Source organism: Capsicum annuum, chromosome 4, assembly GCF_002878395.1.
Source record: "Capsicum annuum cultivar UCD-10X-F1 chromosome 4, UCD10Xv1.1, whole genome shotgun sequence".
In the NCBI taxonomy this organism is placed as follows: domain Eukaryota; kingdom Viridiplantae; phylum Streptophyta; class Magnoliopsida; order Solanales; family Solanaceae; genus Capsicum; species Capsicum annuum.
The window spans coordinates 212,397,390-212,469,478 of record NC_061114.1 but is presented as its reverse complement, the minus strand read 5'-3'; the positions used below and the strand labels follow the sequence as shown (position 1 = coordinate 212,469,478).

Sequence of the window (72,089 nt, the reverse complement as noted above, 5' to 3'; positions counted from 1 at the left end):
GGTTTTTTTAGAAGGGGTTGGGGACTAAGGTTAGTCTGTGTACTGCTTTTCACCTGCAGATGAATGGTCAATCAAAAAGGACTATTCTAATGCTGGAGGATATGCTTCATGCATTTTGATTAATAATGGTTGTACTTGGGTTGAGCCTCTACCTCTTGTAGAGTCTAGTTATAATAATAGTTATTATTCTAGTATTAGGATTGCCCTTTTGAGGCATTGTATGGTAGGAGGTATAGATCTCCCATTGGATGGTTTGAGCTAGTGAGGTGGATATGTTTTCAGATTTAGTTTATCAGACTATGGAGAAGGTATACCACCCGATGTTATGTTTGGCTTAAATTATGCTTTTATATGAATCAATGGTGGTTTGGACAATTGGATTGCATGGTAATGGTTTAATAATCTTTGGAATTTGTTTTGGTTATATTATGCCCCCAAGGTGTTTGATAAAATGCTTATAAAGGTATGTTTATTGTATTGACTTTTTTAATCGAAATACTGCTTGTTTTCAGGTTATATATTAAAGCTTTAAATGATTTAAATAGTTTGAAAAGGCTAAAGTCTAAATGGTTATGATTGTGTGGAACATGGAAGTTTACCAAGTAGTTTAATATGGTATATGGAAGGGCACTTAAAGGTCCCCATATCCTTAATGGTTTGGCTATGGATTTTTCTGGCAAGTGATGTGTTAGTATAAAGATACCACTAATAATATCCTTGATTTATAAAATGGTAAAAGGATTGGTTTGATTACTCAGGAAAGTTTTTAGTTGGGCATTAATGGCGGGGTGTGCAGCAAGGTCGTGGAATGTGGTGGTCTCAGGGTAAAAAAAACTGGAAACTCATATTTGCCGATATGAGGGGTCTTGATGACCATATGCATGTGTCATATTTTATATTGTGGGTTCTACTATTCATCCTATGGGATATTTTCTAGTCGTGCGATACATGCATTGGGACTCTTTCAGTAGGGGATATGAACCCTTATCGCCCATGGGTCGTTAGGACGGCCAAGCTACATAGCCGAAGTAAAGGTTTTAAAGGCATGCTAAACCCGGTTCCCTTTCCCGGTACTATATATATGTATGGTTGTATGTATTATGGATGGTTTTACTTGGTTTTATAACTAGTCATATTTTATCCTTACCCTAAGCTTTATGCTAGCGGTCATTCGCTAACCCGTCTACTGGTAACTGTATATCAACGTTATGCAACAACTAACCGTTCAACTCCTCCTACATAGTGATTGACTTAGGGATAATAGTTGGACTGAAATGGTGAGCTTTCATCATTTCAGAAGGCATCATTCATGTTATGGATAATTTTAGACGTTTTGACTTTATTTTGGATATTGGTTTTTCCAATGGTTGGGGGCATATCCTAACTAGATATTTTTACTCTGTTGGTTAGAAGATTTGTTGTACTTCTGGGGGTTGTTATGGTAAGGATCGGTATTGGAGTTGACCTTGGCATTAGAATAAGCAGGGAGGATGGCATCATCTAACATAATTTCTCACCATTCCATTGTATTACATTTTGGGACTAATTAGTATATTATGTTTTGTTATCCTTTTTGGCTTGGTTTGGTATGGATAAATGGTTAATATGGTGTGGTTGGACTCAGTTAGGTCGGCCATGTTCATAATCCTATCGATTGTCCACACTAACCATATAGATCTTAAGTACCTTATGGTGAAAAAGAATGCAAAGCCTAGATTGATTTGATGGGTACTTATGGTGCAAGAATTTTACTTTGAAATCAAGGATAAAAAAGGGACTGAAAATCAAGTGATTGATCACTTTTTCAGACATGAGGAAGAGGCAATGTTGAAGTTGAAAGATAAGATTGACATTGATGATATTTTTTTAGATGAGAAAGTATTGGCTTCATTATTAGACTTGATTTCATAATTTTTGGATTTTGCTAATTACTTGGTGAATGATATGAAGCCTTTAGACGTGTCCGTCCAACAGCGAAAGAGGTTAATGTTTGATGTGTAAAAAAATTTCTAGGATTATCCATACTTTTTTCGTATATGCTAATAGGATGATTTGTAGATGTGTACCTGAGGTCAAGATGATGAGAATTTTAGAGGCGTGTTACTCATCCTCTGTTCGGCGTCATCATAGTGGAATTCTAATGGCCCAAAAAATTTTACAATGTTGGTGTTTTTTGCCAACCATTCATCAAGATTATCATCACTATGATAGTTCATGCAAACAATGCCAAAGGCAAGGGGGTATATAAAAAAATGAATATTTTCTCTTTCATTCTTGGGATTAAGGTGTTTAATGTTTGGGGTATTGACTTTATGGGTACATTTGTGAGCTCAAATAGGATGAATATATACTTATACTATTGACCATGTGTCTAAATGAGTAGAGGACGTGATGGTTTCCAATAATGGAGGCAAGTGGGTCATAATGTTCTTGAAGAGGAACATATTTTTGAGATGTGGTATGCCAAAAGCAATCATTAGTGATGGAAGCTCTCATTTTTGTAATAGGTTAATTTGTACCCAGCTTGAAAAATATGGTGTGAAACATAGAGTGGGAACACCTCATTATCCACAATCTAGTGGGCAAGTAGAGGTTTCCAACTATGAGATAGAGATAATCCTTGCAATGAATGATTGATCTAGGAAGTTAGATGATGTTTTAATGGTATACTAGAATTCTTTCAAGACCACTATGGGTAAGTCTCCATATCAGTTCGTAAATGGAAGTCATGTCATCTGCCAATTAAGCTTGAGCATAAATCTTTGTGGGCACTTAGAAAGTTGAATATAAGTTCCAAGATTCCCCAAAGTCCCTAAAAGTCTTCAGATAATGTATTTTCCCTTAAGTTTTAAAGCTTACAGACTACATATTTTAGAATAGGAAACCTTTTAGAAAACTTAAGTGTAAAGGCCACAATTTCTCTAAAAAGCTCAAGCATTCAAATCAAGTTCATCAAAGTTCAAGATCAAGACTGCAATATTCAAGAACAAGCTCAAAAACTCTTGAATTCAAGAACAAGTCAAGATCAAGTCCCTCAAGTCCATCAAATCAAATTCAAATTCAAGACTAAGCTTTAAGCCCTTGAATATATATTCGAAAAGGCGAATCAGAGGATTCATAGAGATTGTAACACTCACTTATTGAAATCAATAAAATCGATTGTTGCAATATTTTCTTGTCTCAAATTATTTATTTTTCAGTCTCAAAACTTTATTGTCGAACAAATTCTGGCACGCCCAGTGGGACAATCTCTACCTCTCATCTCAACTTTTCATACTTCAAAGTTTAAGAACAACGAAATGACTTCCAAGAAGGTCAACTCTCAATCAACTGCTTCCAAGGCTGCTGACTCAAAGTTCTCTGCTGGAGTAGAAAGCATCCTTGGTGTTAATTTCGGAACCTTAGGAGCTGTCACAAGGAGCAAGGCAGGCTTGCTAGGACATTAGTATAACTATTACCTAGATATATGACATTAAATTGAGAATTTATTCCATGAGTTGTATATTGTCATTATGTATTGATGATTTCTAAGCGATTTAAGACAAGTGTCATGAGTTATGCCTTTCCATGAGAAATTTGACTATTGAATATATATCGATATTTGAGATTGAAAGTCAAGAATGAGTCCTATGATGGGTACTTCTTTTTTATTATGACTTTGTTCAATTGACAGTAGTCAATACACATTCTAAGAGAACCATCTTTCTTATGCATGAATAGGACTGGTGCGACCTACGGGAAAACACTGGGCTTGATGAATCCCTTATCTAGAAGATTCTTCAACTTTTATTCTAGCTTTTTAAGATTGGTTGGAGCCATTATATATGGCGGAATAGATATAGGCTGAGTATCTGGAAGAAGGTCTATTCCAAAGTCAATTTCCCTTTCGGGAGGAACTCTAGGAAGATCTTCAGGGAACACATCTGGAAATTCCCTCACTACTAAAACTAAATCAAGATTAGGAGTCTCAGTGTTATAGTCTTTAATTGGGACAAGATGATAAATACAGGACAAGATGATAGATACATCCCTTGGATATCATTTTTCTTGCTCCAAGGTATGAAACTATCTGACCCCTAAGCACTTTAGTACTACCCCTCCATTCAAGGACTGGTTCATTTGGAAACTGAAAATGAACAACTCTATTTCTATAATCAACTGAAACATAACATGGGTGGTGCAAATTTATGTTGAGAATGATGTCAAAATCCATCATCTCTAACTCTACAAGGTCTACTAAAGTAACTTTCTGAGATACTATAATCGGGCAGTTCCTGTATACCCATTGGGCTATGATAGTCTTTCCCACTGGGGTAGATAATGAGAAAGTCTCTACTAATATTTCAGGACTGACTCCAAAGTTGATGGCTATATAAGGGGTTACAAAAGAAAGAGAAGCCCCAAGGTATAGTAAACCATAAACATGTAAATAAAAGACTTGTAACGTACCAGTAACCACATTAGGAGAACTTTCCTGATCTTGTAGGGACTAAAGTGCATACAATCTTTTTGGAATATGACCACTAGTAGCACTGAAAGTGGCGCTCTGCTAAGTCAGGCTGCTGGCTAGCACTGATAACTGATGGGACTGGCCCTGCTGGCATAAATCCCTTTCTTTCTGAGCAACTACCCGACACTTCTAGATCTAATGGTCTGGCTTGCTACACCCAAATCATATATCACTACCAGATCTACACTCACCCTAATGGTTTCTACCATATTTCAAGCAAAGAGGATTTGTACGACCACTGTTTACAATGCCCTGGGATGTAGAGCCTGGTTCCCTATCCCGATTGCCATTTCTGAACTTTGGCATAAGGGCATTAGTTAAATATGGGGCGGGATCTAAAGATTTTTTATGGAACTGAGGAAAATTACCACCCCTGACTTTGGCTGAGTAAAATTAAAGCTACCTGTTCTAGCCCTTCTATTTTTTCTCTCCTTCTCCTTAAGCTTCTGCTCCTCAATCTATTGAGCATGGATCATAAGCCTAGATATGCCAATTTCCTTAATAAACATCACAGTCCTACACTCTACACTGTTGGATACTCTAGACATGAACTTTCTCATCCTAGATCTGCTATCAGCCACCACATGAAGAGCATACCTAGCTAGCTGAGTAAACTTAAGGGAATACTCCTTTACACTTATATTTCCCTACCTCAAGTTGATAAACTCTAATACCTTGTCTTCCCTCATATCCAATGGGAAAAATCTATCTAAGAAGGTTGTAGCAAACTTCTCCCATTCTCTAGGCCCTGCATCTGCCCTAGGCCCTGCATCTGCCCTCTATACCCTTTTCACTACTTAAACTAGGTATGGGTTACATCCTATAGCTGGTAAGCAAGCAATTCAGCACTCTCACTAGCATTCACCCCCATAATATCTATTACCTTCTGCACCATATCTAGGAATTTTGATAATCTTCAGATTTTGACCCCAAAAATAGAAGAGAATTTATTTGGGTAAAGTCCCAAGTCCTCACTGCGGCAGTATTAGCCATTGGGTTGGTCGAAACAGCGGCTGGACAAATATTTTGAGCCACTATAGAGTGAGCTACAGTAGTCAATGAAGCTTGTAACTCTACATGAGAAATATGCTCATCCAGGGGTTCTTCCTAAACGGGCAGAGGTGCTGGCTGGTTTATGTTTCTTCTTTCGTTTGTCTTTTTGGGAGACATGTTCTATAAATAGAAAGAAGAGTATATTAGACAGATATTTTAACATGAGCTCATGCTCTATCGCACAACATGAACACTGAAAGAATGGAAACTTTTCTTAAAATGCCTCATAGCCTCGTGTCCATAAGTGTGGCGCACTTCACACCCATGCACAAGACTCTACTTAATGCTGCTTTGAGACTTCCTAAGATACTTTAAAACTTTAGGCTTTGATACTTACTTTGTAATGCCCTGAGAGTACACCGTGGGTGCCACACGATGCTTACAGTCTCGAGGGACCACAAGCTAACCCATGAGCTGGTCCCTACTGCGAGCACTGAATAAAATTGATAATAGAAGATCATATGTGGAAAATAATAGACATAATGCCATAAGGTTTTAAATCATAGTTCTGATATAGTCTATAAAACAATACTAAAAATACTGATAAAGTAACTGACATACCATTTCAGGAGCAAGAACTTTTCCCGAAGATGAGTTCTCAGTAGTTAAACCATTTATCCCAGCTAGAAAAGCATTAACCTTACGGTTTTGAGGGCGTTTGAGACACTCTATGATAATGTGCCCTTGTTGTTTGCAATAATTATAAAACTTCCTACCACAATTGCTAGCAATATGACCATATCCCTTACAACTGTAGCATTGAGTTATAGTCATATCCCTACCTTTTTCCTTTACCTTGGGCAGCAAATGCAACAACAATATCATCAACTTGCTTGAAAGCATTTTGTGTGACAAAGCAATGATCTTCCCAAAGTAATTCCCTTAAACAAACATCCAAGGAGGGAGATGGGTCATGATTCATTAAGTGGGAGTGAACAGTCTCAAACTCAGAGCGTAACACCATCAAAAATTGATCTCGCTTGCTTTGCTCATGAACTTGTTGAACTATAGAGAGAGATTCGTCTGGTATTTTGGCATAAACAATATCTGTAAATTCAGCCCATAAGTTCTGAAATCCAGAAAAATAATCCTGAATAGAAAGATCTTCTTGAGAGTAATTCGCAATTTCATACTCTAAGTGACAGCGTCGGGAACTATTATCTTGTTTGTAAACCCTTTGTAAATAATCCCACATGGCTTTAGCTGTCTTGTAAGGCCTGAGATTAAGAACAATAAGAGTGTAAATTGATCTTAAAAGCCATGTCATCACCCGAGCATCTTTAATTTTTCATTCACCTAACTTTGTAGGATCAGTAGGAGCAGGATCGGCTCCATCTATATGTCCCCATAGTTCTTTTGCAGTGACAAATAACTGAAATTGAAACTCACATGACAAGAAATTCTTTCCAGTGAAATAAACATCGAATGATTCAAACTGATATAAAGTCATATTTATGAAAACTAGAAACACTGACTCAAAAGGAATAACCAAAATGACCAAGATAGAAATACAAGGTGTTAATTGTCGAGGAACAATCAACAAAAGCCAAAATTTTCCAAAAAGACTGAAAGAAACCACAAATGAACTCTATGAAACAAGACAGCCAAGAAAAGGCTCTGATACCAGCAATAGAGCTTACCTACTAACCATGAACTCAAATTCATGAACTCTTTGATCTGTATTACTCATTTAGTTACTCTAAGTTTTCAAAAGTTAGTCTTATATAAAATTTACCCAATCCATGGAATCCCTCAAAAAGTGTATATCCCATGGATTAACCTCACAATAATCAAACCAGCCAATTGAAGACCTTTCCTTCTCCCCATATAAAGCGTCAGATAGTGTTATTTAGATATTGGAATGATGATTCATATTGTATACAAAATCCATAAAAGGTAAAAAATTGTCCCTCTAACCACCAAAATTGATTATTTAAGATCAAACTGTGTCTCCAACACTTGAATATTCTACTTTGATTGACCATCTATATAAAGAGGAATAGTTGTACTCATCTTTAACTAAGTGTCCAACTCTCACTGTACAGAGTTGCAGAAATGCAATTTGAACTAAGTAACTCAATATGAAATGATGAAAATAGGCACACCATTCAACTAAAATATCTCTCATGTGTAGATCTTAGAAAATTGTAAAATTTTAAAAGTTTTGTCATATTTGTAATAGTTGTCCTATGCATTTAGAGTCATAAAATAAGGTCATTTGTTACTTAAGGAGACTATAAATCATTTTGGTTTATTATTGGATAATAAAAGGACTTAATGGATAGTAAAGTAGGTTCGTACAAGCCTTCACTTTACATTCAGTAGTATAGAGCACATGTTGGTGAGCCATGATTAGTTAGCAATTTGTGACTTATTTAGACTAAAAATGGAAAAAAAATAAAGCCCTCAATGCAAATTAGAGCTAGTTGTAACGTTAGTTTGGTTCATTTTAAGGATTAAAGATAAGAGTGGATGATTAAGCATAAAGAAGCAAAAAGATGGAGAATCACAGATAAAATGCAAAAGAGTATTGCCCAGGATATTTGGGAGATCTCCAAAGTAATTGATATATCACCAAAAGTGAGATTTTATCAGCATGGAGAAAAGTTTTAAAGTTCTCAAAAGCATCATTTTTTTTTCTCATTAAGTAGGCATATGTAAATTTAGAAAAATCATCAATGAAAGTGATAAAATATCTATTTTATCCAAAAGTTAAAATTCCTCCAAGTTCACAAATATCAGTATGAACTAATTCTAATAAATCAGTTTTTCTTTCAACTTGAAAATAAGGCCTTTTTGTGGTACTTCTAGGGGTTGGTATGGGCCGTATCGGTATTAGTGTCGGCCTTAGCATTGGCATTGGGTTTGGGGCTGACATCATTAGAGAATATTATTGGATGTTCCATCATATCATATTTTGGGTTTGATAATCTTACTATGTTTGATACTTTCTAAATGGTGTCTAATGGAATTGATGGTTGACTTGATATGGTTAGACTCGGTTAGGTCAGTCATGATTGTGACCCTATCCCAGAGTCTTCATGAAAGCATTACAAAATCTTGTTATATGCTCTAAATTCAGCTCATCCAAGGCTGTATACGGTGGTTGGGTTGGGTTAAAGGGGCAATCCCCAGTCCTGGTTGTACTTGGGATGCCCATTATGACAAGGCCCTGGTTTGAGCTGCGTCAAAAGCTTTTTTGAAGAAGTATATGCCTCGTAATTTGCACAAGTATTTGAGGTATCAATTTATAGGGTATCAATAGAGGTCTATGTGTAATGACACTCTAGGTCATTTCCATGATATATATGCACATTGTAATGACCCTTTAGGTTATTTTCCATATTTATGCTTATCTTCACCATTTGAGCTTGTCCATAGCTGCCCTAAATTATTTATGACTTACTGAGACCAACGGTTCGATTACCGGGCTGTTTGTTTGGTTTTTTAGAGCCAATTCCTTGTTTTAAAATCTTCGTTGGTTCCAACTAGCCACAGAGAAAAAATATCAGTGAAATGGTTTCAAATACAAATTCTAACTATGACAGTAGATCCAGCATATTGATTTTAGTCTAGGTAGACCTTTTGCTTGAAAAGTTAAAAATTAAAGAATGGGTGTGGGACCCACATTTGGTCGAAACAATCTCAGATTAAAAATCCAACTTTTCCATCGCGCCTGAAGCGTCGATTTTAGGCTAGGGACACCCTTGGCTCAAGTACTAAGGCTCCAAGAATTATTTTTGTCTATAGAGAAGATTTTTATGAAAAATGATAAAATTATAGGTGTGGGCCCCATGTTTTGTCTAAACGATCTCTGATGAAAGTTTTGATGATTTCGAAGGATTTTAATTCTTTTTTAAACTCAAAATTCACTATTGTATCATGTTATTTGGATTCTGGATGAGTTTCGAGGATCAAAAAATTATTTTTGAGTTTGATGTCATCTGGTGCAACCGCGATCGCGATCAAGAGTGTGTGATTACGGGAGCACGATCGCAGCCCATGTGACCGTGATAGCGGAATCTCTATAGCTGTAGAGGCTATATAAAGGTCTTAAGATGCGTATAAGGCATTTACCCTTCACCATTTAGACCTAGAAACCCCAAAATGAGTGCAAAAACTCAAAATTGGTCATGAGGGTGACTTAGGAGCTTAATTTTCATCTTGTATCACAATTATCTTCAAGATTAAGGTAAGAATTTCTTGAATTTATGCTTGAATTTCTTAGTTTGGACCCAAAACCCCAATTTAGTTTAGGGCTGGATTATATTGTGTAGACGAACATGTGGTGTATGAATTGAGGTTTTGAGGTTTGGCCTTGAGATAAGATTCTGTCTACTTTTATTCATAGATGATGTATGATATATGTTTCATCTGAATATGGATGTTAGGCTTGATTATGAGTAGTATAACTTGGCCTTGATTGTTGATGTTTTTGGTAATAGATGATGATTTTGGACCCGTAAGATGGCATGTTTATGACCCTTTTGCATCCTATTCCCTTTATTTTTGGTTTATATTAGTTATAGCATGGATATGAAATAATTTTATTTTTGGAATGTGGTTTTAGCATTTGAAGCATGATTTGTATATTTAGCCTTAGTGGGTTTGTGTGGTTGTCTTAAAATCGTAATTTGCATAGAGTTGACTTAAGAACCCTTGTTTCTAGTCGAAGTTGCTATCTCAGTCTTGAATATGGATTTCTTGACATCCAAAAGACGACTATATACCTTAGCCTAGTTTTGGAAATATTATAACTATTTAGGGAAATTGTGGATTAGAAGTGGGATCGTTAGGCCCACTTAGGCCTAAGCTTGTGTTAAGTCTTACGGACTTAGTTGCAGATGTTAGACATAGATGAGACTAGTAAACCATAGAATATGGTTACTTCATAAATTCATAACTTGTATTGATGTTCCCATATTGTGGCTTTTAAGTTATGGTTATGAAACTCCTTCTGGAAGTGATATTTAGTATTTAGAGATGATATTCCTTCTAGATACGTTATGTGGCCTATAGAGATGCTATTTTCTCTTAGACTTGTTGATTGGCCTATAGAGATGCTATTTCCTCTTAGAGTTGATGGTTGGCCTATAGAGTTATTATTAGCTCTTAGACTTGATGATTGGCTTATAGATTTTATATTTTCTTTGGTCATGATTGTTGGACCTATAGAGATGATGTTCCTCTTGGATATATAAATTGTCCTAGAGAAGTGATATTCTTCGTAGTCATGGTGCATGACCTATTGATATAAGATATCCTATAGGCGATTACATGTCTATCTATATTATGTTTCCTAGATGTGAGATGCCACTTGTGTGAGAGATAATTACATTCTTATTAATATTATGTCTCCTATATGTAAGATTCCTCCTATATGTGAGAAGATTAGAGATATGCAATGGCTTATAAATATGATTACTAATATGAGTTCCAAATATGAAAATGGGCCTAAGGTCGAGATTATGATGTTGAGATTATTCGAAATAAATTAATAGGACAAGGGCCATGTTATGACATTGAATGAATATCCCAGAAGTGTTTGTCATTATTAATAATATAATTACAATTTATGAATATGAATATGTATATGTTTGTGTACATATCTCTCCGGTATGGGATGGAGAAAGATACAATGTGATGCTTATTATTCCACTGATTGAATACTAGTGATGGAATACATAGATTTGGTACATTCATGATTATTATATTGGTAGTTGATGTGATTCTCGTTGAAAGACGATCTTATGACTGTTCTTCCTAATTAAGGGTTAAGCTAATTGGTAGCCATATGTCTTTTAGGTGGCTATAGTACTGGGATTAGTTATTCTGACATTACTATTTCTTGGTTGTTTAGTTTGTGTTACTAAAAATAATATGCATTGCATTCTTTTTAAGAAGGGAAAAATCATCATTTCCACCTTAAACTATACCTGAAAAGTCAAAGACACACCTAAACTATTAAAATGACCTAATACACTCCTAAACTACTTAAAAATGAATTTTTTTACCCCTAAATCTGATGTAGAAAAAACACAATTATTTAAATAAAAAAGCGCGTCTAAGTAAAAAATTAACGCAAAAAAAATATATTAAAATATTCCCCTCTCCAGCCCTCAGCATCGCATCTCCCCTTCCGCACCCCCAAACCATCTTCTTCTTCATCACCCCCCACTCTCAGACTCCAACCCTACCCCAACCAACACATCTTCTTCATCACCCCCACCCCCAAACTCCAACCTCACCCCCAAATAACATAATTTCTTCACACCCCATCCTCCACCCCCATCGAATCGACGCCAATTTCACCTACCACCATCAATTTTCCTCACAATACCATTGATTAATCATCTAATCCACCACAATTAATGTTCTAACTAACAAATATTAAATTTTTAATATTTTTGGCAGATTGTTCCACATATATCTTCCTTTATCCTAAAAGAAAAGATTTCTTGCCTTTTTCTCACTGAAAAATCAACAAAGAAGAAGACAACAACAATAACAAACCCAGTGTATTCCCACATAGTGAGGTCTGGGGAGGGTAAGATATACGTAGTCCATACCTCTACCTCTAAAGAAGTAGAAAGGCTATTTCCGATAGACCCCCGGCTCGAGACACGGAATAATAAACAAATTCATAGTAAAGCCTGGAACAAGATGGCATAACATAAATACGACACTCAAAAGTAATAGTAAACGGAGAAAAGTAATCAGATTCGTAATAAATCATGAAACAAGGTATCATAATAAGAATAATACTCCCACCAAGTAATGCCCTACACTAGCGACTCAAACTGATATACTTCTACAACCAAGCACAATGATACATTTCCACAACCATGTGAGCCAATATCCACTCACTATTTCTGTTTTATCCATGAATTTCCACATGTTTCATATACTAATAAGTATGAATATATCACAATAAACCAATGGTACCATATTTGGCCTTTCAAAAATACAATACAATTATTCATATGTATTCAAGGTTGTCAACATCACATAAGACTCCACACAGTCACACACATCATATAATTTCTCAATTTCGACAATTACATCACACATAGGCACTTCACATGGGAACACCACATAGATAGCTATTTTTCATGGTTATTTTCCACCCTTAACATGCATTTTGTACCATTATTTACTACTCAACTCATTCTGAAAGAGTTAAGTCATAACCTACCTCAAAAGCTGAAACCAGTCCGCTATACTTTGAACTCACGACCTTACTTTTCACTAACGATTCCAAACTCCATTAAAATATAAATATGGAATGTAAACATCAAAATAAAACCAACAACACCCATATTGACTACTTTTGATTCGATATCAAGACGGACACCCGAAATGAGTTTTTGAAAAAAAAAAGGTGAAAATCATTACTTTACTTGAAAAATGTGTTTTCCATATTTTTTAGGAATCTACAGTTGAAAATCCAAGTCAAATCAAGTAAAAAATGAAGTTCAAATCAAAGGAAAAATATTTTTGAGCTTTACCGAATAAAATCTTTGAAATCCGAGTTAAAATTAAGAATTCGGAGTTGTTTTGGAGGTTAAATTGATGAAAAAACTAGTAATTATAGGATTAAAACATTATTCAAGTAAAAAGGAGTGAAATTGAAATTTAAAATCAAGCGCTAAAGTTTTTGAGATGTTTAGAAATTAATCAAAAAATTGCTAGGAAAATGGTGAATTCTTACCTTAAATCTGTAATAGAATCAAGAAATAGATGTTAATCTAGCTTCGCAAGCTCCCATAAGCTTCACTTTTAAGCTTCCGTACTATTTTAGGGTTTAACTCTCAAGAGGCAAGATGAAAAAAATGAGCAAAAAAAGACGGGGAAAATTTGTCATATATTGCAGATTTTTCTAAGTTCAAACGTACTTCGACGGAGCGCCCGAAATTCGTTCGGAGTCCGATATATGCAAAGAAATATGTAACCGCATTAAATTCGAAGCTTTGTACTCAATGACGATATAAATTTTTTTAAAAACGTCGTTTTTACAAAGTTGACCCCCGAAATCCGAAATCACAATTTTTCAAACCGAGGGTCAAAATGAGATTTAAAAGCCGTAAAATTATACCACACATGTTACCACCCTATAATTGACATTCCGGATGTATTTTCCATCTGAGGTCGTTTCGATCAAAGTTGGTCCCACACCCATATTTCTAATTTTTTAACTTTTCGATCAATAGGTCGAAATAAGCTTGGGTGCTCGAGACCCAACTAAAGGTCTACCTAGCGTAAAATCGATCCAGAATTGCTGGCACAGTCCGTTCAGCCATCCATCACACAGATCAAAAGATATCTACATAAGTTCAAAATAAGGCTCTTAAAGCAATCAAAAATCACAATATCGCATAAATGGTACAAAAATGCATCGAAAATCATGTCAATCACCCCCACACCCCAAAAATACCATAATGCAATTACAGGAAGAGTTTAAATAATCATATCACACAGAAATGCACAATTCACATATTTCATCAAAAAGCTGGTCGTTACATATGTATATGAACAATTAAAATTTGAGAGAGAGAAAATTTATTACAAAAATTGGGAGAGATGGTAATTAAGAAGAAACTTGGCGGAATTTATGAAAATTGTCCATAATAATATACAAAATAGATTTTTGTTGTAAAAATATCTAGTGGTTAGTTCTCAAGATGCCACTTGGCTTAATTTTAGTCTAACTACTCTCCTTTATTATATATATAGATATGAAATAAATATGAAATGATTTAAAATTTAATATATACAATTCAAGAATTTTTTGATAGAATTTAAATATATTGTTGCGACTCAAATGCACACGCAAGTGCACGCGATCGTACAAGTAATATAGTGACTTAGACAGTCAGATATCATTCCCACGAGGACTAAGCAACTAGAAATTCAACCAACTTTTAGTTTTAGATAATGAGGTATTAAGTGTTGAATAGAATCAAGATGATTTAGAATTTAAGAATAAAAATGAAAATTAATGAATATAAGAGAGAATAAGTTGTGACAATCGCAAAGCAAGCATGGTTGTAAACAGTAATGATGAGAATTCCAGGGTTGAGGCATTTCGAACAATCATACAAATCTCTATTCTTTTCATAGCCTAATGGTTATCGGGTTGTTGATTCGTAAGGTTTATGCTACGTCTTGATATCCCGACCTCAAATCTTCTATCTATTGAATATTGCAGCTACTACTCCCGTAGAGATACAACAATTATTCTATATTCATAAAGTTATCTTCTTGCAATTGAATTAAGCAAGGTTGTATGTTTCTGATGTCGATGGGTTGTGGAAAAGGATTTTGGATGAGGCACATGAGTCACGCTATGTTGTTCATCCTGGATCTATTAAGATATATCATGATCTCAAGGAGATCTATTGGTGGAATGGCATGAATACGGATGTGGTTGATTTTATGGCCTAGTGCATAGTGTGTTAACAGGTTAAGGTTGAGAACATGAGGCCATGAGGGTTGTATCAAGAAATAAAGTTGCTCGAATGGAAATTGGAGATAATCAATATGGATTTTATTACTGGTTATCCTTGATCTAGAAATTAGTATGATTTGATTTGGGTTATCATGGATAGGATGAATAAGTCTACCCACTTCTTTCCAGTGCAGACTACCTTTTCGGCAAAGGATTATATGAAGCTGCATCTTTAAGAGATTGTGAAGCTGCATGGGGTACCTGTCTCTATTATTTCTGATCGTGGTCCACAGTTTACATCTCATTTCCAGAGGCCTTTCCAGAAAGGGTTGGGGACTAAGGTTAGTCTGAGTACTGCTTTTTATCCACAGTCGGATAGGAAAGCAGAGAGAACTATTTAGACATTTGAGAATATATTTTGGGCCTGTGTGATTGACTATGGTGACAATTGGATTGAGAATCTACCTTTGGTGAAGTTTTCTTACAACATTAGCTATCATTCAAGTATTTGTATGGCTCCTTTTGAGGCATTGTATGGTAGGAGGTATAGATCTTCTATTGGTTGGTTTGATCTTAGGAAAGCAGACATGTTTGGCCCAGATGTTGTTTATCAAGCAATAGAGAAGGTCAAGCTAATTTGAGATAGGCTTAAAGCTAAACAAAGTCGCCAAAAGTCATATACTTATGTTAGGCATAGAGACTTGGAGTTTGAGGTTAGGGATAGGGCGTTCCTCAAGTTATCTCCCATGAAGAGAGTAGTGCAGTTTGGTAAATAGGGAAAACTCAGTCCTCGATTCATTGGTCCTTATGTGATTTTGCGAAAAGTTGGCAATGTTTCTTATGAGTTGGAGTTTCCATATAGATTAAGTTTGGTTCATCTATCTTTCATGTTTCCATGTTGAGTAAGTGTGTTGTGATCCTTCTTCGGTTGTTCCTTTGGAAGGATTGAGTATTTTGGATTCTCTATCTTATGAAGAGGTCCTAGTTGAGATATTAGATAGGCAAGTTCGTCGATTGCGGACCAAGGTGTGGCATTAGGTAAGGTTCTATGGAAGAACCATAAGGTGGAAGAGGCTACTTGGGAAGCAGAAGAGGACATGAAGTCTAAGTATCCGCATCAGTTTTATGCTCCTGGGATTCATGCGGAAGGTATGCATCTTCAACACATCTTTATTTTATGAGTTTATTAAAGAAAAGATTAACATTTTTGCCTCTTTATTTTCAAACTTTGTTAAATAGATATTTGATAATGTAAAATGACTCTGTGTGTGGTTAAGCCTACCTTGTCCATTACTCGGGTAAAAATGTTCCTAGTATGAGAGACTGAAACATCTTGGTTTCGACCCTTAGAAAATTTCCTGGAATTTCTTTTGTCTAAACCTAATATGACTTATGGGTACGAGACGTATGTTGGTGTACAAGTGTTTTGGTCGTGTCGTATGCTGACCAGTATTAGTTGGTGGGATTGGTTTGATCACAGAAATAGGTACGACTTAGGGGTATGAGCCGTAAGGTTTGGTATGAGTTGTATCAGGGACTCGTATGGTAGGCAGTGTTTGATCCTCCTGGTATTTTATTCTACCAGGGATACGGGTTGTGGATACGGATCGTATGTTGTGGTTACGACTTGGTTAAATGAGTCATATATTGGACAGTCTTTGATCCAAGGGCTAAGGCTTGGATACGAGTAGTGGGTACCAATCGTATAGGAGGGTACGACTCATATAGGTCTATCATATCCTTGTGATGGGTTTTTAAGGGATTTAAGTAGGAGTATTCTGGACATTTCCCTACTTACCCTAACTAGGAACCACTAGTTCTAATACACTTAAGAGGTTATTTACCCTATTATCATATTCATTAACACTTAATAACTATTCCGAAACACTCCATAATTCTCTTATGATATTTTGGGAAAAAAGACTAGGGTTTCATCTTGAGGATTGTTTTGCAGCTTGTCTTGGTGATTTTTTTCATCAATTCTTTGGTATAAGGTATAATTCTCTTCCCTCATTGTAATTTCAATTAAAGGTATGATTTATATGATTGGTTTCATGGTTTTACTATTTCTTGATTATGGTTTTCAACTTTTGTTTGGGGGTTTTGATATTAAATGCTTGGCTATGGTTTCCCATGGTTTTAATTATGCTTTTATATGCATCAATGGTGGTTTTGAAAAATTGGATTGCATAGTAATGGTTTAATGGTCATTGGAATTGTTTTTCGTTATATTATACCCCCAAGGTATTTGATAAAATATTTATAAAGATATGTTCATTACATTGAATTCTTTTAATAGAAATCTTGCATGTTTTAAACTTGGTAAAGGAATTATACATGGTTTAAATGGTTTGAAAAAGACAAAGGCTAAATAGTTATTCTTGTGTAGAACATAGAAGTTTCTCAAGTGGTTTAATATGGTATTTGAAAAGGCACTTGAAAGTCCCATTAACCTAAATGGTTTGGCTATGGATATTACCTGCAAGTAAGGAGTGGTATGATGATACCACTAATATTGGCCTTCGTAAATTAATGGATAATGGTTTGGTTATTTGAAAACGGTTTTAATTGAGCATTAATGGCAGGGTGTATAGTAAAGCCATGGAAGGTGGAAGTTCCGTGGGGAAAAAAACTGGAAACTCATATTTGTTGATATGAGGATTGGTCTTAGTGGACCGTATGCATGATTTTACACTATTCAAGGATGTAATAGTCATCCCATAGGATAATTCCTTGGTCGTGTGACTACACGCACTAGGCCCTTTCACCAGGGAAGTTGAACCTATATAGCCGTGGGTGGTGTAGGACATCCAAGCTACATAGCCTAGGTAAAGGTTTTAAATGCATACTAAACCTAGTTCCCTTTTTTTGGAACTTATATATGTATGGTTGTATGCATTATGGGTGGTTTTACTTGGTTTATAACTGACATTATTTTATCCTTGAGATTCATGCTAATGATCACTCGCTAACCCCATCTACTGGCAACTGTTTACCTACACTATGTGGGAACCAGCTAATCTACTCCTCCTATTTAGCATATGGATTTGATATCGGCATTTGGACTGAAGTGGTGATTTTTCATCCTTTTGGAAGGCATCATTTCATGTTGTGAATAATGTTAGACACTTTTATTTTATTTTGGATATTAATTTTGGCCATGGTTGGGGGCATGTCCCAACCAGATCTGTTTACTTTTTTGGATAGAGTCTTTGTGGTACTTTTGGGGGTTGGTATGGGTGGGATCGATATTGGTGTCTGCCTTAGCATTGGAATAGGCTGGGAGGCTGGCATCATCAGACATAATTTCTCACTGTTTTGTCATATTACATTTTGTGATTGATTATCATATTATGCTTTGGTATTCCTATTTGGTTATGGCCTATGGTTTTGTTTGGTATGGTTGGGCGGTTAGTGTGGTACAATTGAACTCAGTTAGGTCGATCATGGTTGTAACCCTATCCGATTGTCTAAATAAGAACATCTATGATATCTTGTTAAATATTCAAAATTCATTCCATCTAAGGCAGGATATAGGTAGTTGGGTTGGGTAATAGTAGGCGGTCCCAATCCTGGTTGGACTTGAGATGCCTATTACAACAAGGCCCGAGTCTAGGTCGTGTTAGGTTTGAATGGTTTAAAGGTTTTAGAATGGTTTTAAATGGTATGAATAGTGTGAATGGTTTGGAGTGGTTAAATGGTAAATCCTTGATTGCTATGAAACTGATTTGAATGAAAACCTTACTAGGTACACGAGCATCCCCCAAGAGAACGAAATTATGAAAATTGGTTAAATGTTAAATGTCTTGTGGGGTACAAGGAAATCCCCCAAAAAAGTTTAATAATGAAATACTTGTGGGGTATACCCTAAAAAAGCTTAATAATGATGCACTTGCGGGGTACATGAGAATCACCCAATTAAACTTAATAACGTAACCTATGGGGTACAAGGGATTCCCCTAAGGTTGGCTAAGGACATTGCTTGCAAGTTATAGTCGGTATGATGATACCACTTGCAATAGACTTGGTTGATAATAATGGAATAATGGTTTGGTTGAATCGTAATGATTTTAGTTGGGCAATAATGGCTGGTTGGGATAGCTAACCGTGAAGGTAGGAGTCCAAGGGAAGAACACTGAAAACTCATATTTACCGACATGAGGGTTGGTCATGGCTACCACATATGATACTTATGAGATACACAGGAATCCTCTAAGAACACTTTACATATGTATCATAGAGAGGGAAGGGTACTCGAAAATTCCCTACTCTTATGGTATCTCCGATTTGTGCGGCTACATGCACTGGGGCCCATTTATGGGGTTAGATATTTTAATACCCCAAACTTTTTCTTAAGCATAATTTTGTCTCTAGAGGGTTAAGGAATGATTTACTAAGTGATTAACGTTTAAACCATATGGAGCTTCCCTAATTTCACTTTTTATTATGTGAAAAATTTAATTAGCTTTCCAATGATATAAGATCCGTCCAAATCCGATAATCAGACAAGAAGTTATGGATAATCTAAGTTCTAGTCGTAAAACACCATCATTTTAGTGTTTGGCGCATCACAAAGAGGATCTATGTAATAATTATCAAATTCCAGTGGAACTTCGCGATAGTGGCACGTCACAGAGGACCCCAATTTCCCAATAGTCAATTTCCAATGGCCTAGCGAAATCATGACGCGTCGCGCTAAGGACCCAATTCAAAATTGCCAATTGCCAGTAAAGCAATACGATTGTACCACATCGCGCCAAGCTTTCAGGTCTCATCCAAGGTGGCAATGCGATACCACCACATCGCGCCACCATGTATTTTCCTATTTGGCAATTTCTAGAGACACTGCGTGATAGTGCTACGTCGCGCCAAGGGTAAAAATTGGGACATTTCAGTTAATTCAGAGATTTATTTCCAAGGGCTTTTAGGTCTTTTTCCCTCATTCCAGTCAGCCTAAACACGAAATTAAAGCCCTAAATAGCCTATTATCCTATTATTTGCTCACTTATCTCAAGAAATAAAAGCTTTCTCTCTAAAATACAAAATCCTAGCCTCAAGAATCAAGGTCAAAACTCAAGAATTTCTTCAAGCACCTTCAGGAACTAATAACCCAAGGTATGTTAGGTGTTCATCTATGGATTCCTTTCACCAATAAAGTCCACGAATCCGTTTTCAAAATACAAGATTGTTGAATTATGAATTCCACGCTTGAATTGAATTAAAATTCATGTTCATGTTATTGTTGGATTTTAGTCCATGATTAAATTACACGCTTTTATGAAATAAATCATTGAATGTGTTGAATTACATGATCTTCATGATAAACCCTTCAATTTTCAAGTTGATTGATGTAGCCATGATAACTATATGTTTTGATTATTGTATAACCTAAGCATGCTCTCCATGTGTTTGATAAAATGCCTATGTGAATGAAATAGTTCCATTATAACATGATAGCATGTATTCCCCATTCATGTGTAAGTAGATGCATTACAAGTGTTTGATTAAATGTCTCTATGAGTGAACTATGGATAAGTTACATTGTTATGATTTTTAAGAGTATATTATGTTTTAGCTTTCATGCTATTGAGTCCTGGGGTATTTATTACCCGACAATTTAGCTGTGTGGCTAGAGCCAGTGTCAGTTATAGAATCTTAGTCATGTCACGATCAGTAGTACTCTCTGTCAGTTACAGAACTCAGTCAGTTACCGAACTCAGGAAAACTCAGTAAGCTCTGTATCAGTCCAGTGCAGTTCAGTATACTCAGTTCAGTGTCTTTTAGTTGGGAGGAGGATTCAGCACCGAGTGAACCCAAGAATGGGGGATCACCTGTCAGTAGAGGGTGTGATTTCTAAAAGCAATCCTTGCATTCCAGAACTATGTAGTAGCGTACGTTGAGTTATCAAAACTGTTAGTTGAGGGTTGATGAGGTTTTTTAACCTGACAGATGAGGGTTCCACCATTCTCATTAGAGTACCTACTAGATGAGGGTAACTCTTCAGTGTCTTTACTCGTGGCACGATACAGACACCCTTCCAACTAGGGTCACGGGTTGGACCCCAACTCAGTTATCTTATCTTATTTACTTAAAGTAATGTATGATTTACCATTTGCTGCTGTTTTATTCATCATCTTCTGCTTTATTATCATCATCTTCTATTTCATTATCTTCCTCGACTAATGCTGAAGCATATGCAAAGGGTTCTCCTCAAGGAAGTCAATGGATATTCCCTCCCTTATGAATTCTGGTTCGTCCTTATATTTGAGGAGTATACATCACCTCCATACATCACCTCCCACAAACTCCACATAAATTTATACTTAGCATATTGTTGTTGAGTTCTTGGTTTTTGTTTCTAGAAAATTGGTTACGGAGCTCACCTTTTGAAGAAAATATCATTACATCCATAACCATAGATCTGGCTCTTCTATTTCTACGGATGGATTATTATTTGCAGCCTTAGATATTGATTTTAAATCTTATTTGATTAATTTATTATGCGATGGACACTGAAAATACTCCCAAAAGCTTTTTCAAAATTTAAGCATAAAGAACGTAATGTGTTTTAGATATTCTATTGGAACATACAACAACACAGGGTGTTTAGATGAGATTTTATTGACAAATTTAAGAGGTAGTCTATAATATTTCGCCTATAAAAATATACTCTAGCATCTATGGGTGTGACCTACTAATTTGATTTGATGAAGTGTGATGAACGTCAGATCACACTAGGTGATTTCTTCTCATCTATTCTAATCTTAGTAAACAATGTTACTTGATCCTTGTTGTTGATGGACGGTGGCACAGAAAAAAAAAAAGCTCTAGATAATACTTCGTTGAGAATAGAAATAACTCTTTTATCACTTGAGATGACTCAGTGGGTTTGGAGGGTGGTTCACATGAATGAAGGGTTCGAATACATCACAATACTTTCAGAGTTGAATCTGATGCATATGACTTGCCTAATATGATTTATATTCGTGTGGTATGCAAGTTATTACACAATAAGAGATTTACTCGGTATGCACAAAATGCCCATCCAAAGAGCATAAATTTGTAATAGAGATTTTAGCAATTGCTGGTTATTTGGGGATTCGGAAAAGAAAAACTCAATTATGCATATAGTAATAATACTTCCTCCGATTCAAAATAGTTAACCTTTTTGACTTGATATTTTTCTTAAAAAAATATTTATTAAAGGTTTATTTTACAGTATTAGTCTTATTAATTATATTTTGAAAATATAAATTTGAATAAATATAATTTGTTTCTCACTTAATATTAAGAATGATATTAAAAAAATAAAATAAAATACTTTTAATTTTATTATAAATTAAAACAAATATTTTAAAAAGCAGAGAACTAAAACGAAAAGGAGGTATCCGTAATAAAAAGTGGAAATTCCATTGGAGTTTAGGAGCCTTATCCAGTCGTGTCCTTAATTCCAAACTATCCCCCAATCCCAACTGCAGCAGCCTTTGGAATTGGCCATCAATGGCGTTACTTCGCCTACTATGTTCTCCATCCCTATTTCCCTCTTCCACCCACTTCCCTCCTTCATCTTCACCCACTTTCTTTCCTCCCCATTCTACTACTTCCATCTATTCTTTGCATTCTACTACTACTACTACTTTTTTATCCCCATTAAGAATCTCCATCAAACCCCAAACACCTTACCTTTACATCTCCCATTGCTCTTCTTCCACCCAAACTCCACAAACTGAAAATGAATCACAAGAAGATGAAAGTTTGAATACTAGAATTCTTGCTCAGAATACTCCTTGGGCCTATACAGCTGATGACCTTCGCCCTCTCTTTCAGAAATACGGCACTGTTGAAGATATTGAGGTCTGCTCCTTTTCTCAAAACTTCTGCTTTTTCAAACACCAGTCCATTTTTACTATATCAGCCTTTCAGTATAATAAATAAAATGTTTTGGAAAATGACTACAGTTGGTAATAAGGGAAAATTAGGAACTCATTGATAAAGTAAAGTAGAGTGGATAAGTAAAAGTGAATGGAGGGAGTAATGTTTTCGGCCGAAAATGTTTGTAACTTGTGTACCATTGCCTAGTGTTTGGTTGAGCATGTGGCATACAATAATAATACATGGGTGCAGGATAGGATATGAGTATAAAGCTTTTAGCTTTGACTTTTTAGTACTACAATAATATATCCCTGTAGTTCCACAAGTGGGGTCTGGGGTCTCAAGTTTGGGGAGGGTAGAATGTATATGGACTTTTACCCCGTCTTTGTGGGGTAGACAGGCTAGCTACGATCTCTTAGTAGTATTGGAAGTTGAAAAGTTGAAGGGGGGCCTTGGCGTAACTGATAAAGTTGCTTCATATGAATAGGGCGCCATGGTCTCGAGCTGTGGAAACAGCCTCCTGCAGAAATGCAGGGTAAGACTGCGTATAATAGACCCTTGTAGTCCGGGGAAGAACTTAGTGTTATGGATAAGAAAGTGGGAAAGGAAACTGTCTCACTTCCATAGGTGAAAGAACTCTACTTTTGATGGAGAAATTTTCTTTGTAATCAAATACTGGAAAGTAGATGACATAAGATAATATTTGGTTGAGTATAAAGTAGGTGACATGATAATGATATACTAGGTGAAGTATAAGGTATGATGATAGAGTTTTGGTGATAATTTTTAGTATTAAAGGTTGGAAGCATTGTTGTAACGTTGGTTTTATGAATTAAGAATTATGATAGTTGGAGAGGAAAATGACTTCTAACCATAAGTTAAGGAAGTCACTTTTTCCTTTTGATGAAGCATCTTTTAAAGGAAATTATCTTATAACCAAATACTAAAAAATGGTTTTAGGTGGAAAATATTTTTGCTGTACCAAACTTGCCTGAACTCGTTATGTTTCTTTAAGGTTTGATTATACTTTAAGTTTTTCTGAGATGGGTTTGTCATCTGCTGTTTGTTCTCAAGGTTGCAATGTATAACAAGACAAGAAGCAGGGGTTTAGTCTTTGTCACAATGGGTTCACATGAGGAAGCTAAAGCAGTTCTTGAAAATCTTGAAGCGTATGTAAGGATTTCGAATGTTAACTCTGAAAATTCTGTCAGTATTTTGACTTTTTTGAGCTGAGTTTGGATTACATTATTGGTTGTTGACATTTGACAGGAACTTGAGGGTAGACCTTTGAGACTTGCATGGGCTAAGCCAAAGACTAAGAAACCCTCTTCTCCTCCGCGATCCAAGCCGTTGCCTGTACACAATCTCTTTGTGGCTAATTTGCATTTCGAAGCAAGGTCCAAAGACCTGCTGGAATTCTTTAAGGCTAATGGGGCTAATGTTGTTTCTGCTGAAGTCATATTCAATGATAATCCCAGACGATCTGCAGGATATGGATTTGTTTCATTTACCACGAAGGCGGAAGCTGACGCAGCATTATCCTCCGTTAATGGAAAGGTAATTTTGGGTTTGGGTGCTTGTTCTGATGAATTTCAGTTCCCATTTTTTGAATGTTCATAGCGGTTCTTATAGTTTATTTACTCTTTTTTCGTGGACTTGAACTTTGGATCTGGTTAATGTCAAAAACTTGATTTGATTATATCTTTATCCATAGGAATTTATGGGGAGAGCTATAAGGGTGGCACATAGTAAAAGATTTCTGAGAGCAGAGACAAAAAAGACCATCCAGCCCCAAGAACAGCCATCTGAATTGGTCTCTGTGGCAGAATGAGCTAATGTTGCTGAAATTTGAAAGTTAATCCTACGAGGAAGTGAGTTTCTATGACTCTTTGTTTGTATAGTAGAATCCGGGCAGACATCTTCAAAAATTTTGTCAGAATTTTTTATATAGCTTCATGTACATTCCCTGTTTCATTGATTTCCTCTATTATCCGGATTACCTTCTGTTTTCTATCTCTTTGTTTTGTTTAGATGTGAGGAAAATATGTTTAGTCACGTATAATTTTTTAGAGAAATGTTAGTCCAGTGGTGACATCTCCTCCAAATTGGCATTGCAAGAGAATCACTAATGGTAGGCATATTCTCTATTATAATTGAATGCAGTAATTCTTGGTCTACCCATATATATGAAAATGCATTCTGGTGACGTATTGGTCCTGTGGTTAGTTGCAATGAAACAATATTTGTTCTGGCAAATTATGAATCATTACAGACTTCCCAACATTTGATATGTTAAAATTTTATCAACTTGTTGTCCTTTTGGTTTAGAAAGTTGATTAAATCAATTCATTGTTCAACTTAGAGATCCTCAGATGTTGACCTCACCAGCTGCCTAATTTTGCATTCAACGACCAAAACAATTTGAATTGCGACTTAGGGGTTATTAGCTGTCTAAATTACTAAGTTTCTTCAAGCTGCATATTCTGTTGATTCTCTACTTTGGTTTCTGGAAGCAGCATGCTGGTAATTCATTTTTATTTCAGCCCATGAACAACAGATATATACTTTCTGATGAGAGCCATACTCAATTTGCCGCCTTGCCATTAAGAGAGTCAATTCATTAGCTCATATAACTTGCTGTAACAGTTCAATATTTTAGCAAATATATGATGCTGGGGTAGCACGATGGAGTAGGATCACAGCTATCTGTTTCTTCCCCTGTGTATTATTTTATCATTAACATCTAATTGTCTTCATTTTGCCCATTTTTCCGACATATACACTCATCTCCTTAATATTATGAACAAGCATTTAATTTGGAGTCACAGTTTTTCACGATTAATTGTCAAATGGCCTTCTTGCGTTTACCCTACTTAATTTAGGTGACCCATTTGCTTATCTATCCGGAAGTAACATCCCAATACCCTTGATTACCTTACTGTCTCCGTTCATGCTCTAGCCTGCATTTACTCCTATTTCCTCATACTAACTTAACAATTCATAAGTATGTAAGGTGTGTCATTCTCTCTATTACATTTCATTTTCAACTTATTTGCATTATCACTTGCTTTGTCATCTGCTTTTTATCGTGACAGTTTTTTTGTCTGATTTAAGTTCTTAGCACCTTTGTCTTCAATCAACAATTAAGAAATCACTTAAAACGTATGTGCATCTTTTTTTAATTATTATTTTTGGGATAAGTTAACGATTATTATTAAGTTACCATGATGGTACTAAAAAGATACAAAAGACCTGCAGGGAATGGCCATGCAATCAGTTACATCCATCTCCCAAGTAAATCTAGAAAATCCATATATTGGCTAAGACTATCCACCATACATGATACAACTTACTCCAGAAATATAAATTTTGGAGGCATTTATTCTTGATTCTGGAGATGCAATTGTTCCAAATTTCAAAACACGTCTTGTTCCTCTCTAGCCAAATAGTCCAGAATATACATATAGAGATGGTCCTCGAGATCTGCTTCAATGCTCTTGGAGTTCTCTGATGTTGCCAACATTCCATCAAATCTCTTACCTTCAGTGGCATTACCCAATAGACTCCATATATATTTAGGAACAAATCCTAGCATAGTCTAGTTAGTTTGCAGAGTAGGAGGAGGTGATCTACTGTTTTTTGGTCATTGTAACATAAATAGCTTCTATTGCACAATAGGAATCCTCTTTTCTGCAAGTTGTTTTGAGTTAGGGAGGCTGCCCAAGAGGCAACCCACCCAAACCATGATGCCTTGAACCTGCCTTAATCTTCCAAGTCGGCTTCCAAAGCAGTTATCATCCCATTATCAACTTGCTTCATTTGTAAACTATGGCAGTTGCTGACAAAGAAACTCTCGTCTAGTTGCTGCCCAACTGAGAGTATCCTGTTTGTTTTGAATAATCTGGAAGATAAGAGTAAACTACGAAAACGACAATAAACTACGATAACGAAGGATCGAAGATAAAAGGATAGATAAAGCAAGCAAATAGATAGACACAAAGAAGGAATTGAAAAGCAAATAAAGGGTATATTAAACCCTAAATCCTCAATCCAATAATCCTACAAAGCACCTAAATCTTACATAAACCACAAGGAAATCGAACTCCCAAGCAACCAACATTTTCAAACGATTGTTCACCGTAAGCTAATCCAAGCTCACTCACACTCACAAGAGTGTAATTGTTCATTAGCATCAAAGTTTGTCTAAAAATGAAAGAGAAACTATTATTTATAGCCAAGTGCTAATTATTACAATTATGGGCCCAAAAGTGACCCATTTCAGCAAATTGGGCACATGCCCACGCAGACCAAGCATCTGCCCACGCATGTGGCTTCGCAGGAGCCTCTGGAAAGTCATCTGCCGATGCATCTCATTCACCTGCGAACGCAGGTGGCTTCGCAGGTGCCCCCTGTGCTTCTCCAAGTTCTTCTTTGCCTCCTTTTGACCTCTGCAAGGCACCTTGACCCTTCTTGGATGTAATCACCATCTCATGGCACCCTTTTGATCGCAATAAGGGGTCGTCAAGGTCCTAAGGCATTTTGGATTGTATCAGCAGGGCTCCAGCAAGTGACAGAAGTCTTCTACTGTGCTCGAGAAAAGAACACTTGGCGCTAAAGAATGGATTTTGGGCCTACCTCAACCGAAAAGCTAGATAGCTCAAGAGGAAGGATCACCCAAGACCCATTCCATAACCACCGATGTGGGACTTCTTCACACATCACAATACTTGATACTGTATCATCATGAGTGCACCATGATTTGTACTAACTTGTAAGGACATGAGTGAAACATTCTCCACCTCCAGCTGTGCTCGTACTTGTTTCTGCTTTTATATAAACAGCAGTTCCTTTATTATTCTATCATTCTCCATAGTATTTGAACCCTAATATTTTTAATAAAATTTTATATTAGCCACGTATTACCACCTCACACATCACCGAGTATAGGTCCTGAACTATAACATAATCTCTGCTATTACTTTCCAAAACTATACTTCCTGCTCCAAATTCAATCCTCCTGTTTGATTGGCGTGGATTTTAAAATGAGGCTGTGTAGAATGGCTACGGTAGTCTGCTGATGCCAGTTTTCCCCATCCCCTGGCAGCTACAATTCCTTTCTTTTAAATTATTTCAAATACTTTTTTTTTGGTCTAGCTCTAATCATTCCTGTTATCGTTTCCTTTAGTCCTGCTTCCCCTCCTCTCTACGTAAAATTCACTAACTGAGTTGTTTCTTTTCCTTTCTTATTCTTTCCCTTCTTCCCTGCAGTATCATTCTCTTCTGACCAAGGGCTTCCAATAGAGAAATGGAAGTTCATAGTTTTGGCAATGGAAGCCGATGCTATAAGCAGAAAAAAGGGGGCTGGCTTATGAACTATTGTCTTGTCCATGTATCAAACTGCCTGATTGATCCTTTTAGGAGTTCATTGCTTTAAGAAGATGAAAAGTAGTTATAAACTTTTTGTTTTAAGGTAGGTTTCAGAAGTGAATACTTGGGTTTATGAACTCATTGAACAGTACATTTCTACAGAAATCACCTATATTTGGTGCAACATCACTTTTCTTATTTACCACTGTTCAACTCATCTTGAATTATTTTCATTTAGTCTATGGTTTCCGCCATTTCACATATTTGCATTCTTTATTTATTAGAGTATGTTTTGGAGTGTGGGGCACCTTTTAAGTTTTACATATATGGTTATACAGTGTAACATATGGGTTCACGTGTATTAAATAGCATTTGCTGAGACCCATTAAATATCTGTGATTACGTGATTGTGCACCTAGTTATTTTTGTATATTAACTTGAGGTTGCTATCCGAACTCATAAACTTCACGTCATGAATTCGCCTTTTAATTTTGACGGTTACTTTTTAAGCCTGATAAAAGTCGCAGCTCAAGATATGTTAAAGAAGGTAGTCATCAAAAAAAGCAAAAAAGTAAACCCACTAAACTAGAGTGATGTTGAAGTGCTACCAGAATTTCAGGTAAGATGTAACATTTGAATTGATATCATTACTATCATTAGCCAAATCCTCCGAATCCCATGTCAGAGAATTCTTCCTTTTAGTTAATTCTGATCTTTACTACAACCCAGACCTGCATTAAGACCCCAACTTATTCGTATTTACACCGTAAGGCCCATTTAAGAAGAAGCGTTCCCTAACAAGATTGTTTTTCACTCTCGAACTCGAACCCGATACGTTGAATTAAGAAGGGATAGATCAGAATTAAGAACAGATGGATCATATTCATTCCAGCACAACCTTCAACGATCCATCTTATGTTATTACTTCCCTGACAAATAGGGGCGGACCTGTGGTGCTTCGGCACCTGTTAAATCTGACACAGATTAGGTATAATTATATAAACAATATATAGAAATTGGTATAAGAGTCGAAAGAGCACCCAGGAAGCCAATAAGATAGCTAGGTATTTTAATTTTCAAACGACAACTTAAAGCTTTGAACATCAATATATGTTTGAACCTCCCTGAGGCATCCACGATCCTAAATTCTGGGTCCGCCACTGCTGTCAAATGATCAAGTTGGAACTAGGGCAACTAACGGAGCAGGCGCAGGAGGGGGAGCAGTTCGCCCAACCCTCTGCAGCCTAACGTCCCCACCAAAATTAGTTTTCTAATCAAATAAATGTTTTTTTTAAAACCAATGTGCACTATTATCAACTTCAAATTTGAAATATGAAATTTAAGATGAAGACAAGTTTTAAGAGTTCTTTTACGTTTTCATTCACAAAACATCCAACTTTCAAATACGCGTTTTCAACTTAACTTCTTCCAAGGATCAGTCAATCAATGTTTAAACGCCCATTTGTAGCAATGTAATGCTCAGTTTGAAGACTCAAAATCACAAATAAGTTGGTATGAACTATTTGTGATTCAAATGAAAAATAATGGTTTCTAGCGGAAGTCGAATTGAAGGTAAAATAAAGTAAAGACCTCACCATAAGAAATGATTAAAATTTGAAATAAACATTCCAATTATAACAATATGAGAATTTGACATCTAAAACAGTTGTTAGATTGTCTCAATCGTGGGTCGTTGTATGACAACTACTATCATAGTTTTCATGGTAATTCTTGGTAACGTTGTACATTTGGCTTCCTGGTATTCATAGATATAATTTGAATTGTAATACTCTCTCCTTTCATTTTTACTTGCTATATTTTGACTTAGCACATTCATTAAAAAAATAATTATTGATAAGATTATTTTGTCATACTACCCTATTAATTAATGTGTAGTAGTACTATTTATGTCATGAGAATAATTTAAAAAATAAGCAATTAATGCTGGTGTATAACAGAAATTTTTTTAGTACTTTATTTTTACTTGTCACTAATTTACTCATTGAATTTCTATTTTTACTAGTCATTTTTTGACATATCAAAAAAAAGATAACTTCTTCTTTTTCTATTTTGTCCTTAGCGTTAATTGTTTTTTTATAAACTAATTTCAAAGCACAATGTAAATATTATTTAATAAGGATATTATGATAAAATAATTATGTTATTAATTATTTTTCTTAATTGATGTGTCAAATCAAAATTTGACTAGTAAAACCGAATGGAGGGAGTAGTATGAGTTACTAAATTCACAGACTTACCGTCAGTGAAATTTCTTTTCCTTGATTGTTAGTGTGAAAAATTATGTGTAGATCAAATACACACTGAACATTTCCCTGTTACTGAGATTAAACGTTCTTAGAATTGTATTAGACTATTTTCGTATAAACAAAATTTAACACGTTCGCAAAAAAATATGCAAATTTCTGAAATCATAGGAGGATTGAAAACTAATTTTCGCAAGATAAAAAAATATATAAGGAAGAGAAAAAAAAATGATTGACACTTTTATTGAGGTAGGCATGTGGTGGGACCTCCAACTCCACCTTTACACCATTTTGATGAATTGTTGGGTGAATATTTTGTGGAGTAAATAAATAATTATCCTGATATTGGTCGAGTTTTGCAAAAAAAATATCTAAACTTTCATTTCGATCTACTATCCTATGATTCTTTTTTATTTCGTTGCAAACATACTATTTTTCGCTGAATCTCAGATACAATAAAAAGAGTAAACACACGCACTAATCAGGTGCTGCCACGTGTTAAATACGTTTAATTTCATATTTTTTTAATAAATTTTTCCTTTTTATTTAATTTAACACCCCATCCCTCCCCCCACCCCACACCCATTCAGCAACTGCCCTCCCCCCTCCCCAAGTCCAGCAACTCCCCTCTACCCCCACCCCATTCAGCACCCCCACCCCCATACAACACCCCATCAGCATCTCCCCCTAACCCCCCACTCCATCAGCATTTTCATTCATTTTTTTTTTTGGTTCAAATCAGTTTAAAAAATAGTTTTATGATTGAATTGGGAGTTTTATGATTGAATTGAGTTTTAAAGATAGTTAAATGATATGATTTAACTGAAAATGAAGCTTTAATGATATGATTTATTTTATTTTTTTTAAAAAAAGGAAAGCTTCAATGGAGCTTTAATGGTGATATTGTGTTGAAGAGCTTTAATTGTGTTGAAGAAGACATTGTGTTGAAGAAGTGGTGGGTAGTTAAATGATATGATTTAATTGCAAAATGAAGCTTTAATGAATGATTTAAAAAAAAAAAAAAAAAAACTTCAATGGAGGAGTTTTAATGGTGAAATTGAGTTGAAGAAGAAAGGGTGGGTGGATTGGGGGAGGGGGGCGGAGAGGGGTAGGGATAATTTTAAAAAATAAATAAATATCTTTTTTTAAAAGAATATAAATTATATATCAATTATTTTACACGTGGCAGCTTTTAATTGGTCAAAAAAGTCAAATTCGAGCCCTTTCATGTTCGTGTGGTGCGTGTATACACGCAGAGGGTCAAAATGATGTGTTTGTAATGAAATAAAGAAGAATCATGAAATAATAGATTGAAGTGAAAATTTAAATATTTTTTTACAAATCTCGAACAAGATGAGGGGGTAAGTATGTATTTTCTCTATTTTGTAAGTTTATCCGATAAAGACGATCCATCAAAGCCAAACAGAGTGTCAATTTTCCATATTTGCAGAAAGAAGTGTACTCATTATTTTTTTTGGGTAGTGGTGGTGGGGGTTTGGGGTTTAAAGTTTGTATTTACTATTATTTATTGTAATTATAAATTATCTTTTTTAGTAGATGCTCTACGTTTAAAGTACGATATTCAAATGAACTCGATAACTGTCCTCTCCTAATTGGTCATTTGGGGGACCTTTACATGTCTTTGGTACTTCTACAAAATTCTTTAGAATTATAAATAGACTATAGTGTCACTTTATTCTAGCTAATTATGAGACCAATCTAAATACTATATATATATTATCCACAATCTCTTTATCTATCATTACTCCTAACATAAAGAGAGTTCTTACATACTTTATATATCCAATTCAATGAAATTGTTCGAAAAGTGATCTTCCTACTCCCAAAAAGTACTGCTGAAAAACAAATTTAATAAATAGATTTTAAAAGTTTGATTAAACAAACTGATAGTAGTAAATAAGGAGAATATTTCTATCACACTTATATTTATTTTCTCTTCGTGATATTAACTTTTTTTATTTTAAGCGTTGGGACTTTAGGGTGTCTGCATGATGGAATAGAGATAACTTTAGGATAAGACACTACTTAGGCCATGGTGAATTTGATTTTCATTGGCTTTGTTGAATTCACAGATCAATTACTCATTAAACCGCTCACATCACAAAAGTAATAGCGTAAAAGCCTTAAGTTAGGGACAGCCATAACATAATGTGGGGGTGGGGGTAGGAATTGGAGTGCAAAGTAATGTAAAACTAACACATTAGAGTGAAAATGGTCAAACATATATATAATTCTCTATGACTTGTTCTCTACGCATTTCACATCATATAATGTTTGAACCCTCATATTTTCATCATGCAAACAAGAATATCTTAACAACATGATTATTTCACCAACCTAATTCTTCAAGGCTACAATACAAAGACTAAAAGAGACCACTTTTTCTTAGGCATTAGGTATATGTGTTTCAAATTGAAATAATGTGACATCTCCTTTACAACTATATATGCACGGTACCCCGTTACAAAAATATTAAGTGACCTACTCCATTTCCTTTTCATTATATAAGGAAATCCAACTATAGGCTTCTTCACTAAAAATTAAACCTCACAATTAAAGAAAACCAACTCTCCATCAACAAAAAAAAAAAAGAAAAAAAAAAGAAATTACAAAGCAGGATGGGAAAATATTTGGCTGGGATTTTTTTGTTCATGTGTTGTGTTGTTCCAAGTTTGGCCACAGTTCATACTGTTGGAGACTCATCTGGGTGGGGACTTAGTGTAGATTATGGTACTTGGGCAAGTGGAAAAACTTTTAAAGTTGGTGATTCACTTGGTAAGTTTTAATTCTCCTCCATCTATACACTTTTTCCTAAAAAAAAAAAAAGCACTAAGAAAATCAAGAAATTATCTTTATACATGAAGATATTAAGAAAGAATAGCCCTCCCTATATGTTCCAATTTATATGATGCTATTTGACAGCTCACAAAGTTTCAAAAAAGAAATTATAAAGTTTAAAACTGCAATTTAAAATAAATCTTAGACATGCTTCTAGAAATAAACAGCCCGTCTGAACATCACTTGAAATCTCCTTTTTTTCACGGATTTGATCAGATGTGATTAAGTTATGTGTCTATACCTTACCTAATAAAATTAAAATAAGAAATTTAAAGTTAATTAAGTTACTTTTATACATAAAAAGATGCTATATTTTTTTTTAACATACTAAAGAGGAAAGTTTGTCAAGAGGATAAAGAGACTAACTCACAGTATACATTATTAAAAATGCTTATACTATGAAAATAATTTAACATGTTACAATAGATTACTTACTCTTTCATCATGCATGTTATTAGTGTCACTTATAATAAACAGTTATTTGTAATTATATGATAAAAACTTCTTTTAACATATAAATTAAACTTGTAATAGTAAATAAATTTTTTTTTAAAATTTTTTTTTTCTTTTTTGCAGTTTTCAACTATCCAAGTGGCCACACAGTAGATGAAGTAAGTTCAAGTGATTATGCTTCATGCAGTACTAGCAACTCCCTATCAACTGACAGTAGTGGTGCCACCACTATCCCTCTCAAGACCTCTGGTGCTCATTACTTCATTTGTGGAGTAATGGGCCATTGCAGCGGCGGCATGAAGCTCTCAGTCACCGTAGCCGCCGCTGCTAGCAGTGGTGGTGGAGGTGGTGGTGCGACCACGCCAGCACCTGACACCACCACACCAACAACAGGGACCCCAACAACTGCAAAACCTGACACTACTAGTACTACTACGACGAAACATCCATCGGGAGCAGTAACATTGTCACCATTTATGACTTTGTTGATTTGTGGAGTTGTTGGAATGTTTAGTTACTATTTTGTTGTTTAATACGCTTGGCCAGGATAGAGGCAGTGCCTAGTAGAACAAGTCCCTCTTGCTTTCTTGAATTTTCTGCTTTTTAATTTCTATTTCTTTGCTTTTTGAAAGTTGTTGTGTTGATAAATGTACTACTCTCTCCGTTTTAATTTATTTGTATTAGTATTTTTCTGTTTATTGTGTTTCAAAAAGAATATTTCTTTCCTCTTTGACACTGTCTGTACAAGACTATTAAATTAATGGATATTCAATACATTCAACATATAAAAAAGGGGTAGCATGATGCATTAAAGTTATCGTTATGTGCTGGTCCGAGAAAGGGTCGGACATTTTAAAAATCTATTGTATGCAATTTTATTTTGCATTTTTGTCAGAAACTATTTCCACGACGTATATTTAGTTTTAAAATTACAAAGTTAAAAAATATTTTTTATTTTGATAAATTTCATATCGAGTCAAAATCAAGTAACTAACACGTTGAAACAAAGAAAAGTAGCTTGATTTGTGATTGGAACCCTTTGTGATTAATTTCTTGGCTTGTCATGATGATTAATTTGGTAAAATGCTTGGTGCATGGGCATGATTATGATTACGACGTTGTTGAATTCCTAGCTAGCATTTGGTAGTGGTCCATTTTAATTTCACCATTATATCTATTGATTTAGGAGTAATTTTTATATACTCCGTAGTTAACTTTGGTAAGAGCATAAAGATTTTTTACATAATACCGTCTTGAGTCTAACATAAATTAATAATCTGGAACTGTATAACATATATATATATATATACACAAATAAATGCAATGACGATGGCAACAACAATAACAAACTCAGTTTAGTCCCACATAGTGAGGTCTGGGGAGGGTAAGATGTACGTAGTCCATACCACTACCTTTGAAGAAGTAGCAAGGTTGTTTCCGATAAACCCCGACACATAAATGCAATGACGCGTACTTTAAACTATAGACATTAGGGAGAGTGGATCCCACTAAATCAATTTTGACGCAAAGCATATCTGAGAATTACTAATGCTAAGAGTAACATTATATCTAAATAATACATATAAAGCGCAAGAAAATTAATAAAATAAATTCAGTTAGCTTGAAAATGGACCGAACTCGCAATTAGAAATCGCTTCCTTAACAACTATCTTTGAATGGCTAAAGTTACAAGAATAACATTGAACCCTCGAATATGTTCGAGGATTTCAAAAGATCTACCAGTTTGGGAAAGAATTCGCAAAATTCCGTTTTCATCGAGAATTGAATTAACCTTTTTCAGAGATCAAGCAGAGTTCAATTAGTTTCTGATAGACGAGATATGAAGAACATAAATAATACAAGGAACAAGGAAATATCGGATCATATCTGCTTCTGCGCCATGACAATCTCAAAAATTTACTTTTACAATATTGTCACAACACATGTACATGACATTGTTCTTGGTTGCTTGGGCAAGCCTCACTTCTGCAATGACGATTGACGAGGCTAGCCCACGGACTATTATTGTAGGCTTGTAGCTAGACACTTCAACTTCATTGAATTAAATCTTACAAATTTTATTACTAAGTTATTCAAGATATTATCAGCCAAAATCAAATTTGTGGCTCAATAATATTGGCAATAATATATCATCCAAAACTGACTATAAGATCTAGTCAAAAGCCAGCCAGCACAAAAGAAGTCCATAGTCCGAAGCCCAAGTCCAAGCCATGTATCGAGAGACATAACATTGTCAAGTAAAATCCAAGTCCAAAGATTGTGTCCTAGTCAAAATAAAGGCCCATTTAAGCATTTCATGTATTCAAACATGTTTAGTCCAATCAAATACAGCATTATCGCATATGAAAATTTTTGTTATAAAATAAAGATAAAACATCAATATCAAACTTAAAGAAATGAAAGAGCTAGAGAATTTTAGTAATGCTTTTGTTACTACTTGGATGTGTCAATAAAATGTACAAATGGTGGCTATTTAGAGACACCAAACTTAGCTTCTAAGCTTGCCAAACTTAACTTCAAGTTGGCAAGTTGGCCAACTATTGAGGTATTCATATTCAAATTGAACAAGAAATATTTTGGTCTTCAAATCCAAATTGACTACTAACTATTATCTCTAATATTTCACACATATACATGTCACATGACATCCATATTATATAACACTCTCCCTTGGATGTCCATTAATAGATAATATGTCTCGTTAAAACCTTACTAGGAAAACTCAATGGGAAAAAACCTAGTGAAGGAAAAAGAGTATACACATCTTGTAGTACGCCTTTAGTGTTGCCTAATTAAAAACCTTACCAGGAAAACCCGACTTGAACAAAATCTTGGTTAAGGAAAAAAGAGTACAATGCGTATTTTACTCCCCCTGATGAAAACTTCAATTTAATGACTTGAATCTTTCCATCCCAATATTGTGCACCATCTTCTTGAAAGTTGCAATTGGTAGAGACTTGATAAATAAATCAGCAATATTTTCACTTAAACGAATCTATCGCACGTTGATATCACCATTTTTCTGGAGCTCGTGTGTGTAGAAAAGTTTTGGCGATATGTGCTTCGTTCTGTCTCCTTTTATGAATCCTCCCTTTAATTGTGCTATGCATACTGCATTATCTTTATATATAAAATCATAGGCACTTTATCACATTCCAGACCACATTTTTCTCGGATGAGATGTATCATGGATCTCAACCACACACATTCTCGGCTTGTTTTATGAATAACAAGTATCTCAACATGATTTAATAAGTGAAAGCTATTGTATACTTCACCGAATGCCATGATGTAGTTTTATCTCTATACATAAGTAAATGGCCCATCTTAGATTGAATTTCATGCGGATCATATAAATACCTTTTCAACATATGTTCATCGATGGAAAAAATATTTTATTTGTCAAACACTCCGAGTATACATTTAGTAGAACGCATTGTTAGTTGCCTCATTAAAAACCTTGCTTGGAAAATCCTGTGGGATAAAACCTCAGCTAAGAAAAAAAGAGTAAGCGCGCGTATTATAATCGCATTGTTTAAAACATCATTTTGTTCTTATAAATAATGCTCCACAATTCATAAGTGCACCACCTGTACTAAAACATAGTACTTACTAATCATTTTCATGAGATCAAAATTGATCTATTTTCAAGTTAAGTGATATTTATAATCATGGGGTATTCGATAGAATCGCTTTATGACATTTTAAATTCTTTAAGAATTTTCATATAATTTTTGTCATCTAGCTAGACATGACAATAATTTATTATATGTATTCAAGATTATCAACATTGTCTGATACAAGAAAAATAAGGAAGTATCAAAACATACTCCAAATCAGTCCACTAATCTTAAGGATCTAAGGACCTTTTTGGAGACCATTCTTAGATTCGCTACCAACAAGGAGAATACAAGATTCAATGATGTATATAACACCCAAATCAGCATCAACACTTGAAGAACAAGTGAATTACACTAACAATAAACAACGGTTAAAAAACACGAGAAACAACAACAAAGATTACACTAGACAAAGGGGTAGATAGATAGACTACATGAAGGCATAATCTTAAAAACCCAAGAGCTTATTCCACTCTTGGACCCTCAACACTACACACAACAATTCACTTATCTCTTACGTGAGGGACCTCGATCTTCCAAGTATCCAACATTTTCTAGCTTGAATCTAACATGTGATTCCACACTCAAGTTGAAACTAGTTACAATTTTGGCTGAGGAGGGCCTTTCTCTCAAGAGGAATGTTTCTAAGTGTTACACTTTCATATTCATCAAAAACTAATGACTAAAACCCTACATCATTCTATTTATAGTGTACTACAAATAATAGGTATAATAACCAAAAAGTCCCTTTAATGAAATGTGACCAAGGACGCCCTTGGAGTGTAAGTTTAGGGTCGGTTTTGGTGTGATCCACGGCCTTTTACACACTTTACTTGGGCGCTTTAATGGACGGGTCCAATGCATTCTCACTTACGCGCATCCTCGTGGTCTTACCTGTATCATCCACCTCTTCTTGAAAAAGAATTCGACCTCGAATATGCTCCTTGCAAAATCAAAGAAGGAAAAACAAGCAAAACATCGTCATGGCATGAGGGTTAGGATTAGCAAAATACACACATCACATGTCATGCCAAGGTGGGACAAACTTGGAGTATACACACGGGTCCTTTGGGTTGAACATGAAAAACTTAGTATAAATGGCACAAAGTAAAAGGTCATCATCAACACAAAGAGACAGGGAAGAACCTTGCCTTCCTTCATTAGCACCCACTATCAAACATTGCTTGCCGTCTTGACCAAGCATCAAGTGAAAAGTGTAGAAATTCCCATATTCCGAGAGGGTGCCGGGGTCAAATGGGAGAAGTAGCCAAGGGTCTAAGCTCAGGTTAGCCTTTCCTTTCCCTAGAATGTCACTCCTACAACCACGCATGACATTTGCCTTTAAGAAAAGACTAACATTCAAGAATAGAGAGACACGGCCTAGAAGTCCTACCTCTAAAAGACATATGCCATTATTTACAACATTTCCATACACATGATCTCTATGAATTAAACTACTAGCAAGGCTTTTACCACACAAGATATTCAAAGAGTCACGTGCACCATCAAGATCAACTCTATAAACACCATACTAACTTGATATTTTTTAAGCACGCCATACATATGCTCAAGTAGTGGAATACATTCATGAGTAAGCTGATCTTCATTCACATCCTCACTAGTTGTTGGCAACTCACATACCAACGTAGACTCACTTTGGTTCGCACAAGGGTCAACTAGTGTGTGAGTACTCTTGTCAATTGGTAATAGAATCTTGTTCAAGTTATAAGGGCTAGCACTAGATGGACATAAATAATTCTTACAAGAAGAATCAATTTCGTCATCTAAAGGAACAAATAGTGCCTGCGTACTTACAACAAGAGTTTGGTCCTCATATAACCTAACATCACTAAGAGTATCACCATAGGGAGACTCAAACACCTTTACTCTAGGTAAATCCACTACTACATCCAATTGGCCACTACTAGCCACAACACAATATTCTAAGTTCATAGAAGTGTAAGGAATAATGTTTTTACCTCGTAGCTCACATAAGCTATGGCCTTCCTCTTGACATGTGTTCTAGCAACCTAATTACTCCCTTTGACCTACCATACAATCCAACCTTTCATTTGCCATAGCTAGGTCTCGGACATAGTGTAAAGGTAGGGCAAAATGACATTGGTGGCATTTTTGTCCATGGGTTGAGAGGTAGAAGCCGCGGGTTCCCTTGTAATTGTACCTAAAAAAGAAAGAAAAGAACACACCTACAAAACAAAACACAAGTTAGTTCGAAATAACCTCACCACACTCTCGCATACTTGATCATCTCACACTTGGTTTCACAAGTGTTGAAAATCAGCTTGTACTTCGTGAGTGATTAAGGGTCGAATCTACTCTTGTCCGAAATGGATTTTCATTTGAATTGACTCAAAGAAAATTTATTTATGGACTTGAACCAACAAGATACAACGAATTCATAAAAGAGAAAAACACCCAACAAATATTTAACACGAATGAACGAACACAAAGACCAATTAACAATCTAGTAGATGAGTACTATTTTGCTAATTAGTATTGGAACCAACAATATTGAAACTAAGAACAACAAACAGAAACTATGAAATCAAAAATTTAAGCCAAAATTTGATACGTGAATAGTAACTTGATGATGTGGCAGCCACGTATTGGTTGTGGTATTTCTAACGAATTGTTATTCTCAAATATTCATGTCTTGGTCAAAAATTTAATTTGGATTGGTGGAATGTGTTTAAGGAGGGAAATTAAAACAAGTCTTGGAGCCCTTTTTCAATAGCAAGTTTCAAGACTTTGACTTTACTTGTACTTCTCCTTAAAACAAGGGTCCTTGAATAATGGAAAGTTATTGGATAGTGGTTGAGATGTGATTGACTAATTGATGAGTGATAGTAAGTCTTTCAAGACTAACAAATTAGCTTCACTTTTTTCCCTTCACCTTTATAGATCTAAGGTCCGCTTTAATGTTAACAAGGTGATGAATATGGTGAAGAACTTCAAGGAAAAAACAACCAAAACAAGAACAACCAACAATAATCTCCTAAGAACAACAACACGTCCAATGGCCAACTCCAACCCACAACAACAATTCTATCGGTCAAGTCTTTAGTATGGTGTTTTTGGTTTTAACAAGAGATGAAGGTTGTGATGAGCTTCAATAACAACAACAAAATCCACCAAGAATTACAACAACATCCACATGGCCAACTTCAAATCCATAACAACAAGAACAACAATGGGCCAAGTTTATGTTCACAACAACTTTCAACAAGTTCAAGCTCAAGTTTAGATCTAGGCTCAAAGTGTTAGTGGACAAGAAAACTAACACTAGTAACAACAAAACAAACAAGAACACTACTATATCTAAACACACAACAAACAAATCTCGGCCAAGACACAACAAGAACACAATTTTTGCCAAGAACACAAACACGGACAGATTATTATTTTTCTAGAATTTTCAGTTTTTAACACCTTTTTTTTAATTTTCTAGCAAGCAAGCCCAAGATTGATTTTGTAGGAACAAGATCAAGCCATGATTTGATACCAAATGATACAAGAAAAATAAGGAAGTATCAAAACACACTCCAAATCAGTCCACTAATCTTAAGGATCTGAGGACCATTTTGGAGACCACTCTCAGATTCGCTACCAACAAGGAGAATACAAGATTCAATGATGTATATAACACCCAAATCAGCATCAACACTTGAAGCACAAGTGGATTACACTAACAATAAACAATGGTTACAAAAACACAAGTAACAACAACAAAGATTACCTTGATAAAGGGGTAGATAGATAGACTATATGAAGGCATAATCTTAAGAACCCAAGAGCTTATTCCACTCTTGGGCCCTTAACACTACACATAACAATTCACCTATCTCTTACGTTGGCACAAGAGGGTCATCGATCTCCAAGCATCCAACGTTTCCAAGCTTGAATCCAACACGAGTGATTCCATACTCAAGTTGAAACCTAATTACAATTTTGGCCAAAGAGGGCCTTTCTCTAAAGAGAAATGTTTCTAAGTGTTACACTTAAATGTTTCTAAGTGTTACACTTTCATATTTATCAAAAACTAATGACTAAAACCCTACAACATTCTATTTATAGTGTATTACAAATAATAGGTAAAATGACCAAAAGGTCCCTTTAATGAAATGTGACCAAGGGCGCCCTTAGAGTGCAAGTTTAAGGTTAGTTTTGGTGTGATCCAAGGCCTTCTACACACTTTACTTCGGTGCTTTATTGGAAGGGTCCAACGCATTCTCGCATACATGCATCCTCGTGGTCGTACCCGTATCATCCTTCTCTTCTTGAAAAAAGATTCGACCTCGAATCTGCTCCTTGCAAAATCAAAGAAGGACAAACAAGCAAAACATTCTCATGACGTGAGGGTTAGGATTAGCAAAATACACACATGCCATACAGTCACGCCTCAAATCCTATTGGGGCGGACTGGCACCCGTAACCGAGGAGGCCCGGGAGAACCAGCTCATAACCTTATACTTCCCATGCATACCTCTATGACAACCCAAAATTCGGACAGCATCATGTCGCATATAAAAGGAAATAATCACCTGTATAAGCTCGAGCACACACACACACATATATATATACAATACTTGGCTGTTGGAGCCATCACGTCTATTAACAAAACACCACCTTGACTGTATATTAGGTCTACAAAACCTCTAGACAATACACAGAGTTTAACTAAGGTCGGGACAAACCCTGCCATATAACTAACTTCTATACAATACCAAAAGTGACTGGATATGACACGAAAAGCCCCGAAGCAAACTGGAGCTCACCAAAAGCAGCTGGGTATCCTGGCTCCTACTTGTGCGGTGTATGAGCTGAGGTACCTGTGCCTGCAGCATGAAATGCAGGTCTCCTGTGGGGGACGTCAGTACAAAATATGTACTGAGTATGTAAACCTGTAGATAATCACATATGATATAGGAGCTCAATAGAAATCAGAAACAAATGAATAAATGTAATAGGAGTGGACCACACTTACTAGAACTTGTGACAACCTGTACATTGTATTTATTCAATCGCTTTACCTTTATTCTTATCATCTTTGTAATCATTACTGTACTGTACTGTGACCATTAGGCTACCTCTAGTACATATCAACTGGGATCGACCCATGATAGGCTTATGCCCCTGGGATACCACCCATAAACACATAACTAGGGATCGACCCATGATAGGCTTATGCCCCTAGGATACACCACCCATAAACACATAACTAGGGATCGACCCATGATAGGCTTATGCCCCTGGGATACCACCCGATAAGAGAGAACTTCCATCACTTAGTTTAATTAATCTTTGAGATTGTTATTTCGGTCGCCACCATATTTTTGATACTTTGAAACAATGATACATCAATAAGAGACATATAAATAGACCATCAATGCAATAACAATGAAGTAAGAACTCATTGGCACATCAATAAAGTGTTTTGGAGTCATCAATGCCATAACAATGAAGTAGGAACTTATTGGTATATCAATGAAACGTTTTGGAGTCATTAATAGCACATGGATCTTGTTCGAGTAACCGGATACCTTCTGATATTCATTAGTGCAATAAATATGTAAGATTTGGAAAACAAGCAAGTATTGGAATTTCCTGACATCTTGTAGGGTGGAAACAAGTTCATTAGTAACGTAGGACATCATACAAAATCATTATGGATCATATGTTACTGAATAACTTTGGAAACTTTCTTAATAGAACAATTGTTCACTTTCATGCCAAAGATATGGTATAGAGTATGCTTTACATACCTGATTGTCAACCTTCAATACTAGTCCCAAATGGACTTCTCGTCTTTTTGGATTACTTATCTACAATGAACATATATAGCAATCTAGTATTAGCGACCAAACGTCACAATTCAATTATTTGAATTTACCAAACTAGTGGTTAAGTAGTAAGCCTTAATTACACCATAAAGGGTGTCACTTTAACCCTCTCATACTCCAATTACATTCACATGTCATGCATATTCATACAACATCCTCCAATATCAAGTTTGGATTCATTTATCCTTCCAACCAATCCATTAAACCAAATTGAGCCATAGACATAAATAATCATCAATTCAATAGTATATCACCATATACACCTTCCATAACTCAATTACCATATCCACCTTCCACAATTCAATACAATCAAACCATGCAAAATAGTCCATAACCCTATTTTCATCACCTTTCAATAACAATCAATATATATAATCCTCTATCACACATATACATATAGAAGAGAACAAAGGCAAACAATATTCATACCTTAGAATTCACCTCTTGATTATGCAATCCTGTTTGCACAAATAATAGGTGTCGTTCGAAGCTCTCGAGATGACAAACGCAGTTATCAGATTACTTTGGAATTTCCACGGTTGAATCAAAAGTAATTTAAAGGTCAAATTTGGCTAGGGTTTGTTCTTTCTCAATGATTGATGATGAAAATGAGTTTTTGAACTCATATACATGTATATATACACATATTCACGTCCATAATATCATAGGGAATGACCAAAGTGCCTTTAAAATTTAAATAATGTCAAATCTATCCTTTGGTGGACTGTTTTGATAAGCTAAAGTAGATCGACCATAACTCTTTGCTCCGATATCGGATTTGGGTGAAATTGGTATCGTTGGAAATATAATTCAAAGGGATTTCATTTCATATAAAGTAGGCTACCCAGTTCGTCCTTTACAAGGAGTTATGATCGTTTGAAGTTGACCCTAAAAATCTATTTTGAGAGGCTGAAGTAAAACGAGTATAACTCCTTACTCAGACGTTGGATTTGGATGAAACCAATTGGATTGGAAAGAAGACTCAAATATCTTTCTTGTCATAGGTTGAAGCTCTCCCAGTTTATTATATTAAGGGAGTTATGATCGTTCAAAGTTGACCCAAAAAATTGGCTGGCCTCAGTAGTTTGTGTGCAGGAAATTTTCCTGCACATTTACTATTTCCAAATATCCCGGCCACCATTTTATAGTTTCGAATGTGATCGATTATATCCGAAACCTATCCATTTTTGGAAATCTTTATATCGTTGGAAATCTTATTCAATAACCTTTGTATGGAACCATCGACGGACAAATTCCGATATAAATAAAATAAAATAAAATTAATTCCATATAAATAAGACCAATACACGTACTTGAATACGCCAATACACGTACTTGAATGCGGGGTGTTACATCCTTCCCCCCTTTAGGACATTCGTCCTTGAATGTTAGCGTAGTTATTCAACCAAAACAAGCTCAAGTTCATCATTAACATTCACATCATCACATAAATACTATGCATATAAAAAAAAATCTTACTTGTTAATGTTCTAACTCCGTTTGTTGAACTTCCTCTTCATCTTTGAACAAATGAGGGTACTTAGATTTCATTGCTTCCTCAGCTTCCCATGTAATCTCTTCCCTTTGATGATTTCTCCAATGTACTTTCACCGATGCTATCTCTTTATTTCTCATCTTCTTAACTTGACGATCTAGAATAGCAATAGGCACTTTCTCATAGGTAAGATCTTCCGTAATTTGCACATCCTAAGTAGAAGTGATATGTGATGGATCTCCGATGCACTTTCGAAGCATTGACACATGAAATACCGGATGTACTAATGAGAGCTCTTGGGGTAGCTCTAATTCATATGCAACTTGTCCAAACCTTCGAGTGATCTTATACGGGCCTATATAACGTGGACTCAACTTCCCTTTCTTGCCAAATTTCATTACCCCTTTTATTGATGATACCTTCAAAAATACCCAATCACCTATAGAAAACTCTAGTTCTCTCCTTCTACTATCCGCATATGACTTGTGTCGACTTTAGGCTATTTTCAGTCGTTGCTAAATTACTTTAACCTTCTCTATGGCTTGATAAATAAGATCTGGTCCGAACAAAAGAGTTTCACCCACTTCGAACCATCCTATTGGTGATCTACACCTCCTTCTATATAAAGCTTCATATGGTGCCATTTTGATACTTGAATGATAGCTATTATTGTAGGCAAACTCAATAAGAGGTAAATGATCATCCCAGTTGCTCTTAAAATCTATTACACAAGCTCGTAGCATATCTTCAAGTAATTGGATGGTACGTTCTGCTTGTCCATCTGTTTGAGGGTGAAAAGCTGTACTTAACTTCATTTGTGTTCCCAAACACCTCTGAAAAGAATTCCAAAAGTTTGCGGTAAATTGGGTTCCTCGATCTGATATAATAGAGATTGGCACTCCATGTAATCGGACTATCTCTTTAATGTACAGCTTCACATACTCTTCGACTGTGTAAGTGGTCCTAACTGGTAGGAAATGTGCGGATTTGGTAAGCCTATCAATAATCACCCATATAGAATCAAACTTTCGGGATGTACGAGGTAAACCATTAACGAAATCCATATTGATCATGTCCCACTTCTAGCTTGGAAGATCAATGCATTGCATATAACCTCCGGGTTTTTGGTGCTCAACTTTAAGTCTTTGACAATTTGGACATTCAGCTACAAATTCTGCAATGCTCTTCTTTATGTCGTTCCACCAATACATATCTTTCAAATCTTGATACATTTTGGTTGATCCTGGATGAATGGAATACCTTGAAAAATGTGCCTCTGTCATAATCTTCTTTCTTAGCCCGTCTACATCCGGCACACACAATCAGTTTTGGCACTGAAGTACTCCTTCTTGCGTAAGCTCAAATGCCTTGGTCGCACCACTCTGAACGTTCTCCTTAAGCTTTAATAAAATAGGATCTGCATATTGCTTCTCTTTTACTTCAGCTACTAATGAAGATTCCTCAGTATTATGTACGATAAGCTCTTTATTCGGAGTTTCAAGAAGGCGAACTCCCAAACTAGCTAACTGGTGAATATCTTTAACCATCCCTTGCCTTTCTATAGGCGCCATCATAGCCTTATGACTTAACGCATCAGCTACCACATTTGCTTTCCCTGGATGGTACAAGATATCAACATCGTAGTCCTTTAATAGCTCAGGCCATCTCCGCTGCCTTAAATTTAGATCCTTCTGATTAAAAATATATTGCAAGCTCTTATGGTCAGTATATATATTAACATGAACCCCATATAAGTAGTGGCGCCATATCTTTAAAGCAAAAATAACTGTTGTCAGCTCAAGATCGCGTGTAGGATAATTTTTCTCATGTGGCCACAATTGTCTAGAAGCATATGCTATTACCTTACCATGTTGCATCAATACACATCCTAAACCAATTCTGGAAGCATCACAATACACTGTACACCCTTCGGTGCCTTTTGAAAGTACCAACACGGGTGTAGAAATCAACTTGTTCTTTAAATCTTGAAAACTCTTCTCATAGGCATCATTCCATTGGAAATACTTTATGGGTTAGCTTGGTTAAGGGTGCTGAAATAGAAGAAAAGTCTTTAACAAACCTTCTATAATAACCAGCCAACCCGAGAAAACTACGAATCTCCGTAGGCGTTGTGGGCCTTGGCTAGTTCTTCACAGCTTCTATCTTTTGAGCATCAACCTTTATCCCTTCACTAGATACAATATGACCCAAAAATGCCACCGACTTTAACCAAAACTCACATTTAGAGAACTTTGCATAAAGCTTACAATCACGAAAAGTCTGCAATGCCTGTCGTAAGTGATTGGCATGGTCCTCTTCTGATCTAGAATAAACAAGAATATCATCTATAAAAACTACTACAAATACATCCAAGAATGGCTTAAACACCCTATTCATCAAATCTATAAAAGCTGCGGGTGCATTTGTTAGCTCAAATGACATAACTAGAAACTCATAATGACCATACCGTGTTCGGAAAGCTGTCTTAGGTATATCCTTCTCTTTGACCCTCACTTGGTGGTAACCTGATCTCAAATCAATCTTAGAAAAGCACTTGGCGCCCTGTAACTGATCAAATAAATCATCAATTCTTGGGAGAGGATATTTATTCTTAATAGTCACCTTATTCAATTGCCGATAATCAATACACGTCCTCAGCAAGCCATCATTTTTGCGCACAAATAACACTGGTGCTCCCCAGGGGGACATACTAGGCCTTATGAATCCCTTCTCTAGCAAATCTTTCAATTGCTCTTTTAATTCTCGTAATTCTGCTGGGGCCATTCTATATGGAGGAATGGAGATTGGTTGGGTTCCTGGTATTACATCAATATCAAACTCTACTTCTCGTTCAGGAGGCAAACCTGAAAGATCTTCAGGAAATAAATCAGAAAATTCATTTACCACCGGAACAGCGTAAAGAGTTGGTGGCTCCGCTTCTGTATCCCTTACTCTAACTAAATGATATATGTATCCCTTGGAAATCATTCTTCTTGTCTTAAAATAAGAAATAAATCTACCTTTTGGCGCTAATTTCACGTTTCCATTCAAGGACTAATTCATTTGAAAAATGGAAATATACTTTTTTTGTGCAGCAATCAATTGTGGCATAACAAGACGTCAACCAGTCCATACCCATTATAACATCAAAATCTACCATGTCTCACTCCACAAGATCATCCATCGTATCACGACCACAAATAGTTACTATGCAGTTTCAATAAACCCTTCTAACTATAATAGATTCCCCAACCAGTGTGGACACTTTAAATGGCTTAACTAACAGTTCGGGTATTCTTTCAAACTTTTCAGCAACCAATAGAGTAACATAAGATAATGTAGAATCGAAATCAATTAAGGCATATAAATCGAATGAAAATATAGACAACGTACCCGTAACCACATCTGGGGAAGCCTCTAAATTCTGTCAATTCGCTAGAGTATACGTACGATTTTGAGCCCCGCTAGAACTCGTGGCTCCTCTATCGCCTCTAACACGATCCATTGGTTGTGCACCCCTTCCTGAATAAGGTATCGATGATGATGATACAACAAATGACCCCGTAGGTCGTTCCATACCCCCTATGTCCCTTCGTGGGCATTCCCTCATCATATGCCCCGACATACTGCACGAAAAGCAAACATTGGTCCCCATCCGATATGCGCCCAAATGATACGTTCCACATTTATTGCATGGCTCTCGAGGAGGTCTCGATTGGCTCATATTCCCTTGCCCTTGGTACCCCACTGTCCGCGAACTATGACTCTCACTTCTGTGCCTAAATTGATTTTCTTTGGACCCTTGGAACTATGGTGAGGCACTAGCTGCAGAATAAGAAGATAATGGCCTAGGTGGTCTAGCAGAAAACTGTGGTCTGAACCCTCCTTGGGATGCCATGAACTGTCCTGTAGATCTGGCCCTCTTGGAATATCCTCTTTCTAATTCCTATGTTTTTCTCCTCTGATACCACTTTTTTGTGCAAAAGCTTGGATCCTCGCTATGTCCATATCTTTGTTCAAAGCGGCAATAGTACAATCTCTAACCAGATATGGATCTAAACTATCCACATATTGATGAACTCTGTCATCCATAGTAGCTACAACATTAGGAGCATATCTCGACAAGGAATTAAATCGGAGACTGTACTCCCTCACGCTCATATTCCCCTGATGAAGATTTAAAAACTGATCTGCACGGCCTGACGAATCTCAAATGGAAGATAATGATCAAGAAATGCCTCTTTGAACTCTTTCCAAGTAGCTGGGGGTGCATCAATACCCCTAGATCATTTCCAGTCCTCATACTAATATATAGCCTCCCCTTTAAATCTATATGCCGCTAACTCCACTGTCTCTCTACCCGTTACATGCATAACATCTAAGGCCCTTTGAATTTGATCAATAAAGTCCTGTGGGTCCTCGTTAAGATCTAATCCAGTAAAAGTGGGAGGATCCATCTTAAGAAAATCCTGTGTTAGAAGGCTAGCCGCCCTATCTGTACCACTAGGACCTGTGGTAGGAATGTCTTGCCCTTGAGCTTGCCCAGCAACTATACGAGTCAAAAGTTGCACTGCATTTCTAAGATCTTGATCAACAACATTAATAGGTGGCTCTGGAGATATAGTTCTCCTTCCCCTTATTTCTTCCGGAGTGGAAGAAGTTTCTGATGCATGCTCAGCTGGAGCCTCACTTTGATTAGCTGGTATAGTGGGTGACTTACTAGCCCCCTCTCCGGCAGCCACATCTACTTGCTTACCAGTATTCTTGCTTTCGTTAACCGACATCATTACTATAATAAGAGAAACAAATAGATTCAGTGGTCAACTATGACTTCATATACAATATAGGCTCTATCGCACGATCTAAGACATAAAGAAAAGAAACAATTCCTAAATGTCCATAGCCTCCTGTTTATAGATGCGGTGCACGACACACCAATAAACAAGACTCTACGTAGACACGGCTTTGTAGACTCACAAGGACGAACTTCTCTGATACCACTTTTGTCACGCCTCAAATCCTATTGGGGAGGACTGGCACCCGTAACCGAGGAGGCCCGGAAGAACCAGCTCATAACCTTATACTTCCCATGCATACCTCTATGACAACCCAAAATTCGAACAACATCATGTCGCATATAAAAGTAAATAATCACCTGTATAAGCTCGAGCACACATATATATGTATATACAATACTTGACCGTTGGAGCCATCACGTCTATTAACAAAACACCACCTTGACTGTACATTAGGTCTACAAAGCCTCTAGACAATACACAGAGTTTAAATAAGGTCGGGACACACCCTGCCATATAACTAACTTCTATACAATATCAAAAGTGACTGGATATGACACGGAAAGCCCTGAAGCAAACTGGAGATCACCAAAAGCAGCTGGGTATCCTGGCTCCTATTTGTGCGGTATATGAGCTCAGGTACCTGTGCCTGCAGCATGAAATGCAGGTCCCCTGTGGGGGACGTCAGTACAAAATATGTACTGAGTATGTAAACCTGTAGATAATCACATATGATATAGGAGCTCAATAGAAATCAGAAACAAATGAATAAATGTAATAGGAGTGGACCACACTTACTAGAACTTGTGACAACCTGTACATTATATTTATTCAATCACTTTACCTTTGTTCTTATCATCTTTGTAATCATTACTGTACTGTACTGTGACCATTAGGCTGCCTCCAGTACATATCAACTGGGATCGACCCATGATAGGCTTATGCCCCTGGGATACCACCCATAAACACATAACTAGGGATCGATCCATGATAGGCTTATGCCCCTGGGATACCACCCATAAACACATAACTAAGGATCGACCCATGATAGGTTTATGCCCCTGGGATACCACCCGATAAGACAGAACTTTCATCACTTAGTTCAATTAATCTTTGAGATTGTTATTTTGGTCGCCACCATATTTTTTATACTTTGAAATAATGATACATCAATAAGAGACATATAAATAGACCATCAATGCAATAACAATGAAGTAAGAACTCATTGGCACATCAATAAAGTATTTTGGAGTCATCAATGCCATAACAATGAAGTAGGAACTTATTGGTATATCAATGAAATGTTTTGGAGTCATTAATAGCACATGGATCTTGTTCGAGTAACCGGATACCTTCTGACATTCATTACTGCAATAAATATGTAAGATTTGGAAACAAGTAAGTATTGGAATTTCCTGACATCTTGTAGGGTGGAAAAAAGTTCATTAGTAACGTAGGACATCATACAAAATCAATATGGATCATATGTTACTGAATAACTTTGGAAACTTTCTTAATAGAACAATTGTTCACTTTCATGCCAAAGATATGGTATAAAGTATGCTTTACATACCTGACTGTCAACCTTCAATACTAGTCCCAAATGGACTTCTCGTCTTTTCGGATTACTTATCTACAATGAACATATATAGCAATCTAGTATTAGTGACCAAACATCACAATTCAATTATTTGAATTCACCAAACTAGTGGTTAAATAGTAAGCCTTAATTACACCATAAAGGGTGTCACTTTAACCCTCTTATACTCCAATTACATTCACATGCCATGCATATTCATACAACATCCTCCAATATCAAGTTTGGATTCATTTATCCTTCCAACCAATCCATTAAACCAAATTGAGCCATAGACATAAATAATCATCAATTCAATAGTATATCACCATATACACCTTCCATAACTCAATTACCATATCCACCTTCCATAATTCAATACAATCAAACCATGCAAAATAGTCCATAACCCTATTTTCATCACCTTTCAATAACAACCAATACATATAATCCTCTATCACACATATACATATGGAAGAGAACAAAGGCAAACAGGCAAAAAATATTCATACCTTAGAATTCACCTCTTGATTATGCAATTCTGTTTGCACAAATAATAGGTGCCGTTCAAAGCTCTCGAGATGACAAACGCAGTTATCGGATTACTTTGGAATTTCCACGGTTGAATCAAAAGTAATTTAAAGGTCAAATTTGGCTAGGGTTTGTTCTTTCTCAATGATTGATGATGAAAATGAGTTTTTGAACTCATATACATGTATATATACACATATTCATGTCCATAATATCATAGGGAATGACCAAAGTGCCTTTAAAATTTAAATAATGTCAAATTTGTCCTTTGGTGGACTGTTTTGATAAGCTAAAGTAGATCGACCATAACTCTTTGCTCCGATATCGGATTTGGGTGAAATTGATATCGTTAGAAAGATAATTCAAAGGGCTTTCATTTCATATAAAGTAGGCTACCTAGTTTATCCTTTACAAGGAGTTATGATCTTTTGAAGTTGAACCTAAAAATCTGTTTTGAGAGGCTGAAGTAAAACGAATATAACTCCTTACTCAGACGTTGGATTTGGATGAAACCAATTGCATTGGAAAGAAGAATCAAATATATTTTTTTTCATAGGTCGCAGCTCTCCCAGTTCATTATATTAAGGGAGTTATGATCGTTCAAAGTTGACCCAAAAAATTGGCTGGCCTCAGTAGTTTGTGTGCAGGAAATTTTCCTGCACATTTACTATTCCCAAATATCCCGGCCACCGTTTTATAGTTTCGAACGTGCTCGATTATATCCGAAACCTATTTATTTTTGGAAATCTTTATATCGTTGGAAAGCTGATTCAATAACCTTCGTATGAAACCATCGACAGGCAAATTCCAGTATAAATAAAATAAAATAAAATTAATTCCATATAAATAAGACCAATACACGTATTTGAATACGCCAATACACGTACTTGAATACGGGGTGTTACACATGCCAAGGTGGGACAAACTTAGAGTATACTCACGGGTCCTTTGTGTTGAACATGAAAAACTTAGTATAAATGGCACAAAAGAAGAGGTAATCATCAGCAAAAAGAGACAAGGAAGAACCTTGCCTTCCTTCATTAGCACCCACTATCAAACATTGCTTATCGTCTTGACCAAGCATAAAGTGGAAAGTGTAGAAATTCCCATATTCCGAGAGGGTGTCGGGGTCAAATGTGAGAAGTAGCCAAGGGTGTAAGCTGAGGTTAGCCTTTTCTTCCCCTAGAATGTTACTCCCACAACCACGCATGATATTTGTCTTTAAGAGAAGACTAACATTCAAGAATAGAAAGACACCGCCTAGAAGTCCTACTTCAAAAAGACATATGCCATCATTTACAATATTTTCTTACACATGATCTCTATGAATTAAACTACTAGCAAGGCTTTTACTACACAAGATATTCAAAGAGTCACGTGCACCATCAAGATTAACTCTGTAAACACCATCACTAACTTGAGATTTTTTAAGCATGCCATACATATGCTCAAGTAGTGGAATACATTCATGAGTAGGTTGATATTCATTCACATCCTCACTAGTTGTTGACAACTCACATACTAACGTAGACTCACCTTGGTTCACACAAGGGTCAACTAGTGTGTGAGTACTCTTGTCAATTGGTAATAGAACCTTGTTCAAGTTATAAGGGCCAGCACTAGATGAACATAAATCATTCTTACAAAAAAAGTCAATTTCGTCATCAAAAGGATCAATTAGGGCTTGCCTACTTACAACAAGAGTTTGGTCCTCACGTAATCTAATATCACTAAGAGTATCACCATAGGGAGACTCAAACACCTCTACTCTAGGTAAATCCGTAACTACATCCAATTGGCCACTACTAGCCACAACACAATATTCTAAGTTCATAGAAGTGTAGGGAATAGTATTTTTACCTCATAGCTCATATGAGCTACGACCTTTCTCTTGACGTGTGTCTGGGCAGCCCACTTGCTCTCTTTGACCTACCATACGATCCAACTTTTTATTTGCCATAGCTAGGTCTCAGGACATAGTTTAAAGGTAGGCTAAAATAACATTGATGGCATTGTTGTCCATGGGTTGAGAGGTGGAAGCCCTGGGTTCCCTTGTAATTGTACCTAAAAAAAAAAAGAAAAGAACACACCTACAAAACAAAACACAAGTTAGTTCGAAACAACCTTACCACACTCTCGCACACTTGATCGTCTCACACTTGATTTCACAAGTGTTGAAAGCCGGCTTGTACTTTGTGTGTGATTGAGGGTCGAGTCTACTCTTGTTCGGAATGGATTATCATTTGAGTTGACTCAAAGAAAATTTATTTACGGACTTGAACCAACAGGATACAATGAATTCACAAAAGACAAAAGCACCCAACAATCGTTTAACACGAATGAACGAACACAAAGACTAACTAACAATCTAGTAGATGAGTACTAGTTTGCCAATTAGTATTGGAACCAACAAAATTGAAACTAAGGAACAACAAACGGAAACTAGGAAATCAAAAATTTGAGCCAAAATTTGATGCGTGAACAATAACTTGATGACATGGTAGCCACGTATTGGTTGCGGTATTTCTTATGTCTTGGTCAAAAATTTAATTTGGATTGGTGGAAGGAGGGAAATTAAAACAAGTCTTGGAGCCCTTTTTCAATAGCAAGTTTCAAGACTTTGACTTTACTTGTACTTCTCCTTAAAACAAGGGTCCTTGAATAGTGGAAAGTTATTGAAAAGTGGTTGAGATATGATTGACTAATTGATGAGTGATAATAAGTCTTTCAAGACTAACAAAGCTTCACTTTTTTCTCTTCACCTTTATAGATCTAAGGTCCGCTTTAATGCTAACAAGGTGATGAATATGGTGAAGAACTTCAAGAACAAAACAATCAAAACAAGAACGACCAACAACAATCTCCTAAGAACAACAACACGTCCAATGGCCAACTACAACCCACAACAACAATTCTATTGGCCAAGTCTTTAGTATGGTGTTTTGGGTTTTAACAAGAGATGAAGGTTGTGATGAGCTTCAATAACAACAACAACATCCACCAAGAATTACAAAAACACCCACACGGCCAACTTTAAATCCATAACAACAAGAACAACAACAATGGGCCAAGTTTATGTTCACAACAACTTTCAACAAGTTCAAGCTCAAGTTTAGATCTAGACTCAAAGTGTTGGTGGACAAGAAAACTAACACTAGTAACAACAAAACAAACAAGAACAATACTAGATCTAGATACACAACAAACAAATTTGGACCAAGACACAACAAGAACATAATTTTGTCCAAGAACACAAACACGGACAGATTGCTATTTTTCTGGAATTTTCAGTTTTTAACACCTTTTTTTTTAATTTTCTAAAAAGCAATCCCAAGATTGATTTTGTAGGAACAAGATCAAGCCATGATTTGATACCAAATGATACAATAAAAACAAGGAAGTATCAAAACATACTCCAAATCAGTCCACTAATCCTAAGGATCCGAGGTCCATTTTGGAGACCACTCTCGGATTCACTACCAACAAGGAGAATACAAGATTCAGTGATGTATATAACACTCAAATCAGCATCAACACGTGAAGAACAAGTGGATTACACTAACAATAAACAACGGTTACAAGAACACAAGAAATAACAACAAAGATTACACTAGACAAAGGGGGTAGATAGATAGACTACATGAAGGCATAACCTTAAGAACCCAAGAGCTTATTCCACTCTTGGACCCTTAACACTAATCACAACAATTCACATATCTCTTACGTTGGCATAAGAGGGACCTCAAACTCTCAAGCATCCAACGTTTCCAAGCTTGAATCCTACACGAGTGATTCCACACTCAAGTTGAAACCTAGTTATAATTTTGGCCAAGGAGGGTGTTTCTCTCAAGAGAAATATTTCTAAGTGTTACACTTTCCTATTCATCAAAAACTAATGACTAAAACCCTACATTATTCTATTTATAGTGTATTCAAATAATAGGTAAAATGATCAAAAGGTCCCTTTAATGAAATGTGACCAAGAGCGTCCTTGGAGTGCAAGTTTAAGGTCGGTTTTGGTATGATCCAAGGCCTTCTCCATACTTCGCTTAGGCGCTTTATTAGGCAGGTCCAATGTATTCTCACATAAGTGCATCCTCGTGGTCGTACCCATATCATTGTCAGACTGAAACAAACTTTATTTCATCTACCACAGCTTCAGGAAAACAATTTTCCTACAATAATGCCAAGAACTTTGTGAAATTTTTATGCCCCAAGGCACAAGTCATATTTTATATCTTACGAATTTTACTTCTCACATAATAAATCATTTGTACCCCACTGACATACTGACATTATACCTCTGGTCTTTGGGTTATGAGTCCAAATATTCACTTTTCAAGTGAAACGAATTACTTGAATTACATACTTTTATTTGGTCAATAATTTATCTGTCCATACTCTTTGACAGATTTGTATCCAAGATCCTCGATATTATTTATAATGTTGAGCGTTATATTATATCAAAGATATCCTTGATGATTGTTCGATATTGGTTCCAATAAGACATAACTTAATGAAGATCTCTTCATAGTCATTACTATTTAGTTACCTGAATCTTTGCCAAGGTTTTATGAGGTGTTATGTCGGATCAAAAGCACTTGCCTTATATCTTGACCATCTTGATTATTTGCTCTTTTCCTTCTTCAAGGAGTTTTATCTTAGGAATCGATTTGTCTATTACGCTCCAGACGTGTCATAGACTTTGTCCTTTTACAAACTTTTTATTTGAACATTTTACGGTTGAATTATCATATAGAATTAGCAAATATCTGACAATTAGTTTGCAACATTTTGCAATGAATTATCTCTTGAACTTCAAGTTCACATATATATTTTTTATGAGGATCTAGATAATTCATTTCATGCATAGTTTTCAATTGTTAATCAAATCTCCCCCTAATGTAGGGAAATCTAACATTTATCCTCAATCTTATCTTGGGATTCATATTTGTGCATTGTGATGAAGTAATTGTATCATATGTCGTTTACTGAAATTTTTAAATGAAAATTATTTGGCTCTTGACCTTGAACCAATAGAGATAGGGGATCCTTGTGGACTTGATGCATATAAATGTTGTTATGTTTTGAATGACACATCTCATACTAAATTTCTTTTGGGAGATTTGTTCTCATAATTAATGATTTAGCTAGAATTTGAGGCGTACAATTTCTACTAAACCAACCAGCACTATCAACATAATTTATAGTTCAGAACTATGCTCTTAATTTAATAATTTGAGCAAACAACTATGCAAAAATCAAATTGCAAGTTAATAGAAAAGCACATGTAACCATATCATAGATGCATCTATTAAACTATATAATAGTAATCGATCCACAGGGCAGGCAAAAGGGCCCATATTCACCTTTTTATATGTTTCAAAAAATTTAGGGAATACATCACAATCTTAGCTGGTACAATGATTAATTCATTGTTAGAACAAGCAGCACAAGAGAATTCGTGAAGAATTTTTTATTTCTTCAATATATAACCACATGGATTCTCAATTATTTTTGTATCACATTTGAACCGGGATTGTCAACCATCATACCAATTGATATTTATTTCAGTAAATTTTTAATTTATTATTGCATGTGATTCTGTCATCATGCTCATAAATAAAAGAAAAATGCGGATAACCTTTACATAAATATTTATAACTCGCGTAGATTATAGTAATATGAAAATATAACATCTTTCAATTATTTATAGTCTCAATATAATTTATGTTTGGTAATGTCTTTAAAACTTAATAAGTATCTTTCAAGACTTACTACAATCCCAATATTATGAACAATTTCATTCCTCTAGATAGTAACACTTAAGCTCTTTTGAAGCTCTCAATTAATTTCGTGTGCTACATATTTTTCACACATTATTCATATGGTGAACATCTCCTTCAAGGAGAAAATCATATAAGTACGGTAATAATCATAAAATATTATATAAGCAAGAGTTGTTTCTTGCTTTATTCCTTTGGTAATTCATGATAAACGTATCAAAATATTTATGGCATACTATATGTACGCAATCAATGACCACTTATGTCAAAAAAAAAAATCTCAAATCTTCGGTAGAGGTGAGATGTAAAATTTATCCAACCATGCATGAGCATGTCCCTTTTCATAATTTTTATCTCATCTTCGGCACATTCATTTCAAGAATGGTCGAGCATCAACTATGCTTATCACAAATCTCATTCTCTTCAAGGAATGAATTATAATCATATGTACATGCTTCATAAATATTCATTAAAAGTTCATTCTCACGCTGTGAAATTTAATATATTTACATGACAGACCTCAACATCACTTTGAAAGGCCAAGTGCGCCATCACTTTATATTCCTTTGTTTTGATGGAGGATTTATAAAACTTATATATCAAATTAGGTCGCACGACAATCATGTATGCAATGACCTTTCATACCATGCCCATTAGTGGCAAAAATCACCTTCTATCAAAAAGGAATGATAATATGTTGGGTTTAAGTCCCATTGATTTATGTCTAAGACGCCTTTATATGGGTGAGACGTTGAGTTTGAATCTCAATGCACCATATTGATGATATTATGATGGTTAAGGCAAAATAATGTGTTTTTGATGAAAAGTTATGGAACTTGTCCATTGAATATGCTTCATTCCAAGAAGTGAATGTGGTAGCAATATATGATAATCAAAAGGGATGATAATATGTTGGGTTCAAGTCCCATTGATTTATGTCTAAGACGTCTTTATATGGGGTGAAGACGTTGAGTTTGAATCTCAATGCACCATATTGATGATATTATGATGGCTAAGGTAAAATAATATGTTTTTGATGAAAAGTCATGGAACTTGTCTAGTCTGAAAGATGACAATTTGCTCCATTCTTGAAGTGAATGTGGTAGCAATATAGAGAAATTCTCTCTATCATATTTGTGCCTCGATTTGCTCCTAAAATAGCAATATCATGAAAGAGGTTATAAGCTATCAAAATTTGATAGACTTGGGGAACGATTATATTTCATTCTTGTGAATGGGGATTTTGATTGCTTCAATACAAATGTGCACTTGATTGTGATGATATCACAACTCACCTCCGACAGAGGCAGAATAACCAAGAAAGTTATTTTGAAATCTACTTCTAAAGTAGTAAATCTGAAATCATTTGAGAACTCCTAATGTTTTTCGAAGAATATAAACTTCTAATTCTTTAATATATATGTTGTGTAATACTCAATGTGCGACAGATTCGTTCAAGTGAAAAAATTGCTGATTTATTCATCAAGTCTCTACCTACTGCAACTTTCAAGAAGATGGTGCACAAGATTGGGATGAGAAGATTCAAGTCATTAAATTGAAGTTCTCATTAGGGGGTAAAATACGCGTTGTACTACCAAGGTTTTGTCCCAATCGGATTTTTCTGTTAAGGTTTTTAATGAGGCAACACTAAAGGCGTATTACAAGATGTGTGTACTCTTTTTTCTTTACTGGGCTTTTTCCCATTGGGTTTTCCTAGTAAGATTTTAACGAAACACATTATCTTTCCATTCGATTTTCCTAGTAAGACACATTATCTTTCCATTGGGTTTTCTTAGTAAGGTTTTAACGAGACACATTATCTATTAATGGACATCCAAAGGAAAGCCTTTTTCCATTGGATTTTCCTAGTAAGATCTAAACGAAACACATTATCTATTAATGGACATCTAAGGAGAGTGTTATATAATATGAATGTCATGTGACATGTATATGTGTGAAATATTAGAGATAATAGTTAGTAGTCAATTTGAATTTGAAGACCTTAAAATCCAAATTGACTACTACTTATTATCTTTAATATTTCACACATATACATGTTACATGACATCCATATCATATAACAATTTTATGGTTATCATATAAAAGCTACCAATCAAGTAAAGACGAGAACTCTGTTTACAACAAACAAATGTTTCTCATCCAGATTAATACATGCGTCTCCTTGGAGGACCCTCAGTCAATCAAATGGAGATAAAAGCACCAATTAAGCACATCCCAAATATTGTATACTTTCTGATACTTATCTATTAGTATTAAATTCCAGAAAATAAGTTAAAAGTTACCTTTTAAGAAAATATTTTCCTTTCACACTCTATTAAGTATTTGATATTTTTACTGCTCAAATTGCCAGTAAACGTAAGAGGGAGGCAATAATTATCCTTCCACTGGATCGTTTTGGTACGTTAGAAAATCAAGACATAATCCATGTACAAAGCATACATGGTACTTGTTGTTTGTTGCCATTTAATACTGATTTTACTTATGCTTTAATTTAAATATTATACCTCACAATATGATCAATGAAACACTATTTTTGGACAAAACAGCTCATAGTAGAGGAATTTTTCAAAGTAAAATCGTACACAATGCTAAAATACATTTAAACTTTATAGAATGTAGATGCTGATGCAGTAATAAGTTTTCAGTTTTGGTCAATCAATTTACTACTCCATAATTAACAAAGATGCTAGTCATGTGAACTCTGGGAGGGAGCAGTTTCCTACCCAAATGTCTCATTCACCATAGTACACGGTCTGTCATTTTGGCAGAAACAAAAAACAAAAAATAAATGAACAAGTAAAAGTTTACTCCTAGGTATAACGTGATTCCGACTATATCGGCCCAGAAGCACATGGCTTACTGTTACCTAAAGTAGTTCTTTAAACAGCTGTCTGTCCAACCATGTGACCCCCAATTCCCACAACCTATTCTTTTTTTACCACCATCCTTGGGCATTGTTGGTCGAAATCTTTAAAAAGAAACTATAAAAAATCTAATATGCATGCATTTGTTGATGTTTCTGAAAAGTCTATTGTGTAAAAAGGATCTAATATGAATTCAATCAATATTTTTAAAAAGCATGGGTTATGCAAAGTAGCTAAATTTCCTATTGCTTTCTAACTAGGGGTAAATTTGTTTAACTCTTGTTAGTAAGGTAACTCCTAAGAACATGAATTATATGAAAATGAAAACTTAAATTGGAGAATACAAAGTAAAACTCATAGGGTACCATAAATAACAAAGAATCCATAATAACAATGGTGATAATAATAATAATAAACAATAACCATAGTAAAAATCAAATCAATAGCATGTACGCAGTGTCCCACGAGTAAAGTAAAAGCAAAACGAATAAACATCGAGTAAAAAAGATGGAACTAAAAAAATAACAAAACCCTAAAAAAATCATAAACATCTCTCAACAAATCCAAATCCAAGTATCTCCTCTCAGATTTAAAGCACCAAATATGCAGCAAAGATTGCTACAACAGCAGATCCAGCAACAGCAACTCTGTTCAACGAAGCAGCGTTAGGAGATCCAGCCGGAGAGTCAGTAGGAGTAGCACCAATCGACGATGGAGGAAGAGCACCGCCAGCAGATGGAGCACCTGCCGGAGTTTCAGCAGTTGGTGGAGCTGGTGGAGATGAAGCCGGAGACTCAACAGTAGGAGAACTTGCAGCAGGAGATACTGCAGGTGCAGATACTGGTGTTGTTACTGCAGTAGGAGGTGTTGCTACGGGAGGAACTGGAACTGGAGATGCCTTTGGTGAAGCCACTGGTGATGCTCCTGGTGCCTGACCAAAAACAGATCCAGTAACCAAAGCAATGACAAACACCACAACAATCATACTCGAGTAAGCCATTTCTCTCTCTCTCTCTCTAAAATTGTAAATTAACTAACTGTTTTGTATGAAGTGGTAATGAGTTTTTAGAGAGAGAAAGTGTAAGTATCTGTATGTATAGGTGGTAAAGAAGAAGAAGAAGTTTGTTGTAGAGAGACGAAGAAGTATGACACAGGAAAAGGAGTATATATAGGGGGGAAGTGGGAATATAAAATTATAAAAGGAAAATTAAAAGTTGAATTCGTCTATTTACGTCTTTTACTTCCGTGTTGAGAAATCAGGAGCGTACACGTTTACAGTTAGATGATCGAAGGGAGGAAGTTTTGTGAAACGGGTGAGATTTGTATGGACCGTTTGATTCATTAAATTATTAGAAACAATAATGGTTACCGTTATGATGGGCACGTTCTAAGGTGAAATTAAAAAACATTGTTTTTGTGTTGGCCACCTGGTTGGTGGGACCATACAACGGTGGGATGCTAATAATAGTCAACAGTGTAAACATCTTTAAATAATAATTAAAAAATACTTAAAAAATTTTGGATTTCTTTATATTTAATTCTAGTGTAATTACTAGTAATGCCAATATAACATGTCAAATTGTACTTTAAAATTATTATTTCTTTCAGTGTGATGTTTGTGTTAGAGTTCGACCAATTAAAATTTACGCTACATAGAATTCATTGAAGGAAACACTCTATATTAAGAACTTTTTATAGGATTTATTTGGAGGAAACGTTTCCTACTGAGAAAGTTTTCATACTAGAAACTCGAAATCAAACCATCTAATTAAGGTCAATTCAGAAGAGAGATAGTTTCAAGTATTTTGGACATATGATTTGGGAGAATGGAGAGATTGACGAGTATGTCACACATCATATTGGTGCAGGATGGCTGAAATAGAGGTCCGCTTCGGAGTCTTGTGTGATAAGAAGATATTTTTATGGAAAAATTTCAGAAATATCAACTCTTTAGTCTTAATTATAACTTTTATAGCAACAGTTTCATAATTACGAAAAGTAGCAAATTGTATTTTGTATTTAAGTAAAATGTTATTATATAAATACATATACAAATATATATGTATTACTCATAAATACATATGCACAACTGAAAAATACATATTCTTCCATTACTATGAAGTGGGTAAAATATTGTTACTTTTGCTGTAAGCTGTAATTTTTTAAAAGTATTGCTATTTATTGTAATTATAATCTTAAGGATGCTAGTTTCTGTAATTTTTTCTATTTTTATTTGATATTTTTTATTTTTTAAGTATAGTGAATAAATAAAAGTAAATAAAGTGATTTTTTTCTTTTTAAATAACATGGACGAAGGGGTATTGTTTGCTAACTAAAGGTTAGTAATTATTAGCATAAACTTTTAAAGTTAACTAAGCATTTTAGAATTCGAAAATGGTCTGAGTGGGTGAGAGATTTTGAAAAAGAAAAAATTCAAAGAGTTACATTGTGAACGGGGAATTTTATTTAAATTTGTAGCCTAGTAATCAATCAAATAACTAAAAATTATACGATTTTAGATTTGAATTTCACAAAAACACTATTTGATTTCTCTTTCTTTATTCAAGTAATCTTGATAGACAATATTTTTGATATTTATTTTAGTGAAAAGTAGCATATTCCTGTGAAATTAATCAAGATATGTATAAATTGACTTGATTCAACTACAATAGTAATAAAAAATAATTAAAAAATCAGTGATGAATTACGAAAAAGGAAGAAAATTGGGTTAGAACAGGAAGCACTCATTATGAATTGCCACAATCATGATGAATTGCTCACAGAAATCACAAATTAGATGGTAAGGAAGCTTAAAGAAAATCGTAAACGAAATGATATTCAATCTTCTTAAAGGTTCATTTATTTACAAAATTCAATCAATAAAAAGATTATATAAATCTTTTACAATTATTAGTAATTTAAATTTGTATTTAACATCTAGATTTTTACGACACTCTTTCTTTCCATCTTTTTTTTTAACGTAGTAATGTATTACAAATGATTGTCTAACTTTACTAAATTAATTTATAAAATCAAGGAATAGTTAATCATGTCTCTTTTATCTTTTACATATTATACGTTTATCAACATTTGGATGAGTTATAGTAATTAATAGCATCATAAAATAAAATTATCCTTTAAGTTGTTATTTCTGTCAAATCCTGTATGGAAAAGTAAAAAATAACGGAAATAATAATTTTAAATTATTTTTTGTGTCAGTCCACATCAGAGACAGAACCTTTTTAAGAAAACAAGACAGGCTAAAGAGGGACAGCTGTTATTTATGGGATAGGCATAGGAGTAAAGCAAAAGAAAATTAAAGTACAAAGTTGTAAGCAGTACTAAAATTTGTCCATCCTTTCCCTTCTCACATTCATTTTATTTCCAATTTCCTTTTTATTTTGATTCCATTTTCTTGAAAGTAATCTTTGGGTCTAAACATTATTTGTGTATTTGTCTTGTTCTCTACAACCACACTACTGCAATAATTTCTATAGTTATATCAAGTTAATGTTATCGTACTAATTGAATTTACAATTTAATATATAGTGAACACATATATGTATATTTATAACTTGAGATGTAAAACGAATAATAGATTTACAGCAGTGAATATTAAAACGAATAATAGATTTACAGCAGTGAATATTATATGATCTGGGTTACATGAACCTACAACAGCAAAAATTTACTACACATGATATTTGCACGAAATGAATTAATGTATAACATGTAGTTATGCATAAACTTTTAGCACTTAATTATAATTAGGATTACCTATAATTAATTATCATGCATTATCACTTTATGAATGCGCTTAATTATAATAAATTTGTTATAAATGTATCTACATTATAGTGAATGTCTATCAAGATCTAATAAGATCTATTTGATATCTATCAGGATTTAATGTATTTGTCTTTTAGTGCGAAATTAGGGCATTCTATAAATAGAAGGGCTTCCTTTATTGTAAATCATTCCTCAAGAAAAGAAATAAGAATCACTCTCTCTATTCTCTCTTCTCTTCTTTTTATTTTTTATTGTTTTATAACACGTTATCAGCACGAGATTCTGCCAAACAAGATTTCTTGTTCTTTATTGTTTTATAACACTTTATCAGCATGAGACTCTGCCAAATAAGGTGAGATTATAAATCTGATGAGATTATAAATTTGAAGGATTTCAAGGTTAGTAATTTTTTATGTTATCTTTCTTTTGCTACTACTAATATAATTATTATTGGATTTGAGGAAAAATAATTGGTTTGAAACCATTTATATTTTAAATTTATTCCTCAAGAACAATATTATCAAAAAGGATGATAATATGTTGGGTTCAAGTCCCATCGATTCATGCCTAAGATGTTTTTATATGGATAAAATGTTCAGTTTGAATCTTAATACACCATATTGATGATATTATGATGGCTAAGACAAAATAATGGGTATTTAATGAAAAGTCATGAAATTCGACCCATTGAATATGCTCCATTCCATGAAGTGAATGTGGTAAAATATATGATAAGTCTGAAATATGACAACTTACTTCATTCTTGAGGTGTATGTGATAGTAGTGCATAATATGTTTAAAAGAAGACAAGTGATTGAATGCACGAATATACGCGTGGAGGGACAATATGATAATAATTTCACATGCTTATATGATTATAAGATATACTAGAGAAAAATTCTCTACATCATCTGTATGCCTCGATTTGCTTCTGAAGTAGCAAAATCTTGAAAGAGGTGATAAGCTATCATAATTTGATAGGCTTAAGGCACGATTATATTTCATTCCTAGGGAATGAGAAACTTATTAATGTAAACGTGAACTTGATTATGATTGTATCACAACTCACCTCCGAAAGAGGTTAAATAATTTTGAAATCTATTTTTGAAGTAGTAAATTTGAAATTTATTCATATAATAGTAAATCTGAAATTTACTAAAGCAAAAACGCATATCATGGTAAACTTGGAGTTTACTAGATTAAAAGTTCATAAGTTGACATGAATGATTGTGATATACTGAAGATGTGCATACTGGGTATTGAACATATATTGAAGAATTAGAAAATTCTCCATGAACTTTAATGTTGCTTGTTCTCATAATAAGTTGGTTGGACCAACTAATTTTGGGATTGGATCCCTCAAAATCTGAAAAGAATAAAAGGTGAATAAGGGTCCGTTCACCTATCATGTGATATGTTGAAAAGATGCATCAATGAGATGATCACATGTACATTCATGGTCAATCTACGTTTGACATTCATAAAGTTACTTGTTCAATATAAATTGAGCATAATTTTCAGATTGTGTAATCAAGATAATTATCTTGATGATGATGGTTTAGCATTGGATGACTTCATAAATAGTTGAACCATTACTAACGAGAACAAAGTTTCATGTATTGGTATGAAATATGATATATTGCATATAATAGCACTTGTATGCATTAGACCAATATATTAGGATTATTTCTCCCCTCTCAATTGGTTCAAGGCCAGGAACCAACTATTCTATCTAATAGTTTTGGTGTGTGGTATACGATTAATAAATATACCATGATGTACAAAGATGGATTTCTCAAAAAATATGGAGGATGTATGTTAGTTTTCCTAACATAAGGGGGAGATTATAAGTAGTTATGAAGTATGTTAGGAATTATCATCAGATCCTCATTCAAAAGATAATTCAAGTCAAATGTCGAAAGCATCTCATGCTTAAGCTGCACGTGCTCCTATTTTGTGTCCCTAAAGGACAAAGTCTATGCATGCGTGAAGCATGGTAGACTAATCGGTTCTAAATAAAATCAAATCAAAAAGGATAAGGAGCAAGTAATCATAATAAGAAGACAATGTGCTCTTGAAGAGCCTACGACATAACACTTCATGAAACCTTATGATTGGTTCAGGTACCTGAAAATAATGAAGTGATGATCTCAAAATGTTATGTCACATTGCGAACCGATACAAAATAAGAAACCGTCGACGATATCTTTGATACAATATTGACGTAATATTGTGAAAGCTTATGAAGATCTAAATTCTACGTTAATTTAAGCATACTGACGTAGAAACATTTATTAAGTGACATGAAAGGATGTATCTTGGTAAGCATAACACTTATTTGATTTGCAGTTCAGACACTTGAAGATGTCACACATATCGATATTGTCACTTGACAAAAATCCATATGAAAATCCTTACAGAATTCAAATGCCTGAAGCATATAAAGTATCTGTGAAACTTGTTTATTATCCTTTTAAGGGATAAATTGATGGTATGAATATTATTGAAACTCTTGGAGAGTTTTCAAAAGCAATAAATTATTTGCTGAAATGAGAAATATACCGAATTAGATTGGTTGTGAAGTACCATATCTTAGCTCAATTGATGTACTCATGTATCTTGCAAATACTACAAGGTCTGATATAGCCTTTTCAGTCAATTTGTTAGCAATGTATATTTCTGCTCCTACTAGGAGACATCAGAATGAGATAAAACACATACATGAGCTTATTTTATTCTAAAGATTGCAGTCCCGATCTTATTGGTCATGCTGATGTTGGGTACTTATTTGACCCGCATAAATCTCGGTCTCAAACATGCAATGTGTTTACATGTGGAGACACTGTCATATCTTAGAGATATACAAAGCAATCTATTGTAGCCACTTTATCGAATCATACTGAGATAATAGCTATTCATGAAGCAAGCCAAGAATGTGTATGATTGAGGTCCATGATACATCTCATTCGAAAAAAATATGGTGTGAAATATGACAATGTACCCATAATTTTATACGGAGATAATGCAACATGCATAACACATCTTAATAGAGGATTCATAAAAAGAGATAGAACGAAGCACACTTCATCAAAGTTTTTCGATATACGTAATCTATAAAAGAATGTTGATATTAACGTGCAACAGATTCGTTCAAGTGAAAATGTGGCTGATGTATTCACCAAGTCTTCTCCAATTGCAAATTGTAAGAAGATGGTGCACAAAATTGGGATGCAAAGGTTCAGGGATGTTCTCATTAGGGGGAGTTAATACGCGCTGTACTCTTTTTTCCTTTCAAGGTTTTGTCCCATCGGGTTTTTCTTGTAAGCTTTTTAATGAGGCAGACGAAATGCGTATTGTTAGAGATGTGTACTCTTTTTCCGTCACTAGATTTTTTCCCATTGAGGTTTTTCGAGTAAGGTTTTAACGAGACACATTATCTACCTAGACATTCAGGGGAGTGTTATAAATGTATTTATATTATAGTGAATGTCTATCAAGATCTAATAAGATCTAGTTGATATCTATCAGGATTTGAAGTGTCTGTCTTTTAGTCAGAAACTGGAAGTATTTTTTCCTATAAGTAAAGGGGTTTTGTTTATTGTATAATCAAGAATCTTATGATGTCTCATCCCTTAAAAGAGAAATAAAAAAGCCTCACTCTTCTCTCTATTTATTTTTGTTCTTGTTTATATTCTTATTGTTCTTTATTTATATTTTATAACAAAATTATATTTATTGCTACTATTCGGTGCGAATAAGTATTTACCAATCGCAGCTGATCCTCTTAGATTCATATCAATCTATATCCCAACCCTCGTTGTGGTTTCTTACCTTCTTTTAGGGGTGTCAAGTGGGCCGGGCCGACCCGGCCCTATTACCTAACTCGGCAGGGTTTGACCCGGCCCGGTAAGCCCTAGGGCTTTAGGGTTCTAGGTCCCGGGCCAATTATTTTGTTAAAATGGGCCCGGTTAACCCGGATCGGACCAAGCCCGGTCCAGGCCCACCGGTTAACCGACCCGGCCCGGCCCGAAAAAATTTAAAAAAAAAAAGAAGATATTTTGATACTTTAGTAAATCCGTGCATGAAATATAATCATATGTGTCACTTTAGTACTCTTATTTATACTAACTTAGAAATAAATACTAACCATGATTCTGAACAAGTACAACCTGATTTGTGGACGGCTATGGCTGATGCAAAGGATTACATAGAAAAATTATATAATCACTATGCTGATTTATTTGATTTAGTCGTACCTACAAATATCACTCCAATTGTCGCTCCTCATCCTCCCGAGGAGTCATCATCTTCTAAAAGGCCGGCACATAGTGGTTTTTCTGATTCGTTTTATGATTTAAATTGTTGGAACAGTGTTGATGGGAGAACTTACACATCAACTTATCGGGAAGAGCTGAAATATTATCTTCGGACGGCACCAGAGGATCGCAGACGACGGATCAACACGTTGGATTGGTGGAGGAGTAATGAAACACAATATCCTGTGCTTTCAAGATTAGCTAGAGATATCTTGAATGTTTCAATGTCAACCGTTGCATCAGAGAGCGCCTTTAGTCAGGGACGGCAGCAGCTTGGAGACAACCGACACTCATTGGGAAGCAATGCAATGAATGTTCTAGTTTGCCTTAGAGATTGGATTAGAGCGGAAATAAGAAACCAAGGAATGGAACCGGAGCCGAGCGACGAGCTGAAACTTGAAGAAATTATGACTTCACGGGAGAACTCAGCAGAATCAAGTCCAATGCATGGTTTTGCCCCCGTTGATTTCGACTATCCTATGCAAGTTCCCATTAATATTAACATGAATGAGTTGGAAAAAATAATGCATAATTTATAGATTTTTCATTCATGTAAATTATAAATTTTGGATCATTTTGCAATCAATAAAATTCCCCAAATTCATTCACTCCTTAGTCCTTGTTTTTTATTGTTTTTCATTTAACGATTTAAAATTTTAAATTGAATTTCTAGTTTTCTACTTTAAATTAAAAACTTACTTCTAATATATTATTAATTTACTACCAAATATTATTAATTTATTATATTAAGTAGCATATGTTTTGTATATTTGTGCATATATCTTCTATAGAAGTGTATATTTAACGTATACATGTGTATATGTTTTATAAATTAGTATATAAGTATATCTATATATATTGTAATGTATATATAATGTAGTATATTTTATAAGTAGTAGTATATATACATTGAATGGTGCGTATACATAGAATAGAGTGTATATATGTGAATAGATCTTCTATAGACTTGTATATTTAACGTATACATGTGTATATGTTTTATAAATTAGTATATAACTATACAAATATATATTGTAATGTATATATATTATAGTATATTTCATTTAAAGTATTACATATACATAGAATAGAGTGTATATATGTGAATGGATCTTCTATAGACGTGTATATTTAACGTATACATGTGTATATATTTTATAAATTAGTATATAACTATACAAATATATATATTGTAATGTATATATATTGTAGTATATCTCATTTAAAGTATTACATATACATAGAATAAAGTGTATATATGTGAATAGATCTTCTATAGACGTGTATATTTAACGTATACATGTGTATATGTTTCATAAATTAGTATATAACTATACAAATATATATTGTAATGTATATATATTATAGTATATTTGATTTAAAGTATTACATATACATAGAATAGAGTGTATATATGTGAATAGATCTTCTATAGACGTGTATATTTAACGTATACATGTGTATATGTTTTATAAATTAGTATATATATTGTAGTATATACTTTTTGAAAGTAGTACATATATATTGAATGGTGTGTATATATGTGTATATATCTTCTATAGACGTATATCTTTAAAGTATACAAGTGTATATGTTTTATAAATTAGTATGTAACTATATATATATACATATTGTTGTATATATATATGTATATATTGTAGTATATATTTTATTTAAAGTAGTACATATATATTGAATGGTGCATATATATGTGTATATATCTTCTAAAGTAGTATATATTTAACGTATACATGTGTATATGTTTTATAAATTAGTATATATATATATATATTGTAGTGTATATATATATATTATACTATTATAGCATATGTTTTATTTAAAGTAGTACGTATAGTCATATATAATTATATATTGAATGGTACGTATATATGTATAATTGTTTATATATTTTTTTAAAAATATATATTGTATATATTGGAGTGTATATAGTGTATATTGGAGTGTATATAGTGTATATTGGATTTTTTATTTATTTTTTAAACGGGTTTGACCGATTTTTAACCGGGTTTGACCGGGTTTTGGTGGGTTTGACCGGGTTGGATTAAGTGGGCCAGGTTAGGGTGAGTTTTAATTTTTTTACTATTTGGCCCGGCCCGGCCCAACCCGATTAACGTCAAACCCGACCCTTAACCGGCCCTCAACCCGATTAAAATGGAAGGGCCGGTTCCGGGTTGACCCGGCCCAGCCCGTTTGACACCTCTACCTTCTTTACATTGTGTCATTGTGATAAGCCAAAGTTACCTTCCTGTTTTAACTACTTAATACTCATCGATAAATAAATCCTCTTAGATCAAGAAAAGGAAAAGATAAGCCAAAGTTACACAAGAAAGTGTTTCCTTTTTCTTTTTTTTCGTTTCACACCATACAAGCAAGATATATACGGTCATTTGGTACGCGAGATAAGAGGATATTTCATGATTAAATTTGATACCTATTATATCATCAATCAAATATGGTGTAGATTTAATACCAAATTTAGTCTTGGGATATCCATCTTATTCCACATCCAACTTGAAATTATTTTATATCACTTTCAGGACTATAATTTTGAGATAATTTAGTCTACGTACCAAACGACCCAACGTGTGGGTTGGACTGTTGTTAGTCCTTGTTCAATGGAAATGATCCAAGGAAGAGTAGTTTGCACGTCGCATAAATACGAAATTAGAGATGCGTGTTTGGATTAAGACAATAGTTCAATGTGGATTGATTGAGAAATATGATTCTACGAAGTTTCCTATGTTTGGTCAACAACGTAACGTCGTACGCCGCGTAGGATCCAACAACCAAAAAGTCTCTTTGTTTTTATTTCTTGTTTCGTGGTTAATCACAATACACAACAAATATTGTTTGCTTGATAGGGAGAAATAACCTACGCAACTCCATAAAAATGTTGCTCCTTTTATTTATTTATTTATTTTTTTAAGAAAATAATGGTCCATTATATTCCTGAAGTTGTGTGCTGTCATCAATTGCGTTATCTAACAAAGGCGACTTCATATTCAGAGAAGCTCGAATCCGAGACCTTTAATTAGGAATGAAGAAGTACTTACCGCTCCACCTCAACTCTTATCGATTGTATAGGTCTAAGCTGTCCCATTTTATTTGTTCCCAATTATTACAGGTAGGAGATGAGTTTCAAAATTAATGGAAGTGAGTAATCTAAAAGTATGTATACAATTAACCTGTTGAAATACTTGAATTGTTTCAATTTAAAGTGGGTCTCAGCTACTTTATAATGATAACTAGCTAGAGTATTAAATTGGGTAATTACAAAAGAGAGAGTCTCAATCATGTTTACCCCCTAAACTTAGATGTCATATAGTAATCTGTCATCTATGACCAAGTTCTAAATATTTTTATTTTATTTCAACAGAGAAACTAAGAAATGAGCTCTGCACATATTTGTGTGCCAAGCAATAAGGCTAAAGAAACTAGATAAGTATTACTTTTTGTCCGAACTCTTATCTATTTTCTTTTCTTTGTTGTTATTTGTATTTCCAATTTTGTTACAGTGAAAATGAAAAAGAAAATAATAATAAGAAGAAGCTAATTTTATTTTTCAT

At 34.9% G+C, this 72,089-nt stretch overlaps 3 protein-coding genes across 5 annotated transcripts; 2 read left to right on the top strand and 1 right to left on the bottom strand.

Annotated features, from left to right (window-relative positions):
• The first annotated feature begins 22,382 nt into the window (after nt 1–22,382).
• On the top strand, nt 22,383–28,483 carry LOC107867434 (31 kDa ribonucleoprotein, chloroplastic). 3 transcript variants are annotated; one of them, XM_016713664.2, is made up of 5 exons: nt 22,399–22,865; nt 23,958–24,056; nt 24,153–24,440; nt 24,598–24,754; nt 28,152–28,483. In XM_016713664.2, exons 1-4 carry the CDS (start codon nt 22,512–22,514, stop codon nt 24,712–24,714), a joined length of 858 nt encoding a protein of 285 aa, XP_016569150.1. In that variant the 5' UTR covers nt 22,399–22,511; the 3' UTR covers nt 24,715–24,754; nt 28,152–28,483. The 3 variants fall into 3 exon arrangements, with proteins under 3 accessions (XP_016569149.1, XP_016569150.1, XP_016569151.1); XM_016713665.2 differs by lacking the exon at nt 28,152–28,483 and adding an exon at nt 25,427–27,838; XM_016713663.2 differs by lacking the exon at nt 28,152–28,483 and having other exon boundaries at nt 22,383–22,865; nt 24,598–24,896.
• A 4,352-nt stretch (nt 28,484–32,835) lies between these two features.
• LOC107867435 (blue copper protein) lies at nt 32,836–34,522 on the top strand. The gene is made up of 2 exons (XM_016713666.2): nt 32,836–33,310; nt 33,950–34,522. The coding sequence occupies exons 1-2, from the start codon at nt 33,154–33,156 to the stop codon at nt 34,357–34,359; spliced, it is 567 nt and encodes a 188-aa protein (XP_016569152.1). The 5' UTR covers nt 32,836–33,153; the 3' UTR covers nt 34,360–34,522.
• Nucleotides 34,523–60,759: 26,237 nt separating this feature from the next.
• Nucleotides 60,760–61,666, bottom strand: LOC107867436 (classical arabinogalactan protein 5). The gene has a single exon (XM_016713667.2). The coding sequence runs from the start codon at nt 61,395–61,397 to the stop codon at nt 60,987–60,989; it is 411 nt and encodes a 136-aa protein (XP_016569153.1). The 5' UTR covers nt 61,398–61,666; the 3' UTR covers nt 60,760–60,986.
• Between the last annotated feature and the right edge of the window lie 10,423 nt (nt 61,667–72,089).

Coding starts and splice junctions, on each gene's coding strand:
- LOC107867434 (XM_016713664.2), top strand. CDS start 22,512: ATGGCGTTACTTCGCCTACTATGTTCTCCATCCCTATTTCCCTCTTCC. Junction 22,866..23,957: donor GCACTGTTGAAGATATTGAG/GTCTGCTCCTTT, acceptor TTTGTTCTCAAG/GTTGCAATGTATAACAAGAC. Junction 24,441..24,597: donor TATCCTCCGTTAATGGAAAG/GTAATTTTGGGT, acceptor CTTTATCCATAG/GAATTTATGGGGAGAGCTAT.
- LOC107867435 (XM_016713666.2), top strand. CDS start 33,154: ATGGGAAAATATTTGGCTGGGATTTTTTTGTTCATGTGTTGTGTTGTT. Junction 33,311..33,949: donor TAAAGTTGGTGATTCACTTG/GTAAGTTTTAAT, acceptor TCTTTTTTGCAG/TTTTCAACTATCCAAGTGGC.
- LOC107867436 (XM_016713667.2), bottom strand. CDS start 61,397: ATGGCTTACTCGAGTATGATTGTTGTGGTGTTTGTCATTGCTTTGGTT.